Source organism: Cherax quadricarinatus, chromosome 1 (assembly GCF_038502225.1).
Source record: "Cherax quadricarinatus isolate ZL_2023a chromosome 1, ASM3850222v1, whole genome shotgun sequence".
Lineage (NCBI taxonomy): Eukaryota > Metazoa > Arthropoda > Malacostraca > Decapoda > Parastacidae > Cherax > Cherax quadricarinatus.
The window spans coordinates 11,273,611-11,338,708 of NC_091292.1; the positions used below are offsets into that span (position 1 = coordinate 11,273,611).

Genomic DNA, 65,098 nt, shown 5'->3' on the forward strand with positions numbered 1-65,098 from the left:
AGACACTTGATGAAATCTCTTGGTGCAACATCATAAGAGTGAAATGTGTCTTTTTGCCATACATTGATCTGGTGCGACTTTGAGGAATGGAAATACATAGATATACTGACATCAGCACATGTTGGTAAAATTACCGACAATATGTGTCCTTTAGCCTAGCATACTCAAGTCTCCACCAAGGTCTTCAGCACTGGCTTCAGAAGAGGCTTCACCATATGATGCAGATCTCACAAGACCAACCTCGTCTCTCCGTCCTCCCTCAGTGGTGGATGAGATCCCTCCCATAATGAAGGTACAAGGTATTCCCTCGGATCAACAATACATAACAACTGAGGCTCGCTGCGTCACACGAAGAAGTGGAGGGTCTTTCCATGTCCCTGGTTCAAGAGCCCCCCCCTTCCTGGCAACAGGGGACCTACTCTGAGCATGTCAGATGCAGGCCTGATTCAGGAGTTAAAACACTTATGGAGATGTCATCTTATCTAAGAAAACGTAAAATTGTTTAGATATTTAGAATGTGGCGTCAGTGCAAAGTCTCGAGATAATACATATCTCCATTGTTTATTGATCTTCTTTTCATCATTTTATCTTCTTCTTCTTCTTCTACTTATTATTATTATTATTATTATTATTATTATTATTATTATTATTATTATTATTATTATTATTATTATTATTATTATTATTATTATTATTATTATTATAGCAGCATACGATAACCCAAAAAGTCGAAGTGACTAATTTCCATTGGGATCCTTACTATGGTACTGTACTATGGTACTGTGCTATGGTACTGTGCTATGGTACTGTGCTATGGTACTGTGCTATGGTACTGTGCTATGGTAATGTGCTGTGGTACTGTACTATGGTACTGTGCTATGGTACTGGGCTATGGTACTGTGCTATGGTACTGGGCTATGGTACTGTGCTATGGTACTGTACTATGGTACTGTGCTATGGTACTGTACTATGGGACTGTGCTATGGTACTGTACTATGGGACTGTGCTATGGTACTGTACTATGGTACTGTGCTATGGTATTGTACTATGGGACTGTGCTATGGTACTGTACTATGGGACTGTGCTATGGTACTGTACTATGGGACTGTGCTATGGTACTGTACTATGGTACTGTGCTATGGTACTGTGCTATGGGACTGTGCTATGGCACTGTACTATGGTACTGTGCTATGGTACTGTACTATGGTACTGTACTAATGGTACTGTGCTATGGTACTGTGCTATGGTACTGTGCTATGGCACTGTACTATGGGACTGTGCTATGGTACTGTACTATGGTACTGTGCTATGGTACTGTACTATGATACTGTACTATGGTACTGTACTATGGTACTGTACTATGGGACTGTGTTATGGTACTGTACTATGGGACTGTGCTATGGTACTGTAATATGGTACTGTGCTATGGTACTTTGCTGTGGTACTGTGCTATGGTACTGTACTATGGTATTGTACTATGATACTGTGCTAAGGTACTGTGCTATGGTACTGTGCTATGGTACTGTGCTATGGTACTGTGCTATGGTACTGTGCTATGGTACTGTGCTATGGTAATGTGCTGTGGTACTGTACTATGGTACTGTGCTATGGTACTGGGCTATGGTACTGTGCTATGGTACTGGGCTATGGTACTGTGCTATGGTACTGTACTATGGTACTGTGCTATGGTACTGTACTATGGGACTGTGCTATGGTACTGTACTATGGGACTGTGCTATGGTACTGTACTATGGTACTGTGCTATGGTATTGTACTATGGGACTGTGCTATGGTACTGTACTATGGGACTGTGCTATGGTACTGTACTATGGGACTGTGCTATGGTACTGTACTATGGTACTGTGCTATGGTACTGTGCTATGGGACTGTGCTATGGCACTGTACTATGGTACTGTGCTATGGTACTGTACTATGGTACTGTACTAATGGTACTGTGCTATGGTACTGTGCTATGGTACTGTGCTATGGCACTGTACTATGGGACTGTGCTATGGTACTGTACTATGGTACTGTGCTATGGTACTGTACTATGATACTGTACTATGGTACTGTACTATGGTACTGTACTATGGGACTGTGTTATGGTACTGTACTATGGGACTGTGCTATGGTACTGTAATATGGTACTGTGCTATGGTACTTTGCTGTGGTACTGTGCTATGGTACTGTACTATGGTATTGTACTATGATACTGTGCTAAGGTACTGTGCTATGGTACTGTGCTATGGTACTGTGCTATGGTACTGTGCTATGGTACTGTGCTATGGTACTGTGCTATGGTAATGTGCTGTGGTACTGTACTATGGTACTGTGCTATGGTACTGGGCTATGGTACTGTGCTATGGTACTGGGCTATGGTACTGTGCTATGGTACTGTACTATGGTACTGTGCTATGGTACTGTACTATGGGACTGTGCTATGGTACTGTACTATGGGACTGTGCTATGGTACTGTACTATGGTACTGTGCTATGGTATTGTACTATGGGACTGTGCTATGGTACTGTACTATGGGACTGTGCTATGGTACTGTACTATGGGACTGTGCTATGGTACTGTACTATGGTACTGTGCTATGGTACTGTGCTATGGGACTGTGCTATGGCACTGTACTATGGTACTGTGCTATGGTACTGTACTATGGTACTGTACTAATGGTACTGTGCTATGGTACTGTGCTATGGTACTGTGCTATGGCACTGTACTATGGGACTGTGCTATGGTACTGTACTATGGTACTGTGCTATGGTACTGTACTATGATACTGTACTATGGTACTGTACTATGGTACTGTACTATGGGACTGTGTTATGGTACTGTACTATGGGACTGTGCTATGGTACTGTAATATGGTACTGTGCTATGGTACTTTGCTGTGGTACTGTGCTATGGTACTGTACTATGGTATTGTACTATGATACTGTGCTAAGGTACTGTGCTATGGTACTGTGCTATGGTACTGTACTATGGGACTGTGCTATGGTACTGTACTGTGGTACTGTGCTATAATACTGTGCTATGGTACTGTGCTATGGTACTGTACTATGGTACTGTACTATGGCACTGTGCTATGGTACTGTGCTATGGTACTGTGCTATGGTACTGTGCTATGGTACTGTGCTATGGTACTATGCTATGGTACTGTGCTATGGCACTGTGCTATGGCACTGTGCTATGGTACTGTGCTATGGTACTGTGCTATGGTACTATACTATGGTACTGTTCTATGGTACTATACTATGGTACTGTGCTATGCTACTGTGCTTTGGTACTGTGCGATGATACTGTGCTATGGTGCTGTGTTATGGTACTGCACTATGGTACTGTACTATGGTACTGGGCTATGGTACTGTGCTATGGTACTGTGCTATGGTACGGTGCTATCGCACGGTGCTATGGTACTGTACTATTCAATTCAATTCAATTCAATTCAAGTTTATTCTCTATAATGGTTACAATGTGGGGTTTACAGGTTTTGGGTATTGTGTGGTTTACATATTATAAAATACTAATTACAGAGGGGGCCACTAGGACACCTAGCATGGCTAGGCATTTCGAGCAGACTTAGATTAATTCTTAACATTAAATCCTTTACAGATTATAGTACTAAGGCTAAGTGACTACATCATAATTTGTGAGTTTAGCAATGTGAATGCTTTTGTTTTGGCACAATACAAGGTGTCTATATTTGAGTATCACAGGCAAACTTATGACTAGTTAGGATTTATTATTTTAAGATTAAGATTAGTATTTCTGGGTTTATAGTCAGTGGGTGAGTGAGTGTAATTTTGAACCACCAGGTGGTTATCATGTAGTTAGTTGTCGGGGTGGATCAGGGAGATAAGATGTTTTCTAACTGTAGTTTTGAAAGTGATGAATGTGTCTGCAGTTCTAGAGTTTTCAGGTAGGGTGTTCCAGATTTTAGGTCCTTTGAAATACATTGAATTTTTGTAAAGGCTTAGTCGAACACGGGGAATGTCATAGAGATGTTTGTGTCTGGTGTTATGCCTGTGGATAAGTTAAGATTTCGTTCGGATTTTTAACCCCGGGGGGGTTAGCCACCCAGGATAACCCAAGAAAGTCAGTGCGTCATCGAGGACTGTCTAACTTATTTCCATTGGGGTCCTTAATCTTGTCCCCCCAGGATGCGACCCACACCAGTCGACTAACACCCAGGCACCTATTTGCTGGTAAGTGAACAGGACAACAGGTGTAAGGAAACGTGTCGAAATGTTTCCACCCGCCGGGAATCGAACCCGGGCCCTCCGTGTGTGAAGCAGGAGCTTTAGCCACCAGGCCACCGGGCCATCCTGTCACAAATATCAAGAAAGCGTTTTAGGTCAAGGTTAATATCGGAATTTAAGGTCCTGTAGATATAGATTGCACAGTAGTAAGTGTGGATGTTCTGAACAGGGAGTAAGTTTAGATCTATGAAGAGTGGGGGGGGGGGTATTGCCAGGGATGGAATTTAGTGATCATTCTTACTGCGGATTTTTGTTGGGTTATTATTGGCTTTAGGTGTGTTGCTGCAGTTGAACCCCAAGCACAGATAGCATAGGTGAGGTATGGATATATAAGTGAATGGTATAGTGTGAGAAGGGCAGTTTGCGGTACGTAGTATCGTATCCTGGAGAGGATCCCCAACATTTTGGATACTTTTTTTGTTATGTATTGGATATGGGTGCTGAAATTTAGGTTGTTGTCAAGGTATGGGCCAAGGAATTTGCCCTCATTATGTCTGGCAATTTGAGTATTGCCAATCTTAATGTTAAGTTGCGCAACACCTGCTCTGCTACCAAACATAATATAATAGGTTTTGCCAGTGTTAAGTGTGAGTTTATTGGCTGTCATCCAAATCGATATTTTGAGCAGCTCCTCGTTAACAATGGTGTTGAGGGTGGCAAGATTAGGGTGGGAGATGACATAAGTCGTATCGTCAGCAAAGAGAATGGGTTTCAGGTGTTGGGATATGTTTGGAAGAACATTGATGTAAATGAGAAAGAGCAGGGGTCCAAGGACACGTCCCTGCGGAACTCCAGTATCAAGTGGCCGTATTGATGAGGATGTGTCTTTAATGGTGACATACTGATACCTATTAGAAAGGTAGGATTTAAAATATGCAAGCGCGTGGCCTCTTATACCAAAGTGGTCAAGTTTGTGGCGTAGGATGCCGTGGTCTACTGTGTCAAACGCTTTTCTTAGGTCAATAAAAATTCCTAGCGGATATTCCTTATTTTCCAATGCTGTGTAAAGCAGGTCTAGAAGTGGCAGATGCAGTTTAATATAGACAAATGCAAAGTTCTAAATGTTGGACAGGACAATAACCATGCCACATATAAACTAAATAATGTAGATCTTAATATTACGGATTGCGAAAAAGATTTAGGAGTTCTGGTTAGCAGTAATCTGAAACCAAGACAACAGTGCATAAGTGTTCGCAATAAAGCTAATAGAATCCTTGGCTTCATATCAAGAAGCATAAATAATAGGAGTCCTCAGGTTGTTCTTCAACTCTATACATCCTTGGTTAGGCCTCATTTAGATTATGCTGCACAGTTTTGGTCACCGTATTACAGAATGGATATAAATTCTCTGGAAAATGTACAAAGGAGGATGACAAAGATGATCCCATGTATCAGAAACCTTCCCTATGAGGATAGACTAAGGGCCCTGAAACTGCACTCTCTAGAAAGACGTAGAATCAGGGGGGATATGATTGAGGTTTATAAGTGGAAGACAGGAATAAATAAAGGGGATGTAAATAGTGTGCTGAAAATATCTAGCCTAGACAGGACTCGCAGCAATGGTTTTAAGTTGGAAAAATTCAGATTCAGGAGGGATATAGGAAAGTACTGGTTTGGTAATAGAGTTGTGGATGAGTGGAACAAACTCCCAAGTACCGTTATAGAGGCCAGAACGTTGTGTAGCTTTAAAAATAGGTTGGATAAATACATGAGTAGATGTGGGTGGGTGTGAGTTAGACCTGATAGCTTGTGCTAACAGGTCGGTTGCCGTGTTCCTCCCTTAACTCAATGTGACCTGACCTGACTAGGTTGGGTGCATTGGCTTAAGCCGGTAGGGACTTGGACCTGCCTCGCATGGGCCAGTAGGCCTTCTGCAGTGTTCCTTCGTTCTTATGTTCTTATGTTCTTCTTATTTTTATAATTGCATCATTAGTGCTTTTATTTTCCCTGAATCCAAATTGGCAGGGGTTGAGCATGTTTTGTGACGTTATAAATGAATATAGTCTCCTGTGCACGAGTTTCTCAAAGATTTTGGATAGCAATGGTAAGTTTGATATTGGCCTATAGTTGTTTACGTCTGTAGGGTCACCTCATTTATGTATTGGTGTAACCCTTGCTGTCTTGAGTAGTGTCGGGAAAGTGCTATGGTACTGTACTATGGTACTGCGCTATGGTACTGTGCTATCGTACGGTGCTATGGTACTGCGCTATGGTACTGTACTATGGTACTGTACTGTGGTACTGCGCTATGGTACTGTGCTATGGTACTGTGCTATGGTACTGTGCTATGGTACTGTGCTATCGTACGGTGCTATGGTACTGCACTATGGTACTGTACTATGGTACTGTAATATGGTACTGCGCTATGGTACTGTGCTATGGTACTCTGCTATGGTACTGTGCTATCGTACGGTGCTATGGTACTGCGCTATGGTACTGTACTATGGTACTGTAATATGGTACTGCACTATGGTACTGTGCTATGGTACTGTGCTATGGTACTGTGCTATCGTACGGTGCTATGGTACTGCGCTATGGTACTGTACTATGGTACTGTAATATGGTACTGCACTATGGTACTGTGCTATGGTACTGTGCTATGGTACGGTGCTTTCGCACGGTGCTTTGGTATTGCGCTATGGTACTGTACTATGGTACTGTACTATGGTACTGTACTATGGTACTACGCTATGGTACTGTACTATGGTACTGTACTATGGTACTGTACTATGGTACTACGCTATGGTACTGTACTATGGTACTGTACTGTGGTACTGCGCTATGGTACTGTGCTATGGTACTGTGCTATGGTACGGTGCTTTGGTACTGCGCTATGGTACTGTACTATGGTACTGTACTATGGTACTGTGCTATGGTACTGTACTATGGTACTGTGCTATGGTACTGTACTATGGTACTGTGCTATGGTACTGTACTATGGTACTGTGCTATGGTACTGTACTATGGTACTGTGCTATGGTACTGTGATCATTTTTTTCTATGCTATGAATTTATAGGTGGCGAGAACGCAAAGTATTATTATTGCACTGACAAACCTTACACACAGCAGAAGCAACAGCAGCGGAGGTGCTTCCAGCAGCTGGTTGAGCTGCTTACTGTAGCTGTTACATACAACAGTAGCAGAGTTACCTACAACAGTAGTAGAGTTACCTACAACAGTAGCAGTTACCTACAACTGCAGCAGTTACTACAAGAGTAGCAGTTACCTACAACAGTAACAGTTACTACAACAGTAGCATAGTTAGTTACAACAGTAGCAGTTACCTACAAGAGTAGCAGTTACCTACAACAGTAGCAGAGTTACCTACAACAATAGCAGAGTTACCTACAACAGTAGCAGTTACCTACAACAGTAGCAGAGTTACCTACAACAGTAGCAGTTACCTACAACAGTAGCAGTTACCTACAACAGTAGCAGAGTTACCTACAACAGTAGCAGTTACCTACAACAGTAGCAGAGTTACCTATAACAGTAGCAGTTACCTACAACAGTAGCAGAGTTACCTACAACAGTAGCAGAGTTACCTGCAACAGTAGCAGAGTTACCTACAACAGTAGCAGTTACCTACAACAGTAGCAGAGTTACCTACAACAGTAGCAGAGTTACCTACAACAGTAGCAGAGTTACCTACAACAGTAGCAGAGTTACCTACAACAGTAGCAGTTACCTACAACAGTAGCAGAGTTACCTACAACAGTAGCAGAGTTACCTACAACAGTAGCAGTTACCTACAACAGTAGAAGAGTTACCTTCAACAGTAGCAGTTACCTACAACAGCAGTTGACTTTAGCAACAGTGCCTGACAAATGGGAGGTAGCTAGGTATGATCCAAGGAAGGGGATTATAATAATAATCATAATTAAACACTAAACCCACATGGGTCATGTAGTGCTGCAAGGGGAATTATTATTTTTAGCATACTCATTGGGAAGCATTAAACCCACAGGGCGAATTATACAAAACCAGGAAAATATGAGGTGATAAGGTTTGATCCAAGGAAGAAGCAGTCACTCCAATACAGTTAATATAATTATTAGATTATTATTATTATAATCACAGGGAAGCACTAAACCTGTAGGATTATACAGCTATAATTTTTCGAATACATGAAGGCCCCGCTTATACACCAGGTTAGGTTCGGAGCTACTGGAGGGCCCCGTTTATACAGCAGGTTAGGTTCCAGGTTCCTCCTGTAAAAAAAAAAATCGCTATAAAGTGAATCATAGCCTTTTTTTCACTTTCAAATGCATATAAATATCTGATTGACATGTTTACACTATCATGCATTAAGTGAGCAATATAATTATCTACCTTATTATTAACCCAGAGAGCTAGACCTGTAGGGATATTATACAGTGCCTGGGAGAGGAGGGAGGAAGATATTCAGGCTTAATTCAGGGAACTGGACCACAGATCCAATTCCCTAGATCAAGAGCCCCTCACCAGCATCAAGGAAACTCCCTTGAGGAGTATTTACCTTAAAATATTTTTATCCTTAGCTTATAGTGAGTGGAGAATATATTTATTGTAGGAAGTCCAAATAAATGAACAGGTATACAGTGGACCCCCGACATTCGATGGCATCGACATTCGATAAATCCGACATTCGATGCATTTTAACGCAAAAATTTCGCCTCAACATTCGATGGAAAACCCGACATGCGATACGATTCGTACGAGACATGTCCACGTGTGGCCTGAACTGCCCTGTGTGTGCCAGTGTTTACAAGCCAGCCAGTGTGCGCGCATCTAAGGATACATTCGGTACATTCCATATTATCCATATTATCACTGTTTTTGGTACTTGTTTCTGCAAAATAAGTAACCTTGGGCCCCAAGAAAGCTTCTAGTGCCAACCCTTCGAGAAAAAAGTGCTAATGACTATTGAAATGAAGAAAGAGATAATTGCAAAGTATGAAAGTGGAGTGCGTGTGTCGGAGTGCATGATGATTTGGTAAAGAAATTGCCTGCAACTAGTGGTGATGTGAGTGAAGTTAAGGCCAGCAAAGGTTGGTTTGAAAGATTTAAGAATCGTAGTGGCATACACAGTGTGGTAAGGCATGGTGAGGCTGCCAGTTCAAGTCCTAATGGAAGGGAATTCCCCTTCTAAAAACTAACACCATCCACACTCTGCCATCCTCCCATCCCATCAATCATCACCAGATCTTCATTAAAGGTAAGTGTCATTTATTCTATTGTTATTGTTGTTATTATTGCATTGAACTTAATATTTCATGTGGTAAAAATTTTTTTTTCATACTTTTGGGTGTCTTGCACAGATTGATTTGATTTCCATTATTTCTTAAGGGGAAAATTAATTCGACTTTCGGTATTTTCGACATTCGATAGCTCTCAGGAACGGATTAGTATCGAATGTTGAGGGTCCACTGTAATTGAAAACCGCTGTATAGCGAAATGCTGTAAAGCAAAGCTCTGTAAATTATTATAATCAAAACTAAGCACTAAACCCACCAGGGCCATACAGTGAAGCACTGTAAACCAGGGCCCACCTTTAAAACAAAAACGAATACCTCTATATGTTCTCATAAATTCTTCCGAGGTTTTCAAATCAAGCATTATTATTATTATAGCATCTGATCCATGGAGGGAGAGGACAGGTCCACTGAGTGCGAGTGATACAGCACTCACCTTGAATTATATAATCATAACAATGTTAAACCCACAAGGGTCATACAGCACTGCAGGGGTTGGTTTAATATACTTAATCTGAGACTAGCGAGGGTGGAGAGTATAATAGAGGTAGATTATTATTATAATCAAAGAAAAGTGCTGAACCTACAAGGGTCATACAGTGCATTGGGGCAGGGGATACTGCAGAAATAGAAAGTAGCAAGGGTGGAGTGGACAACAGGGGGAAGAGTCAGAAAGGGCTGTGAAGAGTGCTAGAGAAATTATAATCAAAGGTTGTGTAATAAACCTGCTGCGTCAAAAAGTCAAGAGGGAGTAGGTATCAAAGGTGGAGCCGTCAGCTAAGAGGGAGGATGAAGTGTGTTAGTGGTGACAACGTTGGAGCACTCGTTGTGAAAAGTGCTTGGGTTTACAATCAGTAGTCAAGTCTCACTCAAGCACCTGATTGTCAGGCTGCTGCTTTGTAAGCCCCCCAACCCCCAAAAGTTGCTCTCAGATGCTGATTACAGATTCATCACAGATACATGTAATCTCAGCAACACTTATCTATGCTCCCACTCCATTGGGAACCCTATGTAATCAGTCAGAATACTCATTAGCATTCCCTTCACACTCATATTTATGCTTCAGTGGTTTATATGATAAAGTTTATTATAATAAAAATGAAGTGCTGAACAACTTTTTTTTATATAAATTATTATTGTTATAATCAAGGGGGAGGCTGTTTATATAAAGCATGGTTTAAAATTGGTTCAAAAAAGGTGATATTATTATTATTATAATCAAGGGGGAAGCGCTAAACCCGGAGGATTATACAACGCCTGGGGGGGGATGTGGAAGGCATTCAGGCTTAATTCGGGGAACTGGAGCACAGATCCAATTCCCTAAATCAAGAGCCCCTCACCAACATCAAGGAACCTTCCTTGAGGGGAAAAAAGGTGATAGGCATACATTATAGAAAATCTCTGGGTGTGCAGAGCATTTTGGGTAGCCTTAAGGTAGCTTATAACTACTTATAACTTCTATAATCTTTGATATGTTCCATTCCTTATAGGAAAGTATTATATACATCAAGAGGTTATGTCTCAAGTGTATAGATTTACTATGACTAATCCCTATTTTAGGAATTAAACCGAGGTATAGCTGACATGCAGTCTAATGACCCTCTTACTGTCAGTAGGTTTTAAACCCAATAATCCTATCAAACCAACTGCTAAACTCATAGGAGTCATAAATCACCTGGATAATGGAAGGCATATTTGATTGTAGGTGGTTATGTTAAAACATGTGAATTATACATTATTATTATAAACATAACTATGCATTAATCCCACGAGGGTCATAGTTTACCTGGAGAGTGTTCCGGGGGTCAATGCCCCAGCGGCCCAGTCTGTGACCAGGCCTCCTGGTGGATCAGAGCCTGATCAACCAGGCTGTTACTGGTACTGCCATGAGCTATACAGAACTGCTCCAAGTGGAATTTTCCTTACATTCATGGAATATCTGTATTTTTCTTATACAGGAAAGTGCTAAACCCAGAGCAGTCATGTATTACATTCGTGGGGGAAGTGCTAAATCCACAGGGGTCATGGGAGGGATTCAGGTTCAGTCCAACACAGAGCAGCACAAGTAATTCCATAAAAAAAAGAGCACCTCATGGCTTCAAGAAATCTCCCTTGAGAGGTGTGTGTTGCTATATATATATGATTAGGTAAATGAAACATAAATTAATATTCATAATATTTGGTATATTGGCAGAACATACAGATAAATATTCGAGATGGTATATGGTGTGCAGTTCTACAGAGTAATGTTGAGATTATAAAATAAAACTGAAGACCGTTGCACAAACAATTTAATATTGAAAACTCCTAGTTAAATACATGTGGTATGCAAAACAAGATATATCAAGGTATTTTGTTTTTGGCGATAATGGAATGAAACATGCAAAAATTGAGACTTACTGCTGAATATATTTCGTGCAAACAAGTTAGTGGCATAAACAGCATTTGCTTAGCAACTGGATTAATAAGTTTATTGGATACAGTATTCACTAGCCAACCCCAAAGCTCCAAATGATTAACAATATTAATCAGCTGGAGGCCTTAAATTGGTCACAAGTTTTCTTGAACTATGAGGATACTGGTAAGTTCCTTTCTCAAATACACTCACACTGGACACTATATTTCCACAACTTCCATAATATTTCTCTGGTTCATTGCAGATCACACACCTAGGTAATAAATTGCAATATAAAGAGCAACAAATATAATATTATTAACATCTGATAAGCATAGAAAGTGTTGAAAGCCTATGTAAAAATAAAGGAAAATTATTCTAGATGCAAGAAAAGCACTTACACCAAAGATATTTTATTATTATATTTATTGTTCATAAGTATCTTTTCCTGTCGCCTCCTTTCGTCCTTGAAAGCCGCTCTATTCAGTTTCTTTTCCACACGTCTTTCCTGTAATGACAAACAGGATATATTAGAAATACATATTTTTTTTTTTAATCATGTTGGCCATTTCCCACCAAGGTAGGGTGACCCCAAAAGAGAGAGAGAGAGAGAGAGAGAGAAAAAAAAAACTTTCATCATTCAACACTTTCACCATTACTCATACATAATCAGTCTTTGCAGAGGTGCATAGATACGACATTTCAGATGTCCCTCCAAACTACCAATATCCCAAACCCCCTCTTTTAAAGTGAAGGCATTGTACTTCCCATTTCCAGGACTCAAGTCTGGCTAACTGGTTTCCCTGAATCCCTTCACAAAATATTACCCTGCTCACACTCCAACAGCTCATCAGGTCCCAAAAATCATTCATCTCCATTCACTCCTATCTATTATGCTCATGCATGCTTGCTGGAAGTCCAAGCTTCTCACCCACAAAGCCTCCTTTACCCCCTCTCTCCAACCTTTTCGGGAATGACTCCTACCCCGCCTTCCTTTCCCTACAGATTTACACGCTCTCCAAGTCATTCTTTGTTCCATTCTCTCAATGACCAAACCACCTCAACAGCCTCTCCTCAGCCTTCTGACATACTTTTATTAACTCCACACCACTTCCTAATTTCCACACTATGAATTCTCTACATAATATTTACACCACACATTGCCCTTAGACAGGACATCTCCACTGCCTCCAGCCGCCTCCTCACTGCAGCATTTACTACCCATGCTCAATACACACATAAGTGTGTTGGTACCACCATACTCTCGTACATTCCCTTCTTTGCCTCCATGGATAACGTTTTTTGTCTCCACAGATACCTCAATGCACCACTCACCTTTGTTCCTTCATCAATTCTATGGTTAACCTCATCCTTCATAAACCCATCTGCCAACAGGTCAACTCCCAAATATTTGAAAATGTTCACTTCTTCCATACTCTCTCCCTCCAATGTGATATCGAATTTTTCTTTATCAAAATTGTTGATACCCTCATCACCTTACTCTTATCTATGTTCACCTTCAATTTTCCATCTTTACACACCCTCCTAAATATATCTATTTTTAAACATGCTAGCTGTCTTCCACTGAGGTCGAGTGACCAAAAAAACGTATAGGTGCAGGAAATATTTGCACGTGTTTGGAGAATGTTGGTTACATACACTGTACTGATTTGGAATTATTAGAACATTCTGAACATACAGACAGCTAATAAGAAATTTGAACAAGGTGACAGCAAATAAAACAGAAGAACAGAGCATCATTGTGTTGGAATAATAAAAATAACAAGCAAATTTCATCTTGCCTTCACAAGATAAAGGTTGGTGGCTTTTATCGTATGTAATACAAGTTAAAAATTGACAGACTTATGTGATAAGCTATAATAAAATGAATACACAAAAATATACTGTAAAAATATATGTAGCATACACACATGTACATACATATACAAAGAAGAGCAAGGTAATAAGAGAAAAGCAGGACAGAGGAAATGAAAAAAAAAGTGATTGGAAAGAATTTGGAGGTGGTGAATATGTTGATATAAGGAAGCTGATGTCATCAGATGGGTTTGTGAAAAAAAGTGGTGTACAGAACAGGCGAGCCAATGAAAGAATCGGATTTTAAGAAAGCAAAAAGAAAGTTTGTCATATAGATGTAAAAAATATGTATTTATCAAATAGCTGCAATGTCACTGCTTTTGTATGAACGTGGTAACTGCTAACAACACTGCTGAAAATTACAGGTCTAAATAAGTAACACATATCAGCAACTACTTCATCATAAGAGACCTTAAGAAGCGGTGAGAATTGAACAATAAGAGCAGAAGCTCTCTCTATAAATGAATTCAAAAGTATATATGACAAGCCTCAATCGGGTCAGCTGGTCAAAAGTTGGGAATCATGAATATTAAATCTATGCTTCCTGATCAATCTCTAATGAAACAACATGAACTCTTTTATTTTATTTATTTTATTATCACACTGGCCGATTCCCACCAAGGCAGGGTGGCCCGAAAAAGAAAAACTTTCACCATCATTCACTCCATCACTGTCTTGCCAGAAGGGTGCTTTACACTACAGTTTTTAAACTGCAACATTAACACCCCTCCTTCAGAGTGCAGGCACTGTACTTCCCATCTCCAGGACTCAAGTCCGGCCTGCCGCTTTCCCTGAACCCCTTCATAAATGTTACTTTGCTCACACTCCAACAGCACGTCAAGTATTAAAAACCATTTGTCTCCATTCACTCCTATCAAACACGCTCACACATGCCTGCTGGAAGTCCAAGCCCCTCGCACACAAAACCTCCTTTACCCCCTCCCTCCAACCTTTCCTAGGCCGACCCCTACCCCGCCTTCCTTTCACTACAGACTGATACACTCTTGAAGACACTCTGTTTCACTCCATTCTCTCTACATGTCCGAACCACCTCAACAACCCTTCCTCAACCATCTGGACAACAGTTTTTGTAATCCCGCACCTCCTCCTAACTTCCAAACTACGAATTCTCTGCATAATATTCACACCACACATTGCCCTCGGACATGACATCTCCATGGCCTCCAGCCTTCTCCTCGCTGCAACATTCATCACCCATGCTTCACACCCATATAAGAGCGTTGGTAAAACTATACTTTCATACATTCCCCTCTTTGCCTCCAAGGACAAAGTTCTTTGTCTCCACAGACTCCTAAGTGCACCACTCACCCTTTTCCCCTCATCAATTCTATGATTCACCTCATCTTTCATAGACTCTATTTTTTTTTTTTTCAACAAGTCGGTCGTCTCCCACCGAGGCAGGGTGACCCAAAAAAAAGAAAGAAAATCCCCAAAAAGAAAATACTTTCATCATCATTCAACACTTTCACCACACACACACATTATCACTGCTTTTGCAGAGGTGCTCAGAATACAACAGTTTAGAAGCATATACGTATAGAGATACACAACATATCCCTCCAAACTGCCAATATCCCAAACCCCTCCTTTAAAGTGCAGGCATTGTACTTCCCATTTCCAGGACTCAAGTCCGACTATATGAAAATAACCGGTTTCCCTGAATCCCTTCACTAAATATTACCCTGCTCACACTCCAACAGATCGTCAGGTCCCAAGTATCATTCGTCTCCATTCACTCCTATCTAACACGCTCATGCACGCTTGCTGGAAGTCCAAGCCCCTCACCCACAAAACCTCCTTTACCCCCTCTTTCCAACCCTTTCGAGGACGACCCCTACCCCTCTTTCCTTCCCCTATAGATTTATATGCTTTCCATGTCATTCTACTTTGATCCATTCTCTCTAAATGACCAAACCACCTCAACAACCCCTCTTCTGCCCTCTGACTAATGCTTTTATTAACTCCACACCTTCTCCTAATTTCCACACTCCGAATTTTCTGCATAATATTTACACCACACATTGCCCTTAGACAGGACATCTCCACTGCCTCCAACCGTCTCCTCGCTGCTGCATTTACCACCCAAGCTTCACATCCATATAAGAGTGTTGGTACTACTATACTTTCATACATTCCCTTCTTTGCCTCCATAGATAACGTTTTTTGACTCCACATATACCTCAACGCACCACTCACCTTTTTTCCCTCATCAATTCTATGATTAACCTCATCCTTCATAAATCCATCCGCCGACACGTCAACTCCCAAGTATCTGAAAACATTCACTTCTTCCATTCACTCTTTATACATATATAAAATGAACATGGTCATTTAGAGAGAATGGATCAAAGTAGAATGAAATGGGGAACATTTAAATCTGTAGGAGAAGGCGGGGCAGGGGTCGTCCTCGAAAAGGTTGGAAGGAAGGGGTAAGGAAGGTTTTGTGGGCGAGGGGCTTGGACTTTCAGCAGGCGTGCACGAGTGTGTTCGATAGGAGTGAATGGAGACGAATGGTATTTGGGACCTGACGAGCTGTTGGAGTGTGAGCAGGGTAATATTTAGTGAAGGGATTCAGGGAACCCGGTTATTTTTATATAGCCGGACTTGAGTCCTGGAAATGGGAAGTACAATGCCTGCACTCTAAAGGAGGGTTTTTTGGGATATTAGCAGTTTGGAGGGATGTGTTGTGTATCTTTATACGTATATGCTTCTAAACTGTTGTGTTCTGAGCACCTCTGCAAAAACAGTGATTATGTGTGAGTGAGGTGAAAGTGTTGAATGATGATGAAAGTATTTTCTTTTTGGGGATTTTCTTTCTTTTTGGGTCACCCTGCCTCTGTGGGAGACGGCCGACTTGTTGGAAAAAAAAAAAAAAAAATGAACGTACACAAAGTATTATTGCATTTGGTAAAAAATGAGAAAAATGATCGATTTAAATAATTTGTATGAATACTGGTACTGATGATAACTGTAGATCAATGTTCGTAGGCAATTAACCCTCTCATTGCCCCGACCCATGATCTGAGGATTGCTGTCAGTGTCCAAGAATTTTTTTTGTCTCTTATGAAATGAAAGAAAATCTTTTTCCAAAGGTAATGAAACCTAAAGTACTAAATGTGATGGAAAATTGATGAAATGATGCTTTAGAAAATTTTGCTGTCCGCGATATTTACGCATCAACGATTTTGCCCACTAAGTCCTATTTTAGGCCAATTACATTGTTCCAGTCGACCAAAGTCTTAGCAATTTCGCTTGTATGTTTTCCATTTTATCGAATGAGCACATGAAACCACCCAGTCAATTATTTCAACTACCCAATAAAGTGATCAGAAATTGGTAATTTGGTTTCATGAGCCTCGTGCTTTCTGAGTTTCGACTTTCAGCAACTTTTTTTTTGTCAAACTAAATCCACATGGTTCATGATTTTCCTCGCGATTCATCCGTTGTACGGAATGCGTCTGTGTGGCTGGGAGTGGCTGGGCATACACAAAGGCTCCCACACAACATTCAGGAGTCAGTGTATTGCTTGAAAAAAAAAAAAAAAAAAAAAAATACGAAAGTGGAGGTGGTAGAGGGTGGTAGTGATGGTGGAAGAGGGTGGTAGTGATAGTGGTAGAGGGTGGTAGTAGTAGTGATGGTGGAAGAGGGTGGTAGCAGTTGTGATGGTGGTAGAGGGTGGTTGTGATGGTGGTAGAGGGTAGTAGTGATGGTGGTAGAGGGTAGTAGTGATGGTGGTAGAGGGTAGTAGTGATGGTGGTAGAGGGTAGTAGTGATGGTGGTAGAGGGTAGTAGTGATGGTGGTAGAGGGTAGTAGTGATGGTGGTAGAGGGTAGTAGTGATGGTGGTAGAGGGTAGTAGTGATGGTGGTAGAGGGTAGTAGTGATGGTGATAGAGGGTAGAGCTGCAAGAGCTCTCTGGACAGTTTTTTTGTGTGACAGTGGTCCAGTGACTTCTCCATCCTCTCCCCTCCTCCCATCTTCCATACACCAACAAGAGTTTTCAATAAAGGTAAGTGTGATGTTGTTAGTTTTATACTTGATTTTTTTCTGTATGTAAATCTACATTTAATCTATAAAAAAAAATAATTTTTGTTAATACTTTTGGGTGTCTGGAATGGATTAATTGGATTTACATTATTTCTTATGGGGAAAATGGTTTCAACATTCGTGAATTCTGACTTTTGGCAGACTCTCTGGAACGGATTAATCACAAGACTCGTGGGTCCACTGTATATTTCAATTTCAAAATATAGTCCAGAATCAACAATGTAGGCATTCCTGGCACTAAAGTAACATTTCCTCTATTCATTTGTTATGTTCCCAGGCTTTATACATGAATTCCATTTTGAATTTTTAGTCACAAAAAAATAGAAGATTTACCGATATGCAATATTATAATAACTTTATAAATAATATCTGCTCATTTGTGAATGCATATTAGACCTACTAGTTGGACATGCATCGGATAGGTGACAAGATTTGTTTACTATTGAATATTGGCTTCAATTGAACATTTCCACTACTTTGAGCTCAACTTCAACCTATTTTCAGCCCTGAAACTAATCAAAATCACCTCTTTCTGTAATATAATTTCCATTTTATCAAATGAAACAAAAAATACAAGATAAAAATCATACAAAAATGCACTGCAAATTCACAGTTTTAAACCAAAAACACAGTCACAGTTTTTTCTCATTATGCACTGCGTTCTGCAGAACTTTTGTTTTGATATAGTACACGCTTACTACATAGACCCATTCTCTTATATCTAGGCCCAAATTTACCGCTCACAGCTTATCTGAGTCAGTCCCGTTGTTTCACAGCTTTGAAGCCAGTGCTGGTCCCATAACATGATGCCATGAGTTCAGCTCATGGTTTCATGTTACAGGATATGAGAGAATGGGTCTATGCGGTAAGTATTCACCATATAAAAAAATCATGCAGCATGCAGTGCATAATCAGGAAAAAAACTGCAACCATGTTTTTGGTTTAAAACAGCAAATGTGAGGTGTATTTTTGTATGTTTTTTATGGTTGCATTCTCGGTTTCTTGGTCACTCTTGATAGAATGGAAGATATATTACAGAAACAGAGATGATTTTGATTAGTTTCAGGACTGAAAATAGCTTGAAATTGAGCTCAAAGTGGCAGTAATGTTCAATTTTTGCTGATATCCCAGAGTACACAAATGATGTCACTTGTCTAATATGCATCCAACTGGCCAGTCTAATATGCATTTAGGAATGCACTGACATTATTTATACAGTTATTACAATAATGCAGTAGTCTGCATAAAAGTAAATTTTCTACTTTTTATGTGAATAAAAATTCAAAATAGAAAGCAAGCGTAATGTAAGAGGGGCCTGGAGACGTGATTAAGGAGTAGAGGTAATGTTTATGTCTACATTGTTTATTCTGGACCCTATTTTCAAATAGGGTAATTGTTGAATTTTGTATGAAATTGGCCAAATTAAAGATTTCTTATCACTTTATTGGGTAGTTGAAATAGGTAAATGAGCATTTTTTTGTGCTCAATTGACAGAATAGAAAGAATACTAGTGAAATAGCTACAAGTTTGGTCAACTGGAACATTGAAATTGACCAAAAAATAGAGCATCAAGCGAGTGAAATTGCCAATGCATAAATAATGCTGAGATCACTTTGCAAGAGCATAATTCCATATGTTTTCCATCAAATTTTGTACTTTTGGTTTCATTACCTTAGGAAAAAGATTCTTTATCACTTTCTTTTTTTTTTTTTTTTGGAATTCCCAGATCCTGGGACCAAGTTTGCGGGCACGGGATGTGACACTGGAAGGGTTAATGCATTTCACTTCTAGGCTGTTTTACTGGCCAAGATCTCAGTTAAACATCAGTAGTTTGACTAAGCTTCTAAAGAGAAAAAATCTAGCCTAGATATACAATATTAAGGACTCTGCAAATGTGTCCATTTACCCAAGTTGTGCTAAATACACTTACGTTTTTTGTGCGAGAGTAAATACCCTAAAAACAAATGAAATGTGCATAAATAAATTTCACTGCTATAAACAGCACAAAGACAACAAGTAGTGAAAAAGACAAGGGCAGAAAGTAATTCTAGAGAGATTTTGTCTGTGAACAGGCTTTTTTTTTTTTTTTTTTTTTTTAAAGTCAGCTGTTGCCTGCAGAACAGTCAAAATGTCTCCATTCCTTTCTGTAACAGTCTTTTCCAACAAATTAAATTCATGTTTGAGCTCTGCTACCTCACCAACAACTTCATGGATTGCCACTGTGAAATACACATCAAATGATAATCAACTGATGTATATATACATAGAGAGGATGTCCTCTTAATTAACTGTGCACTAACTAGAAGTCTATCGCCCAGCTGCTGGATAAAAACAAAGAAATACCTACACACCTGCTAACTGTTCTACGAGTGTTTGATTCTTTTTTATTTTGTTTGTTCAACAAAACATGTTTGAGTATTTGCACACATTAGTATATTTGATCCACAAAAGAACCAAGAAAAAATCCCAATGTCATGTTTTAGCAATTCTAATTTACAACTATAGATGTCTTGACCAAACTGTACCAAATAAATAGGAACCCATCACACCAAACAGGAATATACCAGAAATAAATGATAATCGAGGTAAAAGAAAAGTGTGGGAGACAATATTTAGCAGGCAGGGAGAAAGTAAGACAAGGGTCATTGGTTACGCTTTCTGTATCGATGTTTGTTGTGCGACCAACAAAATCCTCCTCTTCTAAGCAAGATATTATCGACCCCTCATGCATAGATCATGCATAAAAGCTGTACAGGCAATTTGTATGTGTAGTGGAGTGCTGGAGAGTGAAATCTGAGATGAATAATTTTTCCTGTGGCTGAGACTAGAGGCAGCAGCTGAGTTAATATAATGGAGAGAAACAGGATCAGCAGACTGCCATAAAACTGAAAGTTTCTCATACACTACCCTCCAATATCACTGGTTCTGATTTTTGCTGTCTCACACACCCATTAGCATAAGCTGTGTGTCATAAGAGGTGACTAAAATGCCAGTAGAAAGAGGCTAGTAACCCCTTCTCCTATATAAATTTCTGAATCTTTTTTTTCTTCTTTTAACACACCGGCCGTATCCCACCGAGGCGGGGTGGCCCAAAAGGAAAAACGAATGTTTCTCCTTTTGCATTTAGTAATATATACAGGAGAAGAGGTTACTAGCCCCTTGCTCCCGGCATTTTAGGCGCCTCTTACAACACGCATGGCTTACGGAGGAAGAATTCTGTTCCACTTCCCCATGGAGGTAAGAGGAAATAAACAAGAACAAGAACTAGAAAGAAAATAGAAGAAAACCCAAAGGGGTGTGTGTATATATATGCTTGTACATGTATGTGTAGTGTGACCTAAGTGTAAGTAGAAGTAGCAAGACATACCTGAAATCTTGCATGTGTATGAGACAGAAAAAAAAAAGACACCAGCAATCCTACCATCGTGTAAAACAGTTACAGGCTTCAGTTTTACATTCACTTGGCAGGACGGTAGTACCTCCCTGGGCGGTTGCTGTCTACCAACCTACTACCTATAATAAATTTCTGAATATGGAAAGAATAAAAACCAAGAGGAGATTTGAGCACAACATGCAAAATATTCCAGGGAATAGACAAAGATAGGATCTATACTACTGATGAATCAAGAACAAGTGGGCATGTTTGTTCAATATAACACAGCCAAATAAATCGTGACATCCGAAACTATTAAGCAAAAGTAGAAAAAAGGTAGAATGATCCCAGTAATCATAGTTTAAGCAGATTTTACTGGCAAATTGTTGTTGCATAATATTCCCTTTACAGTTTACTGCTAAAAATTCTTAACCCTCCCCACATGCTGTGCACATTAGTTTCATCACACACATCAATTTAATGCCTAGCAATTTGCATTTGCTATTAAAAAGAAAAAATAGAGAACAAATATCTGAACATTTCCCACTGGCCTTTGTCTTACCCTTCGAAGTTCCTTTAAAGCTTTCTTCCTAAACCTCCGCTCATCAGAGGTCTCTCCAGGGGGACGGATGGAGATTGCCGACATACTTGTAATCAATGTCTGAGTATCAACTTGTGCATCATCTGAAGAACAAATAATTACAGTACTGCATACATTAAGCTCAATCATACAACTAAAATATATATTACAAAATACAAGACAACAAACAGGTCCTAAAGTGTTTATCAAATATAAAATATAGATGAAAAAGAGTTTTCTTGTCTTTAACGCTTAAACGGTCCAAACAGATCATCGTTCAAATTCGTATTGCTACAAAAGTAGATCAACTTTTTTTTTACACATTTTCAAATATAAAAAAAAAATGTAGATAAAAGTTTTTTTACACGTTTTCAAATGTAAAACAAAAAAGAAGATCCACATTTTTTTTACATACTTTCAGACGTTGAAAAAATGTATATATACGTTTGGACGGTTTAAGGGTTAAAAGTCATTTGATTTTGCTATATTTAAAGTGTGCAGAAATTTATTAGCACTGCCACAAAAGTTACCAGTAATCCAGTAAAAATGCCTACCCTGTATATGTAATTCCAACCTTCAATGTAATAACAGTTACAAAGAATTGTATTATACTCCATGGTAGTGGTTCATAACAATGATGCTATGTCTATATTTACTGTACTTATTTATTTTTTGTAATACACCTGCTCTTTCTCACTAATGTGTGACAATCTGAAAAAAAAAAAAAAAAAACACTTTCACCATCACTCACTCCATGACTGTCTTGCCTTTCAAAGATGAGACGATACTAAAGTTCAGATGCCCCTCTAAGTTGCAATTTCCTCACCCCTCCTTTAGAGTGCAGGCACTGTACTTCCCACCTCCAGGACTCGAGTCTGGCTATAAAGTTTTCCTGAATCACTTCATAAATGTTACCATGCTCACACTCCAACTGCTTGCCAAATCATGTCACTTGCCTGTGCTCCCATCTAACATGCTTACACAAGCCTGCTGAACATCTAAGCCCCTCGCATACAAAACCTCCTATAACCCCTCCTTCCAACCTTAACTAGGGCAATGCCTACCCTGCCTTCTCTTCACTACAGATTTATACTCCCTACTACTTTTTCCACCCTTTCTGGATAATGCTTTTAGTAATCCCAAACCTTCTCCTAATCTCCAGATTACGAATTATATGCACAATACATGTATTTACACCACAAGTTGACCTCAGACATGACATCTTCCCTGCCTTCTGCCTTCTCGCTGCAACATTTACAACCCATGCTTCACACCCATATAAATGTGTTGGTACCATTATACTCTCATACAATCCCATTTTTTGCCTCCATGTACTTATTAAAATCACAATTATTCATTGCTTTACCATGGAATTTAAAAATAAATATACAAGTGCTATTATGTCTTATACCCCAGATGATGTTAACAACTTCTCCATCAAAACTGTTCAAAAAAGGATATATTGCACACAGTTTCAGCTTTGCATAGCTGGATATTACAGTACTAGTTGAGAAGGTTTAACATATGTCAAACCTTAAGTTTATTAAGACTTTCAAAATTAAATACCTGTACCCCCAACTTTGTCATGTTGGGCTAGGTTCCTTCTTGTCAATCCACCAACTCCATGATCTATTGGAATACCAGTTCGGGGATCAACTGCAATCTTCTTGCGGCGTGGTGGATCAGTAATAGTCCGGGGGTGGTTATAAAGAGTTGAATTAGTTGTCAGAATGGTTTCACAGTCCCATTTCTCCCTAGGTTCATCATCTGAAATCTCCAACTGAAGAAATAAAATATCACTAAGGGTCTGCTGTCCCAGGCAAACTCCCATTAAAGGGTACATATATAATCTTTTCTTTCCAAGAAAGGGTAACCCAAAGGAAACGTATTTACTATCACTCATTCTCCATCTTTCCAGAAGTGTACAGACATGACTCGTCAAATGACTTTCCCATGAACTAGAACATCCCCATTCATTCTTCAAAATGAAATTACAGTAATATCTCTAATTTCGTGAGTCTCTATTTTCGTGAATTTTGATTATCGGCAACTTTTTCGTCAAAATCCAGCCTCTATTTTTGTGATTTCCATCTAAATTTGGCGGTCGTACGGAACATGTCCCAGTGGGCTGCACACACACAGAGCCCCCCACACACCGTTCAGAGTCAGGCTGGCATTGTTTCTCGGTGAATGACCATCACCCCACGCGTTCATACAAAACATTTCGTAATACATTATTTTTTGTGTTTGTTCATTGTGTGTGACTGCTAAATAAGCCACCATTGGCCCAAAGAAAGCTGCTAGTGCGAGCCCTTTGATAAAGGTGAGAAACACAATAGAATTCAAGAAAACACACCAGCCAGGGTACCTCCCCACACATCAGGCAGGATACTTCCCCACACCAGCCACGGCACTTCCCCACACACCAGCCATGGTACTTCCCCACACACCAGCCAGGGTACTTCCCCACACACACCTGACAACCCTACATCTGTTGTGGAATCTATTGTAGCTTGGGAAAGTCCATGGGGCTGGATGCAAGTGGTCAGGATGTGGAAGAGTTGGTGGATGACCACAGTGAAAAGCTAACCACTGAAGAGCTAAAAGACTGGAACAGCAACAGACCACAGCTGAGGAACTGCTTCAGAGGAGGAGGAAGAGAGAGGGAAGAAGGTGCCTTCTTTAGTGATTAAGGACATTTGTGCAAAGTGGGATGAGTTGCAAAGTTCTGTGGAGAAATATCACCTTAACAAAGCTGTTGCAGGTCATGTCTGCAACATGTTCAATGACACTGCCTTGTTCCATTAGGCAAATCTTAAAGAGATGCCAGAAACAGAGCTCTCTGGAACAATTTTTTGTGTGACAGGGGTCCAGTGACAAGCTGGTCCTAGTGCCATTAAAAAACTAAGGGAAGTAACCCTGGATAAGGACTCGGTACCTAATGTCTTTATGGAAGGGGATTCCCTTTCCAAACAATGGTAACTTCTCCTCCCTCTCCCTTCCTCTCATCTTCCATACACCAAGTCTTCAATAAAGGTAAGTGTTGCTAGATGTTCATTTGTTCATTTTATTATTGCTTTATATTGATTTGTTATTCTTTCCTGTATGTAAATCTATATTTAATAATCTCTAAAAACTATTTTTTGTTAATACTTTTGGGTGTCTGGAACAGATTAATTGGATTTACATTATTTCTTATGGGGAAAATGGTTTTGATTTTTGTGAATTTTGACTTTCGGCACACTCTCTGGAACGGATTAATCACAAAATTAGAGGGCCCACTGTAATATACTTTTTACCACTAGAACTCAATCTGGCTAACCAGTTTTCCTGAATCTCTTTACATCTGTTATGTTACTCGCACACCAAATAGCAAGTCAAACTCCAAAACAGCATTTTTCTCTACTCAATCCGATGTAACCCACTCGCCCCTGCTAAATGCAGGGGTGAGTGGGTTACACTCACACTCTTCCCTGCACTACTAAACCAACCGAGTTGCCCAACACATAATGACGAATCTCCTTCCTGCCTGCGATGGTGCTCCTTAACAGAAATGCACAACACTAATGGAACCAAATTCTGGTCCCCTGTGTCTTAATGGAAATGGGAGCACTTTGTAATCAAAGTGAAAAACTTTAATTTAAATTGCACACTGACAACACAAGATACGATCACACGACTTAAGATTTTGCAGCAAACAAGTTTCCACACCTCGTCTTTCTCCTCCTTGACGTTACTTCGTCTCTCTTGCATGTCTTTAATCCACTTTATGATCCTTGTGCGGTCATCCTCAGAGTCTTCTTGCAGCTGCTTGTGCGACTGTTCCAAAACCTGCTGGAAAAGAGGAGACTCCTCTCCTATGAACCCTTCAATATCTTCACCATCTAAGGCTCCAACATGCTCGTCTTGGTACTCTCGAATAAACTGTAAAAAAAAAGTTTCTTGATACACGTCCGTAATAAATACTGTAATGCTTATTATATAAGTGTACCATATTTTGTGGCACACACTACTGTAAAACTGACCCCAGGGGTCAAGCTCCTAGAGATTTCACTAACTGTAGAAGATGTAAGTTCAATATTATATCTTCCTAATCATTTTTTTTTTTTTAAAGATTTGTGCTTATTCTGTGCTTTAGAAACCTTCTCTCTTTTTTTTTTTTTTTAAACAAGTTGGCCGTCTCCCACTGAGGCAGGGTGGCCCAAAAAGAAACAAAATCCCCAAAAAGAAAATACTTTCATCATCATTCAACACTTTCACCTCTCTCACACATAATCACTGTTTTTGCAGAGGTGCTCAGAATACAACAGTTTAGAAGCATATACGCAATAAAGATACACAACATATCCCTCCAAACTGCCAATATCTCTAATATATTACCTAAATCTAGTAATATTGATATTCGTAAGAAAGAATGACAAGACTGAAGAGATTTGGGCATGAAAAGGCCTTCAAGCACAAGAATAGTGCCACAAAACCCACGGATAATCTAATCTAATCAAGGGTTACCCATTAATAGATCTGTCCGAGAATCAAATTCCACAAAGCAAGAAACCTGTGAACTTGTTGGAGCAAATGTAATTCTTTTTCCTTATAAGAAAAACCTTACCTTCTCCTCAAAGCAGTCATCTAATGTGGAGAGTAACTCATTTCTCTGGAGGACTGATGATGAGAGTGAATAATTTGTGAAGTGAGATTTAGTCTCTTCATCTCTGAAGGTTCTGGATGGACCATCAAGGCTGCAAATATCATCCCTTGCTTCATCATCGCTGTCGTTGAAATCGCTACTGAAGTCTCGTTCTTCTTCATCAGCATCATACCCTTCATCCTGTGCTCTCTCTCTATATGCACTGAAATTTTAGCAATGTTTATTGCATACCTACACACCCAGTGATTATGAATATATGCCAAAGCAGAATAATGTACACACATTTTATGTTATGTTTAACCCTTAAACGGTCCAAACAGATCGACGTTCAAATTCGTATTGCTACAAAAGTAGATCTACTTTTTTTTACATATTTTCAAATATAACAAAAAAAAAATGTAGATAAAAGTTTTTTTTACACGTTTTCAAATGTAAAACAAAAAAGAAGATCTACATTTTTTTTACACACTTTCAGATGTTGAAAAAAACGTATATATATGTTTGGACCATTTAAGGGTTAAAAATTACATGAAAGATGGTAGTAGGCTGGTAGACAGCAATCATTCAGGAAGGTACTACTGTTCTGTCTAAAGTGTGTGAAATGGAATTTTTTTTTGTACTCTGGCAGGACTGCTGATCTTTTTCTTTGTCTCAAACATGCAGGATGAGAGGTAAATCTTACAAACTTCTACTTACTCTCAGTGTACACATACCTTTACTTTCAGATGTGCTCAATAGTTCTTATCCTGCAATATTTCTTTTCCATTCTATGAGGCCTGAATTGAGACTATGCTGTGAGGAAGATAATCCTCAGAACCACTAACATAAAATAAAGAAAAAAAAATTCTAACAGTGGACATCTCACACCAAAGTAGGGTGACCCAAAAATAAGGAAACACTAGCACCATTCATTCAATAGGTGTCCTGCCAGAATTGTACAGACATCACATTTCAAATGGCCATCCAAACTTGTAACATCCCTTCCCTTCCTTCAGAGCAGGCACTGCACTTTACACTTTGAAGACCGAAGTCCAGCTAACTGGTTTTTCCTGTATCCCTTCACATAAATGTTACCTTGCTCACACTGCAACATTATATCAAATCCCTCAAGCCACCTATCTCCACTCCTCAATTAAACAAGATTCAAACCTTCACTGTTTAACCTTCACACCCTTCCTCTAACCCTTATTGGTACAACCCTCTCATTCCTTTCATCCTCTTATCCTACCCTAGTCCATCCTCTCTAAGTACCCAAACCATCTTAATAGTTCCTCCTCTGTCCTCTGAATAATACCCTGTGTAACCCCATATTGTTTTTAATTTCAATGCACAGAATTCCTTGCATAATATTAACACTACACATTGCTCTCAAAAACTTACAACTCCAATGCCTCTAGCCTCTGCCTCACCACAATGTTTAAAGCCCATGCCTCACACCCATAGTGAAAAAGTGTTGATACTACTATACGTACTTTGGTACAGTACATTCATCTTTTTTGCTTCCATTGATAAACTTCCTTCTCTTCACAAATACCTTAACTCTCACCTATTTCTTCCCTGTATCCATTCTATGGTTCCCCTCAATTTCCATAAACTTGTGTGCCATCATGGAAACTCCCAGATATCAACATGCTTTCACTTCCTTTCTATTCTGTCCTGCCAATTTCACATCACCTTGCTCTTTTCTTTGTTTCCTTTTAATTTCCTTTTTTATACGCCTTCCCAAACTTATACACTAATCATTGAAACTTTCATCAAAGTCTACCGAAAGAATTGACATGGGCCAATAAGCCTATTGCTATATAGGATAATAAAGCTTCCAAGCAAGAGGTTCAGCTATGTTGTAGAAACCGTTGTTCTGGTTGAAACTGTTAGATATGTAGAGTGGTGATGGTTCTATGATCTTGTGTACGAGTATCTTCTTCCTTGGCTACAAGCCTTGTATTTCTGTAGTTAATTAAATAGTTGTGGGAGTTTGTGTAAAACACAGGCATTCCTCAAGTCGTCCATTCTGCTGGCGTATTGGTGTTCCGAAACGTGCTTGGAGTCTTAGGATGTTTCATCCACTTAAAATTAGTTTTAATCTTTGCAAAGGATTAGACCTGGTGGTGTCTCTTACTTATGATGTCTGATTGTGGTGGATGTAGGGAAGACCACACCCAGAGATGCAGGATCTTGGAATCATCACTTATCTGCTTATCAAACAATTTCAACCAGAATGGCTTTTACATAACTAAACAACTTCCCAGGAAACTTCATCAGTCTACATAGCAATAGACCTACTGGCCCATATTGAACATATCCTCCTCAAATTGAACCTCTTCTCATCCATCAACTTCAACATTCCTCAACTGTCCCTTCACATCACTACGCTCCCTATGAGGCCTGGTCAGACTGGGCGGCAAAGGCACTGATCCCCGAATCCTGCTCCAGGTATACTCCAGGTAAACACAATCTCTGCTCAGATAGATCTGTTTGTGACTAGACAAAGCCTGCCGTCTGGGTGAAACATTAGTCAATAAAGGATTGCATCATAGTGCATGTGTCTACTTTTCCATTGTGGTGGAATTTTATACCATTTATTTCCTTCACGAAATACATTTCATGAGTTTCAACTTATCCCCAAACATCAGAAGAACTTTAGTGAAATTCACAAGTTATTCCATCACTATTAACATTAAAATGTCAATACACTAAACAAGGCAAATTGCTAACCTGAGCTTAGACAAAGAAGGAAGATACTGTAAGCCACTATCTACTTCTTCCAGTCCTGGCATTTCTCCATCTTGTTCCCTACTATTTCCCCAAATATCATCGTCATCTTCACAATCTTCCCATTCTCCATCATCCTCTAATTCATGAATAGGATTTTCAGAGTTGAGCATAACTACAAAGTTGTCCGGAAGAGCGTCGTCGTCATCAGGATTTTGAACCTCTGATTCATCAAAAAAGTCATCATCTAACCCAGCCACAACATCTGGATCTAACTCGGGCCGAGGACCTGAAAGGTACAAATAAAACCAATTACATTACGTTCTTTATAGTGCCTTTTATGTTCAGCCTATATATATATTTTTTTTAACAAGTCGGCCATCTCCCACAGAGGCAGGGTGACCCAAAAAGAAAGAAAATCCCCAAAAAGAAAATACTATCATCATCATTCAACACTCACCTCACTCGCACATAATCACTGTTTTTGCAGAGGTGCTCAGAATACAACAGTTTAGAAGTATATATGTATAAAGATACACAACATATCCCTCCAAACTGCCAACATCCCAAACTCCTCATTTAAAGTGCAGGCATTGTACTTCCCATTTCCAGGACTCAAGTCCAGCTATATAAAACAACCGGTTTCCCTGAATCCCTTCACTAAATATTACTCTGCTCACACTCCCACAGCTCGTCAGGTCCCAAATACCATTTGTCTCCATTCACTCCTATCTAACACGCTCATGCACAGATGCTGGAAGTCCAAGCCCCTCGCCCACAAAACCTCCTTTACCCCCTCCCTCCCTCCAACCCTTTCGAGGACAACCCTTACCCCGCCTTCCTTCCCCTACAGATTTATACGCTCTCCATGTCATTCTACTTTGATCCATTCTCTCTAAATGACCAAACCACCTCAACAAACCCATTCAGCCCTCTGACTAATATTTTTATTAACTCCACACCTTCTCCTAATTTCCACACTCCGAATTTTCTGCATAATATTTACACCACACATTGCCCTTAGACAGGACATCTCCACTGCCTCCAACCACCTCCTCGCTGCTGCATTCACAACCCAAGCTTCACACCCATATAAGAGTGTTGGTACTACTATACTTTCATACATTCCCTTCTTTGCCTCCACAGATAACGTTTTTTGTCTCCACATATACCTCACCACTCGCCTTTTTTCCCTCATCAATTCAATGATTAACCTCATCCTTCATAAATTCATCTGCTGATTCGTCAACTCCCAAATATCTGAAAACATTCACTTCTTCCATACTTCTCCCCAATTTGATATCCAATTTTTCTTTATGTAAATCATTTGATACCTTCATCACCTTACTCTTTTCTAAGTTCACTTTCAACTTTCTACCTTTACACACACTCTCAAATTTGTCCACTAACCTCTGCAATTTTTCTTTAGAATCACCCATAAGTACAGTATCATCAGCAAAAAAGTAGCTGTGTCACTTCCCATTTTGTATTTGATTCCCCATAATTTAATCCCACCCCTCTCCCGAACACCCAAGCATTTACTTCTTTTACAACCCCCCCCCCTTTTTTTTTTTTCCAACAAGTCGGCCGTCTCCCACCGAGGCAGGGTGACCCAAAAAAGAAAGAAAATCCCCAAAAAGAAAATACTTTCATCATCATTCAACACTTTCACCACACTCGCACATTATCACTGTTTTTGCAGAGGTGCTCAGAATACAACAGTTTAGAAGTATATATGTATAAAGATACACAACATATCCCTCCAAACTGCCAATATCCCCAACCCCTCCTTTAAAGTGCAGGCATTGTACTTCCCATTTCCAGGACTCAAGTCCGACTATATGAAAATAACCGGTTTCCCTGAATCCCTTCACTAAATATTACCCTGCTCACACTCCAACAGATCGTCAGGTCCCAAGTACCATTCGTCTCCATTCACTCCTATCTAACACGCCCACGCACGCTTGCTGGAAGTCCAAGCCCCTTGCCCACAAAACCTCCTTTACCCCCTCTCTCCAACCCTTTCGAGGCCGACCCCTACCCCGCCTTCCTTCCCCTATAGATTTATATGCTTTCCCTGTCATTCTACTTTGATCCATTCTCTCTAAATGACCAAACCACCTCAACAACCCCTCTTTTGCCCTCTGACTAATACTTTTATTAACTCCACACCTTCTCCTAATTTCCACACTCCGAATTTTCTGCATAATATTTACACCACACATTGCCCTTAAACAGGACATCTCCACTGCTTCCAACCGTCTCCTCGCTGCTGCATTTACCACCCAAGCTTCACACCCATATAAGAGTGTTGGTACTACTATACTTTCATACATTCCCTTCTTTGCCTCCATAGATAACGTTTTTTGACTCCACATATACCTCAACGCACCACTCACCTTTTTTCCCTCATCAATTCTATGATTAACCTCATCCTTCATAAATCCATCCGCCGACACGTCAACTCCCAAGTATCTGAAAACATTCACTTCTTCCATACTCCTCCTCCCCAATTTGATATCCAATTTTTCTTTATCTAAATCATTTGACACCCTCATCACCTTACTCTTTTCTATGTTCACTTTCAACTTTCTACCTTTACACACATTCCCAAACTCATCCACTAACCTTTGCAATTTTTCTTTAGAATCTCCCATAAGCACAGTATCATCAGCAAAAAGTAACTGTGTCAATTCCCATTTTGAATTTGATTCCCCATAATTTAATCCCACCCCTCTCCCAAACACCCTAGCATTTACTTCCTTTACGACCCCATCTATAAATATATTAAACAACCATGGTGACATTACACATCCCTGTCTAAGACCTACTTTTACCGGGAAGTAGTCTCCCTCTCTTCTACACACCCTAACCTGAGCCTCACTATCCTCATAAAAACTCTTTACAGCATTTAATAACTTACCACCTATTCCATATACTTGCAACATCTGCCACATTGCTCCTCTATCCACTCCATCATATGCCTTTTCTAAATCCATAAATGCAATAAAAACTTCCCTATCTTTATCTAAATACTGTTCACATATATGCTTCAATGTAAATACCTGATCTACACATCCCCTACCCACTCTGAAACCTCCTTGCTCATCCGCAATCCTACATTCTGTCTTACCTCTAATTCTTTCAATTATAACCCTACCGTACACTTTTCCTGGTATACTCAGTAAGCTTATTCCTCTATAATTTTTACAGTCTCTTTTGTCCCCTTTCCCTTTATATAAAGGGACTATACATGCTCTCCGCCAATCCCTAGGTACCTTCCCCTCTTTCATACATTTATTAAACAAAAGTACCAACCACTCCAACACTATATCCCCCCCTGCTTTTAACATTTCTGTCATGATCCCATCAGTTCCAGCTGCTTTACCCCCTTTCATTTTACGTAATGCCTCACGTACCTCCCCCACACTTACATTCTGCTCTTCTTCACTCCTAAAAGATGGTATACCTCCCTGACCAGTGCATGAAATTACTGCCTCTCTTTCTTCCTTAACATTTAAAAGTTCCTCAAAATATTCTCGCCATCTACCCAATACCTCCATCTCCCCATCTACTAACTCCCCTACTCTGTTTTTAACTGACAAATCCATATTTTCCCTAGGCTTTCTTAACTTGTTTAACTCACTCCAAAATTTTTTCTTATTTTCATTAAAATTTCTTGACAGTGCCTCTCCCACTCTATCATCCGCTCTACTTTTGCACTCTCTCACCACTCTCTTTACCTTTCTTTTACTCTCCATATACTCTGCTCTTCTTATAACACTTCTGCTTTGTAAAAACCTCTCATAAGCTACCTTTTTCTCTTTTATCACACCCTTTACTTCATCATTCTACCAATCACTCCTCTTTCCTCCTGCCCCCACCCTCCTATAACCACAAACTTCTGCCCCACATTCTAATACTGCATTTTTAAAACTATTCCAACCCTCTTCAACCCCCCCACTACTCATCTTTGCACTAGCCCACCTTTCTGCCAATAGTCGCTTATATCTCACCCGAACTTCCTCCTCCCTTAGTTTATACACTTTCACCTCCCTCTTACTTGTTGTTGCCACCTTCCTCTTTTCCCATCTACCTCTTACTCTAACTGTAGCTACAACTAAATAATGATCCTATATATCAGTTGTCCCTCTATAAACATGTACATCCTGGAGCCTACCCATCAACCTTTTATCCACCAATACATAATCTAATAAACTACTTTCATTACGTGCTACATCATACCTTATATATTTATTTATCCTCTTTTTCATAAAATATGTATTACTTATTACCAAATTTCTTTCTACACATAGCTCAATTAAAGGCTCCCCATTTACATTTACCCCTGGCACCCTAAATTTACCTACTACTCCCTCCATAACATTTTTACCCACTTTAGCATTGAAATCCCCAACCACCATTACTCTCACACTTGATTTAAAACTCCCCACGCATTCACTCAACATTTCCCAAAATCTCTCTCTCTCCTCTACACTTCTCTCTTCTCCAGGTGCATACATGCTTATTATAACCCACTTTTCACATCCAATCTTTATTTTACTCCACATAATCCTTGAATTAATACATTTATAGTCCCTCTTTTCCTGCCATAGCTTATCCTTCAACATTATTGCTACTCCTTCTTTAGCTCTAACTCTATTTGAAACCCCTGACCTAATCCCATTTATTCCTCTCCACTGAAACTCTCCCACCCCCTTCAACTTTGTTTCACTTAAAGCCAGGACATCCAGCTTCTTCTCATTCATAACATCCACAATCATCTCTTTCTTATCATCTGCACAACATCCACGCACATTCAGACTTCCCACTTTGACAATTTTCTTCTTCTTATTCTTTTTAGTAATCTTTACAACCCTTTCCATAAATATATTAAACAACCATGGTGACATTACACATCTCTGTCTAAGACCTACTTTTACCGGGAAGTAGTAGGTTGGTAAACAGCAACTGCCCAGGGAGGTACTACCGTCCTGCCACGTGAGTGTACAATGAAAACCGGTAACTGTTTTACATGATGGTAGGATTGCTGGTGTCTTTTGTCTGTCTCATAAACATGCAAGATTTCAGGTATGTCTTGCTAGTTCTACTTGCACAAAGGTCACACTACACATACATGTACAAGCATATATATACACACCCCTCTGGGTATTCTTCTATTTTCTTTCTAGTTCTTGTTCTCGTTTATCTCCTCTTATCTCCATGGGGAAGTGGAACAGAATTCTTCCTCCGTAAGCCATGCGTGTTGTAAGAGGCGACTAAAATGCTGGGAGCAAGGGGCTAGTAACCCCTTCTCCCGTATAAATTACTAAATTTAAAAGAGAAACTTTCGTTTTTCTTTTTGGGTCACCCTGCCTTGGTGGGATACGGCCGATGTGTTGAAAGAAAGAAAGAAAAAGAAAGAAAGAAAAAGAAAGAAAGAAAAAGAAAGAAAGAAAAAGAAAGAAAGAAAAAGAAAGAAAAAGAAAGAAAGAAAAAGAAAGAAAGAAAAAGAAAGAAAGAAAAAGAAAGAAAGAAAAAGAAAGAAATAAAGAAAGAAATAAAGAAAAAGAAAGAAAGAAAAAGAAAGAAAGAAAAAGAAAGAAAAAGAAAGAAAGAAAAAGAAAGAAAGAAAAAGAAAGAAAGAAAAAGAAAGAAAGAAAAAGAAAGAAAGAAAAAGAAAGAAAAAGAAAGAAAGAAAAAGAAAGAAAGAAAAAGAAAGAAAGAAAAAGAAAGAAAGAAAAAGAAAGAAAGAAAAAGAAAGAAAGAAAAAGAAAGAAAGAAAAAGAAAGAAAAAGAAAGAAAGAAAAAGAAAGAAAGAAAAAGAAAGAAAGAAAAAGAAAGAAAGAAAAAGAAAGAAAGAAAAAGAAAGAAAGAAAAAGAAAGAAAGAAAAAGAAAGAAAGAAAAAGAAAGAAAGAAAAAGAAAGAAAGAAAGAGATAAAGAAAGATAAAGAAAGAGATAAAGAAAGAGATAAAGAAAGAGATAAAGAAAGAGATAAAGAAATATATATATATATATATATATATATATATATATATATATATATATATATATATATATATATATATATATATATATATATATATATATATATATATATATATATATATATGCAATAAGATCACAGTAAACAGGTGATTTCAAAATATGCAAAACAACCACTCTGAAAGAATAGAGAAATTCCAAGCGCTTTCGTGACTACTCACGAGTAGTCACGAAAGCGCTTGGAATTTCTCTATTCTTTCAGAGTGGTTGTTTTGCATATATATATATATATATATTATATATCTTATATATATATATATATATATATTATATATCTTATATATATATATATATTATATATATGTATATATATATATATATATATATATATACAGTGGACCCCCGGTTAACGATTTTAATCCGTGCAAGAGGGCTCATCGTTATGCGAAATAATCGTTATGCGAATGAATTTTCCCCATAAGAAATAATGGAAATAAAATTAATCCGTGCAAGACGCCCAAAAGTATGAAAAAAAATTTTTTTTACCACATGAAATGTTAATTTTAATACACACAAACTGAAAAAGGCATGCACAATTAAATGACACTTACTTTTATTGAAGATCTGGTGATGATTGATGGGATGGGAGGAGGGGAGAGAGTGTGTTAGTGTTTAGAAGGGGAATCCCCTTCCATTAGGACTTGAGGTAGTAAGTCCTTTTCTGGGGTTACTTCCCTTCTTCTTTTAATGCCACTAGGGCCAGCTTCAGAGTCACTGGACTTCTTTCGCACAAGATATCTGTCCATAGTGGCCTGTACCTCTCGTTCCTTTATGACTTGCCTAAAGTGTTTCACAACATTGTCAGTGTAATAATCACCAGCACGGCTTGCAATAGCTGTGTGAGGGTGATTTTCATCCATGAAGGTTTGCACTTCAAGCCACTTTGCACAGATTTCCTTAATCTTTGAAGTAGGCAACTTCTTCAATTTCTCTCTCCCCTCCTCCGAAGCAATTTCCTCAGGTGTGGCCTCTTGCTCTTGAAGTTGATCTAGCAGCTCATCAGTGGTTAGTTCTTCATTGTCCTCCTCCACCAACTCTTCCACATCCTCCCCACTAACCTCCAACCCCAAGGACTTTCCCAATGCCACAATGGATTCCTCAACTGGCACAGGATTCTCAGGGTTAGCCTCAAACCCTTCAAAATCCCTTTTGTCTACACATTCTGGCCACAGTTTCTTCCAAGCAGAGTTCAAGGTCCTCTTTGTCACTTCCTCCCAAGCCTTACCTATAAGGTTTACACAATTGAGGATATTAAAGTGATCTCTCCAAAACTCTCTTAGAGTCAGTTGAGTTTCTGAGGTCATTACAAAGCACCTTTCAAACAGAGCTTTTGTGTACAGTTTCTTGAAGTTGGAAATAACCTGCTGGTCCATGGGCTGCAGGAGAGGAGTGGTATTAGGAGGCAAAAACTTCACCTTAATGAAGCTCATGTCCCCATAAAGTCGCTCTGCCACGTCTGTAGGATGACCAGGGGCATTGTCTAACACCAGGAGGCACTTAAGTTCTAATTTCTTTTCAGTTAGGTAATTTTTCACATTGGGGGCAAATGCATGGTGTAACCAGTTATAGAAAAATTCCCTAGTGACCCATGCCTTACTGTTTGCCCTCCACAGCACACACAAATTATCCTTGAGGACATTCTTTTGCCTGAACGCTCTGGGAGTTTCAGAGTGATACACTAATAAAGGCTTCACTTTGCAATCACCAGTAGCATTGGCACACATCAACAAAGTAAGCCTGTCTTTCATAGGCTTATGTCCTGGGAGTGCCTTTTCCTCCTGAGTAATGTAGGTCCTGCTTGGCATTTTCTTCCAGAACAGGCCTGTTTCATCACAATTAAACACTTGTTCAGGTTTCAGTCCTTCAGTTTCTATGTACTCCTTGAATTCCTGCACATATTTTTCAGCCGCTTTGTGGTCCGAACTGGCAGCCTCACCATGCCTTATCACACTATGGATGCCACTACGCTTCTTAAATCTCTCAAACCAACCTTTGCTGGCCTTAAATTCACTCACATCATCACTAGTTGCAGGCATTTTTTTAATTAAATCCTCATGCAACTTCCTAGCCTTTTCACATATGATCGCTTGAGAGACGCTATCTCCTGCTATCTGTTTTTCATTTATCCACACCAATAAGAGTCTCTCAACATCTTCCATCAATTGCGATCTTTGTTTCGAAAACACAGTTGAACCTTTGGCAAGAACAGCTTCCTTGATTGTCTTTCTGGTGCCCACAATAGTAGCGATGGTTGATTGGGGTTTCTTGTACAGCTTGACTAGGTCGGCTATACGCACTCCACTTTCATACTTATCAATTATCTCTTTCTTCATCTCTATAGTAATTCTTACCCTTTGAGGTGTAGGGTTGGCACTAGAAGCTTTCTTGGGGCCCATGGTCACTTATTTTCCAGAAACAGCACCGAAAATACTGTAATAATACGAAATATTCCGAGTGTATGCTTGGATGTTACCGCGGAGGCTGGCTGGTAAACAATGGGACGGAGCGGCACATGTGAGGCTGGCTGAGGGCACATTGGACGCGTCTCGGACGAAAATCGGTATGCGGGTTTTTAATCGGTATGCGGGGCAAAAATTTTGCGATAAAAGTAATCGTTATGCGGAAAAATCGCTATGCGATGCCATCGTTATGCGGGGGTCCACTGTATATATATATATATATATATTTTTTTTTTTTTTTTTTTTTTTTTAAACAATTCGGCCGTCTCCCACCGAGGCAGGGTGACCCAAAAAAGAAAGAAAATCCCCAAAAAGAAAATACTTTCATCATCATTCAACACTTTCACCACACTCGCACATTATCACTGTTTTTGCAGAGGTGCTCAGAATACAACAGTCTAGAAGCATACACATATAAAGATACACAACATATCCCTCCAAACTGCCAATATCCCAAACCCCTCCTTTAAAGTGCAGGCATTGTACTTCCCATTTCCAGGACTCAAGTCCGACTATATGAAAATAACCGGTTTCCCTGAATCCCTTCACTAAATATTACCCTGCTCACACTCCAACAGATCGTCAGGTCCCAAGTACCATTCGTCTCCATTCACTCCTATCTAACACGCTCACGCACGCTTGCTGGAAATCCAAGCCCCTTACCCACAAAACCTCCTTTACCCCCTCTCTCCAACCCTTTCGAGGACGACCCCTACCCCGCCTTCCTTCCCCTATAGATTTATATGCTTTCCATGTCATTCTACTGTGATCCATTCTCTCTAAATGACCAAACCACCTCAACAACCCCTCTTCTGCCCTCTGACTAATACTTTTATTAACTCCACACCTTCTCCTAATTTCCACACTCCGAATTTTTTGCATAATATTTACACCACACATTGCCCTTAGACAGGACATCTCCGCTGCCTCCAACCGTCTCCTTGCTGCTGCATTTACCACCCAAGCTTCACACCCATATAAGAGTGTTGGTACTACTATACTTTCATACATTCCCTTCTTTGCCTCCATAGATAACGTTTTTTGACTCCACATATACCTCAACGCACCACTCACCTTTTTTCCCTCATCAATTCTATGATTAACCTCATCCTTCATAAATCCATCCGCCGACACGTCAACTCCCAAGTATCTGAAAACATTCACTTCTTCCATACTCCTCCTCCCCAATTTGATATCCAATTTTTCTTTATCTAAATCATTTGACACCCTCATCACCTTACTCTTTTCTATGTTCACTTTCAACTTTCTACCTTTACACACATTCCCAAACTCATCCACTAACCTTTGCAATTTTTCTTTAGAATCTCCCATAAGCACAGTATCATCAGCAAAAAGTAACTGTGTCAATTCCCATTTTGAATTTGATTCCCCATAATTTAATCCCACCCCTCTCCCAAACACCCTAGCATTTACTTCCTTTACAACCCCATCTATAAATATATTAAACAACCATGGTGACATTACACATCCCTGTCTAAGACCTACTTTTACCGGGAAGTAGTCTCCCTCTCTTCTACACACCCTAACCTGAGCCTCACTATCCTCATAAAAACTCTTTACAGCATTTAATAACTTACCACCTATTCCATATACTTGCAACATCTGCCACATTGCTCCTCTATCCACTCTATCATATGCCTTTTCTAAATCCATAAATGCAATAAAAACCTCCCTATCTTTATCTAAATACTGTTCACATATATGCTTCAATGTAAACACCTGATCTACACATCCCCTACCCACTCTAAAACCTCCTTGCTCATCCGCAATCCTACATTCTGTCTTACCTCTAATTCTTTCAATTATAACCCTACCGTACACTTTTCCTGGTATACTCAGTAAGCTTATTCCTCTGTAATTTTTACAGTCTCTTTTGTCCCCTTTCCCTTTATATAAAGGGACTATACATGCTCTCTGCCAATCCCTAGGTACCTTCCCCTCTTTCATACATTTATTAAACAAAAGTACCAACCACTCCAACACTATATCCCCCCCTGCTTTTAACATTTCTGTCATGATCCCATCAGTTCCAGCTGCTTTACCCCCTTTCATTTTACGTAATGCCTCACGTACCTCCCCCACACTTACATTCTGCTCTTCTTCACTCCTAAAAGATGGTATACCTCCCTGACCAGTGCATGAAATTACTGCCTCTGTTTCTTCCTTAACATTTAAAAGTTCCTCAAAATATTCTCGCCATCTACCCAATACCTCCATCTCCCCATCTACTAACTCCCCTACTCTGTTTTTAACTGACAAATCCATATTTTCCCTAGGCTTTCTTAACTTGTTTAACTCGCTCCAAAATTTTTTCTTATTTTCATTAAAATTTCTTGACAGTGCCTCTCCCACTCTATCATCTGCTCTCCTTTTGCACTCTCTCACCACTCTCTTTACCTTTCTTTTACTCTCCATATACTCTGCTCTTCTTATAACACTTCTGCTTTGTAAAAACCTCTCATAAGCTACCTTTTTCTCTTTTATCACACCCTTTACTTCATCATTCCACCAATCACTCCTCTTTCCTCCTGCCCCCACCCTCCTATAACCACAAACTTCTGCCCCACATTCTAATACTGCATTTTTAAAACTATTCCAACCCTCTTCAACCCCCCCACTACTCATCTTTGCACTAGCCCACCTTTCTGCCAATAGTCGCTTATATCTCACCCGAACTTCCTCCTCCCTTAGTTTATACACTTTCACCTCCCTCTTACTTGTTGTTGCCACCTTCCTCTTTTCCCATCTACCTCTTACTCTAACTGTAGCTACAACTAAATAATGATCCGATATATCAGTTGCCCCTCTATAAACATGTACATCCTGGAGCCTACCCATCAACCTTTTATCCACCAATACATAATCTAATAAACTACTTTCATTACGTGCTACATCATACCTTGTATATTTATTTATCCTCTTTTTCATAAAATATGTATTACTTATTACGAAATTTCTTTCTACACATAGCTCAATTAAAGGCTCCCCATTTACATTTACCCCTGGCACCCCAAATTTACCTACTACTCCCTCCATAACATTTTTACCCACTTTAGCATTAAAATCCCCAACCACCATTACTCTCACACTTGATTCAAAACTCCCCACGCATTCACTCAACATTTCCCAAAATCTCTCTCTCTCCTCTACACTTCTCTCTTCTCCAGGTGCATACACGCTTATTATAACCCACTTTTCACATCCAATCTTTATTTTGCTCCACATAATCCTTGAATTAATATATATAATTAATATATATATATATATATATATATATATATATATATATATATATATAAATAATTGGTAGGGTGTGCAAAAGAAGAAAATTAAAAGTGAATACAGGAAAGAGTAAGGATATGAGGATAACAAAAAGATTAGGTGATGAAAGATTGGATATCAGATTGGAGGGAGAGAGTATGGAGGAGGTGAATGTATTCAGATATTTGGGAGTGGACGTGTCAGCGGATGGGTCTATGAAGGATGAGGTGAATCATAGAATTGATGAAGGGAAAAGGGTGAGTGGTGCACTTAGGAGTCTGTGGAGATAAAGAACTTTGTCCTTGGAGGCAAAGAGGGGAATGTATGAGAGTATAGTTTTACCAATGCTCTTATATGGGTGTGAAGCATGGGTGATGAATGTTGCAGCGAGGAGAAGGCTGGAGGCAGTGGAGATGTCATGTCTGAGGGCAACGTGTGGTGTGAATATAATGCAGAGAATTCGTAGTTTGGAAGTTAGGAGGAGGTGCGAGATTACCACAACTGTTGTCCAGAGGGCTGAGGAAGGGTTGTTGAGGTGGTTCGGACATGTAGAGAGAATGGAGTGAAACAGAATGACTTCAAGAGTGTATCAGTCTGTAGTGGAAGGACGCGGGGAAGGGGTCGGCCTAGGAAGGGTTGGAGGGAGGGGGTAAAGGAGGTTTTGTGTGCGAGGGGCTTGGACTTCCAGCAGGCGAACGTGAGCGTGTTTGATAGGAGTGAATGGAGACGAATGGTTTTTAATACTTGACGTGCTGTTGGAGTGTGAGCAAAGTAACATTTATGAAGGGGTTCAGGGAAACCGGCAGGCCGGACTTGAGTCCTGGAGATGGGAAGTACAGTGCCTGCACTCTGAAGGAGGGGTGTTAATGTTGCAGTTTAAAAACTGTAGTGTAAAGCACCCTTCTGGCAAGACAGTGATGGAGTGAATGATGGTGAAAGTTTTTCTTTTTCGGGCCACCCTGCCTTGGTGGGAATCGGCCAGTGTGATAATAATAATAATAAAGTTTACTGAGTATACCAGGAAAAGTATACGGTAGGGTTATAATTGAAAGAATTAGAGGTAAGACAGAATGTAGGACTGCGGATGAGCAGGGAGGCTTCAGAGTGGGTAGGGGATGTGTAGATCAAGTGTTTACATTGAAGCATATATGTGAACAGTATTTAGATAAAGGTAGGGAAGATTTTATTGCCTTTATGGATTTAAAAAAGGCATATGATAGAGTGGATAGAGGAGCAATGTGGCAGATGTTGCAAGTATATGGAATAGGTGGTAAGTTACTAAATGCTGTAGAGCTTTTATGAGGACAGTGAGGCTCAGGTTAGGGTATGTAGAAGAGAGGGAGAATACTTCCCGGTAAAAGTAGGTCTTAGACAGGGATGTGTAATGTCACCATGGTTGTTTAATATATTTATAGATGGGGTTGTAAAAGAAGTAAATGCTAGGGTGTTCGGGAGAGGGGTGGGATTAAATTATGGGGAATCAAATTCAAAATGGGAACTGACACAGTTACTTTTTGCTGATGATACTGTGCTTATGGGAGATTCGAAAGGAAAATTGCAAAGGTTAGTGGATGAGTTTGGGAATGCGTGTAAAGGTAGAAAGTTGAAATTGAACACAGAAAAAAGTAAGGTGATGAGGGTGTCAAATGATTTAGATAAAGAAAAATTGGATATCAAATTGGGGAGGAGGAGTATGGAAGAAGTGAATGTTTTCAGATACTTGGGAGTTGACGTGTCGGCGGATGGATTTATGAAGGATGAGGTTAATCATAGAATTGATGAGGGAAAAAAGGTGAGTGGTGCGTTGAGGTATATGTGGAGTCAAAAAACGTTATCTATGGAGGCAAAGAAGGGAATGTATGAAAGTATAGTAGTACCAACACTTTTATATGGGTGCGAAGCTTGGGTGGTAACTGCAGCAGCGAGGAGACGGTTGGAGGCAGTGGAGATGTCCTGTTTAAGGGCAATGTGTGGTGTAAATATTATGCAGAAAATTCGGAGTGTGGAAATTAGGAGAAGGTGTGGAGTTAATAAAAGTATTAGTCAGAGGGCAGAAGAGGGGTTGTTGAGGTGGTTTGGTCATTTAGAGAGAATGGATCAAAGTAGAATGACATGGAAAGCATATAAATCTATAGGGGAAGGAAGGCGGGGTAGGGGTCGTCCTCGAAAGGGTTGGAGAGAGGGGGTAAAGGAGGTTTTGTGGGCGAGGGGCTTGGACTTCCAGCAAGCGTGCGTGAGCGTGTTAGATAGGAGTGAATGGAGACGAATGGTACTTGGGACCTGACGATCTGTTGGAGTGTGAGCAGGGTAATATTTAGTGAAGGGATTCAGGGAAACCGGTTATTTTCATATAGTCGGACTTGAGTCCTGGAAATGGGAAGTACAATGCCTGCACTTTAAAGGAGGGGTTTGGGATATTGGCAGTTTGGAGGGATATGTTGTGTATCTTTATATGTGTATGCTTCTAGACTGTTGTATTCTGAGCACCTCTGCAAAAACAGTGATAATGTGTGAGTGTGGTGAAAGTGTTGAATGATGATGAAAGTATTTTCTTTTTGGGGATTTTCTTTCTTTTTTGGGTCACCCTGCCTCGGTGGGAGACGGCCGACTTGTTGAGAAAAAAAAAAAAAAAATATTATATATATATATATATATATATATATATATATATTATATATATATATATATTATATATATATATATATATATATATATATATATATATATATATATATATATATATTATTTATTTTTTTTTTATTATCACACCGGCCGATTCCCACCAAGGCAGGGTGGCCCGAAAAAGAAAAACTTTCACCATCATTCACTCCATCACTGTCTTGCCAGAAGGGTGCTTTACACTACAGTTTTTAAACTGCAACATTAACACCCCTCCTTCAGAGTGCAGGCACTGTACTTCCCATCTCCAGGACTCAAGTCCGGCCTGCCGGTTTCCCTGAATCCCTTCATAAATGTTACTTTGCTCACACTCCAACAGCACGTCAAGTATTAAAAACCATTTGTCTCCATTCACTCCTATCAAACACGCTCACGCATGCCTGCTGGAAGTCCAAGCCCCTCGCACACAAAACCTCCTTTACCCCCTCCCTCCAACCCTTCCTAGGCCAACCCGTACCCCGCCTTCCTTCCACTACAGACTGATACACTCTTGAAGTCATTCTGTTTCGCTCCATGCTCTCTACATGTCCGAACCACCTCAACAACCCTTCCTCAGCCCTCTGGACAACAGTTTTGGTAATCCCGCACCTCCTCCTAACTTCCAAACTACGAATTCTCTGCATTATATTCACACCACACATTGCCCTCAGACATGACATCTCCACTGCCTCCAGCCTTCTCCTCGCTGCAACATTCATCACCCACGCTTCACACCCATATATATATTATATATATATATATATATATATATTATATATATATATATATATATATATATATATATATATATATATATATATATATATATATATATATATATATATATATATATATATATATATATATATATATAGTGGACCCCCGGTTAACGATATTTTTTCATTCCAGAAGTATGTTCAGGTGCCAGTACTGACCGAATTTTTTCCCATAAGGAATATTGTGAAGTATGTTAGTCCATTTCAGACTCCCAAACATACACGTACAAACACACTTACATAAACACACTTACATAATTGGTCGCATTTGGAGGTGATCGTTAAGTAGGGGTCCACTGTATATATATATATATATATATATACACGTATATACGTATATACGTATATACGTACATACGTATATACGTATATACACATACATACAGTGGACCCTTGTCTAACGATATTAATCTGTTCCTGAGAGCTCATCGTTAGCCGAAATTATCGTTAGCCGAATTAATTTTCCCCATAAGAAATAATGGAAATCAAATTAATCCGTTCCTGACACCCCAAAGTATAAAAAAAAAAAATTTTACCACATGAAATATACATTTTTACACACAAAAAAGAAGACGATATGCACAATTACTACTCTACTAAATAAAGAATACATGACACTTACCTTTATTGAAGATCTGGCGATGACTGATGGGATGGGAGGAGGGGAGATGGTGGAAGTTGTTATTGTTTGGAAGAGGAATCCCCTTCCACGATAACTTGAGGTAGCAAGTTCTTTTCCGGGGTTATTTCCCTTCTTTTAATGCCACTAGGACCAGCTTGAGAGTCACTGGGCCTCTGTTGCACAACAAATCTGTCCATAGAGCTCTGTACCTCGCATTCCTTTAAGATTTTCCTAAAATGGGTCACAACATTGTCATTGTAATAGTCACCAGCACGGCTTGCAATAGCCATGTTAGGGTGATTTTCATCCATAAGTTTCCACTTCAACCCACTTCGCACACATTTCCTTAATCTTTGAAGTAGGCACAGTGGATTCCACAACTGGCATAGGCTTCTCGGGGTTAGCCCAAAACTCTTCAAAATCTTTCTTAATTTCCATACTAATTCTCACCCTTTTTACCACAGGGTTGGCACTAGAAGCTTTCTTGGGGCCCATGGTGACTTATTTTGCAGTTACGAGCACTAAAAACACTGGGATAAGGTGAAATGTACTGAATGTATGCGTAGATGCGACCGCACTGGCTGGCTTGTAAACACTGGCCACATGTGAACAGGTCCCAGACGAATCATGTTGGGCGAGTTTTTTATCGTTAGGCGAGGCAAAATTTTGATGCTCAAACGCTTCGTTAAGCTGATTTAATGTTATGCGATGCGTTTGTTAGGTGAGGGTCCACTGTATATATATTTAAGAAACTTCCAGCAAGCGTACGTGAAGGTGTTCGATAGGAGTGAATGGTTTTTGGGGCCTGACAAGTGAAGGGATTCAGGAAAACTGGTTAGCCGGACTCGAGTCCTGGAAATGGGAAGTACAATGCCTTCACTTTCAAGGAGGGGTTTGGGATATTAGCAGTTTGGAGGGACATCTAAACTGTTGCATCCGATTCTCTGCAATGACAGTGATTATGTATGAGTACACAAATAACCCACACATAGGAGAGAGGAGCTTACAGCGATGTTTTGGTACAACTTAGACCATTTACAAAGTCACACTAACTAAAAGGAGAGGAGGGAGTATATATAGGCCAGCAGACAGGGATGGGACAAGACAGGCAGTAGGAAAGGAAGAAGAGAGGTAGTGGTAGAGGTGGTGGTGGCGTCGGCTGCGGCAGCAGTAGTAGTAAGTCAAAGACTAAGAAAGAGGAGCACTGCGCCTCTCTCCTATGTGCGGTTTATTTGTGTATTGTTCCAGTCATGGTATTGTGCCTTTTTGGTAATTATGTATGAGTGATGGTGAAAGTGATGAATGATGAAAGTTTTTTTTTCTTTTTTGGGTCACTGTCTCGGTGGGAGACAGCCAACGTGTTAAAAAAAAATTTAAACTATATGCAAAAGAAGAAACAGGTATACCATACTCAAAATGAGTTTTTTTTTTATCAGCTAATTCTACCCAAAATGCTGAATAGTCTATACTGAAGTATAAACATTTACAGGATTTATAATGCACCCATCAAAATAAAGATTTCAAAAAAACCATCCCCAAAATTTGCTCAACTTACTACCAATAACAACCAGGTGGTTACTTTCATGAGAAAACATGTAAAAAAAAAAGTGAAAAATTTACTTATGCAATTGCAGACAATATAGCAATTAAAAGCTTCAGATGCATGATGTGTTTTTATTTAACACATTGGCCATTTTCAACCAAAAAGAAGAAACTATCCTTATAACTCACTCCATCACTGTCTTGCTAGAGGTGTGCCAATACTACAGTTCAAAAATTTAAACATATCCCCATCCCCTCCTTCAGAGTGCAAGCACTGTACTTTCCACCTCCAGGACTCAAGTCTGGATAGCTGTTTTCCTTGAATACTTCACAAATGTTATGAGACATGTTAAAACAACATCAGTCATACTTCAGATACATAGACAAACCTGTGACAGGGGCAGCTTTGTTTAAAAGTCCTATGGGTTCCTCTATGAAAGACTCGAATGCTGAGGATGGCAACAAGAGTTTCTTGCCACGCAACTCTTTCTTACCCAACTGAAAGTTATGGCAAATTTATTATAAAATTAGTAGAATTATTGCAAGAAAGTGCATAAGGGTACTTGCTTGAAACTAGGAAAAACTGTTAAAGGATTTAAGCAGTTAAATACTGATATTAACTATATAAAGTAACTGAAGGTGTGCATCTTCTTGTAATATCAAGGACAACAATTTCCTTTCTTCATTATTAGAGGATGAGAATTAAGTTTAAAATTAGAAGTTTTCTATTACAGATAACATTTTACAAGATACAGTACCATACTTGGAAAATAAAGATGAAGAATAACAATGCCCACTAGTACTTTCTTAAAATAATGAATTCACAAGTCAAGAGCAGCATTCATTTATGGTTACTATTCAATGCATCTAATTTATTTGTAGTACTGGACATAGAGTCTTGACCCCTTAAAAGAATGCATCAACAATCAATTCATTATCTTAAATTATTCAGCATTAAAGCAGCTTCATTTTTTCATTAATCTTGCAATGTTTCTAATGAATTTTTTTCATATCTAAAGCTCCAAGATATTTTCAAAATTTTCATAAAGTACAAAGATTTGAAAGTGCACAAGTGAAAATGAATAGGAACCTGGGGATCTTCTCTTCGAATGGTGTACACCTCCAGTTCCTCTTCATCCCAATTAACAGCTTCACGAACACCTTTCAAGTGCTGCAGGTAGTTGTAGTCATCATCGAAGAAGATTCCATACTTCTGCTGCTCTGCTTTCTGAGGGGTCTGTCAATAAGAAAATTTATTGTTATTCTGCGCATTCTGACTCCCAATTACACTCACTGTACATTAATCACCTGTCTGCTCCAATGTGACCAAGTAAATTTCTCAAACTTGTACAGCTCTTTGTTTTCACTCCATCTCTGTTTCCACCCAATGGAAAAAACAGGTTAGAATTCTTCTCTCATAAGCCACGTGTGTAACAGCGGCTGATCAACAGGAAAAGGTTACCATTCTTCCCTCCATCTTAACTAAGAGTAAGAATAAATTTTTTTTTTATCTGACCAATAATCTGTTTAGCCCTATTTATTACAAATTAAAATTTTAACCCTTAAACTGTCCAAGTGTAGATCTACGTTTATGTGCGTAGCGCTCCGACCTTTATTTTCTTCAACTGAAAGCATGTATAAAAAACCCATAGATCTATGTTTGGAGCACTATGCACGTGAACATAGATCTACGTTTGGACAGTTTAAGGGTTAGTAGGAGGAACTGATTTGATTATATTATATTATACATTGTCATGCTACAAATTTGTACAACTTTAATGCTTCTTATTTGAAAGATGAGGTGAATCATAGAATTGATGAGGGGAAAAGGGTGAGCAGTGCACTTAGGACTCTGTGGAGACAAAGAACTTTGCCCTTGGAGGCAAAGAGGGAAATGTATGAGAGTACAGTGGACCCCCGCTTAACGATCACCTCCTAATGTGACCAATTATGTAAGTGCGTTTGTACGTGTATGTTTTGGGGGTCTGAAATGGACTAACCTACTTCACAATATTCCTTATGGAAACAAATTCGGTCAGTACTGGCACCTGAACATACTTCTGGAATGAAAAAATATCGTTAACCGGGGGTCCACTGTATAGTTTTACCAACGCTCTTATATGGGTGTGAAGCATGGGTGATGAATGTTGCAGCGAGGAGAAGGCTGGAGGCAGTGAAGATGTCATGTCTGAGGGCAATGTGTGGTGTGAATATAATGCAGAGAATTCGTAGTTTGGAAGTTAGGAGGATGTGCGGGATTACCAAAACTGTTGTCCAGAGGGCTGAGGAAGGGTTGTTGAGGTGGTTCGGACATGTAGAGAGAATGGAGCGAAACAGAATGACTTCAAGAGTGTATCAGTCTGTAGTGGAAGGAAAGCGCGGTAGGGGTCGGCCTAGGTAAGGTTGGAGGGAGGGGGTAAAGGTGGTTTTGTGTGCGAGGGGCTTGGACTTCCAGCAGGCATGCGTGAGCATGTTTGATAGGAGTGAATGGAGACAAATGGTTTTTAACCCTTTCAGGGTCCAAGGCCCAAATCTGGAGTCACGCACCAGTGTCCAAGAATTTTCAAAAAAAAAATTTGTTATTTTTTCTTATGAAATCGTAGAGAATCTTTTTGTGAAGGTAATAAAACAAAAAGTACGAAATTTGGTGGAAAATTGACGAAATTATGCTCTCGCGAATTTTGATGTGTCAGCGATATTTACGAATCGGCGATTTTGCTGACTTTGACTCCCATTTTAGGCCAATTACATTATTCCAGTCAACCAAATTCTTAGCTATTTCACTAGTATTACTTCTATTCTATCGATTGAGCACAAGAAATCGCCAAGTCAACTGTTTCAACTACAAAATAAAGTGATCGGAAATTGTTAATTTGGCCAATTTAACACAAAGTTCAAAATATTCCAATTTCAAAATAGGGTCCAGAATGAACAATGTAGGCATTCCTGGCACTAAACTAACATTTCCTCTGTTCATTAGTTATGTTTTGAGGCTTTACAAATAAATTCCATTTTGATTTTTTATTCACATAATGAATTTTTATTCACACCAAAAAATAGAAGATTTACTGTTATGCAATACTGTAATAATTGTATAAATATCGTCACCATATTTGTGAATGTATATTAGACCCACCAGCTGATGTGTATTAGACGTGTGAGGTCGTTTGTTTACTCTTGAATATCGGCAAAAATTTAACATTTCTGCTACTTTGAGCTCAGTTTCAAGCCATTTCCAGTGCTAAAACCAATCAAAATCATCTCTATTTCTGTAATATGTCTTCCATTCTATCAAATGAGACCAAGAAATCGCAAATACAACTATAAAAAACATACGAAAAAACACTGCAAAGTTGCTGTTTTAATCGAAAAATCATGATTTCATTTTTTTTCTCTCATTATACACAGTGTGCTGCAGGATCTGTTTTATGTGGTGCACACATACCACATAGATGTATTCTCTCATATCTAGGCCCAAATGTACCACTCACAGTTTATCAGAGTGAGCTGAGCTCATGGCGAAGATCTACGGTTTGGACCCTGAACGTAAAGCCGTAGATCTACGGGACGGACCCTGAAAGGGTTAATACTTGACGTGCTGTTGAAGTGTGAGCAAAGTAACATTTATGAAGGGATTCAGGGAAACCGGCAGGCCGGACTTGAGTCCTGGAGATGGGAAGTACAGTGCCTGCACTCTGAAGGAGGGGTGTTAATGTTGCAGTTTAAAAACTGTAGTGTAAAGCACCCTTCTGGCAAGACAGTGATGAAGTGATGAAGTGAATGATGGTGAAAGTTTTTCTTTTTCGGGCCACCCTGCCTTGGTGGAAATCGGCCAGTGTGTTAATAAAAAAAAAAAAAAAATTGCACTTCATGTTGTAATTTGTTTACTGTAATTTTTACCACTGAATCTATCATTGCTTAGTTAATCTTAAGTTTAAGCCTGCCCATAATGCTCTGCATACAAGGGGCTTTTGGCATGTACACCCAATCACTATATTTCATTGTACAACTATGTATCATGTCTAAATAAAAAATAAATAAATAAACGAACTGTAACAGTCTGGCACTAAGTGAAGTAATTAATCAACAGTACTATCACACTAATGTTGCTTTGCTGGATCATCTAATGACAGCAAATATAAGTATATAATGCAATGATTATAATTTGAATTTCTCTTAAACTATTAAAAAAAGAATTTTCCTGTGGGAACAACATAAATTTTCACAGGATGAAGAATTCTTGCCTTTGGTTAACCTAGTCAAAAATTAATGCATTAGAACCAATTACCTCTTCAGTTGGCTGTAGGACTGCTTGTGGAGCAGTCTCATCGGCAATCAGCGGATCTCGCTGACTGCGAGGCACAACCTTAAACATGTGCAAGGCATCGCGTCGTTTATCGATGAATCTTTTGCCCTTCTTACCCTGAAAGAAGGAATAAGTATTTATTGAAAACTGTGATGTCTGATATTTATAAAATAACTTAGCATGTCATCTATTCAGTTGCTATAATCAGGCAGCTTAATTTATATCAATATTTATGGACAACTGCAAAATCTGTCTGCTTCTGTAGTAACCTGTAAAACCTTAAAACTCACGAAATCATTATTTTCTATACAAAAACAATTATGCGGATAGTAAATTGGAATGAGCAATCCTCAAGGGAGGTACTACTCTCTTGTCATACAAGCATGAAACAGAAGCCTATTAAATGTTTTGCAATCTGGTAGGACTGCTAATACAGTGGACCCCCGCATAGCGATATTAATCCATGCAAGAGAGCTCATTGTTATGCGAAATTATCGTTATGCGAATGAATTTTCCCCATAAGAAATAATGGAAATCAAATTAATCCGTGCAAGACACCCAAAAGTATGAAAAAAAAAATTTACCACATGAAATATACATTTTCCTACACACAAAGAGAAGGATACATGCACAATAGTAGAGTAGTACATGCACAATATATATTGTGCATGTACTACTCTACTAAATGAAGAATAAATGACACCTTTACTGAAGATGCAGCAATGACTGATGAGACACTGTCCTGGGAGTGCCTTTTCCTCCTGAGTACTGTAGGTCCTGTTTGGCATTTTCTTCCAGAACAGGCCTTATCACACTGTGTATGCCACTACGATTCTTAAATCTCTCAAACCAACCTTTGCTGGCTTTAAATTCACCAATATGAGCACTAGTTCCAGGCATTTTTCCCTGTTCACCTGGGTGTTAGTCGACTGGTGTGGGTTGCATCCTGGGAGACAAGATTAAGGACCCCAATGGAAATAAGTTAGACAGTCTTCAATGACACTGACTTTTTTGGGTTATCCTGGGTGGCAAATCCTCTGGGGTTAATTATTTCTTGGTATTCTCAATAAGCCACACCAACAACTGTGCTACAGCAGCAGCAGCAGCAGCAGCAGCAGCAGCAGCAGCAGCTGACGGTGGTACAGCAGCAGCAGCTGACAGTGCTACAGCAGCAGCAGACGATGCTACAGTAGCAGCAGACGGTACTACAGCAGCAGCTGACGGTGGTACAGCAGCAGCAGCAGCAGCAGCTGACAGTGCTACAGCAGCAGCTGACTGTGCTACAGCAGCAGCTGACAGTGCTACAGCAGCAGCTGACTGTGCTACAGCAGCAGCTGACTGTGCTACAGCAGCAGCTGACAGTGCTACAGCAGCAGCAGACGATGCTACAGCAGCAGCAGACGATGCTACAGCAGCAGCAGATGGTACTACAGCAGCAGCAGCAGCAGCAGCAGCAGCTGACGGTGGTACAACAGCAGCAGCAGCTGACGGTGCTACAGCAGCAGCAGCAGCAGCTGTACCACCAATAGTAGCGATGGTTGATTGGGGTTTATTATACAACCTGGCCAGCTCGGAGACACGCACTCCACTTTCATACTTATCAATGATCTTTTTCTTCATCTCTATAGTAATTCTCACCCTTATTGCTGTAGGGTTGGCACTAGAAGCTTTCTTGGGGCCCATGGTCACTTATTTTGCAGATAAAATCACCAAAAACACTGTAATAATACGAAATGTTCCGATTGTATGCTTGGATGTTACCGAGGAGGCTGGCTGGTAAACAATGCCACCGGCGAAACATGTGAGCATGGCTCAGGCTGCACATAGACGCGTCTTGGACGAACAGCGTTGAGCGGGTTTTTTAGCGGTATGCGAGGCAAAATCTTAGCGATAAAATGTAGCGGTATGCGGATTTAACGTTATGTAAGGCCAACGGTATGCGGGGGTCCACTGTATTCAGTAGATACAGAACTCAGTTTTACTTTCCAAAGTATTTCTTAATGGTTCTTAGGCCAGTAGCAAGTCCTGAAATGAGACTAGTGTGAGGGGAAAAATTCAACAGATAGGAGTAGCGAGCGAGTACATGGGTGATGATAGTTTGATTGCCCGGCTGCTTGTTAAGGTAGGGTCAATCTAGCTCCCGCTATCCCCCCCTCCCTTTTTCCCCACCCGGAGAGGTGACGTGTGGGGCTCGGACCAAACAGTAATCACTTGACTCACAGCTCCCAGCACAACTAAGTAAAAGCCTCTGCTCCTATTCTAGTAGATATATTGGTTGAAAGCTTCACTTTTGACGAATAATAAACTTAGACCTTTCAGCCTTGATTTCCATGATATGCTTTTAGATAATCACCATTTCTTTTAAATATTGTACTTAAATATTTCTCTCTTTCTAGCTTGGAATGTCAGCTCGGGTCATCTGGCAACTAAAGAAACAGTCTTGAAGGAGACGAACTTTACCTAAGTTCTGAGATGTCACCATTTTATCTGCATACCCAAGTGTAGTCAACCCCAGGCAACTACCTCTCATCTTTGCAGTGGTGAAAGACCTGCGTTCCTATCATCTTGACGGACTATTCAAGAATAGAGACTCTGTGAAGAACTAGTCGTTGGGTTGTCATTCAACATCTGTGACCCCCCCCCCATCATCAGCAACGGCTACAATTTCTACAACATGCGGTGTCAACAACATCGGACACCCCAGTCTAACTGTATATATTAGTGTTGAATTCAGATACTTTTATATTTCATTTCCCTTTCAAGTAGGACAAAAAAATTCATATTTTTTTTATATTTTCATTTCTAAATAATTAAGTGTTTATATTTGACTTATTATTCTTTTTCTATTCATTAATTTTCCTGAGGAGGAGCCAGCCTTGATAATACTTACTGAAGTTGTTACAGGGCTGAGTAAGCCTTCACACTAGGGATCATCGCCTTGATGACAATGATCCCTAGAGCCATTATGAAATACCTGTAATGTACAAATTTTATCATGTACAGTACTTGTAGATTATTATTACTAATATGTACTGTATATGTATAAACCAGATGTTTGAAAGTGACAAGTGTGTGTGTGTGTGTGGTTTACATGCTCATTCAGTGCAGATGAAGTGCCAATACCCTGGTTTGCCTCTGAATATTGTCTCGATGAGCCACACTGAATGAATACGTAGTCACATGTGGTTTGGCCATATATGATAAACAGCCACTCCTCAATGACTGGGTTCTGTTCCCAACAGTAGGTCAGTAAGCAAATTGGTCGATAAGCGAGGAGTATACTGTACTGGTAATGGGTTTGTGTCAACCATCTTTAAATATTTTTCTAATGTTACCTTTGCATCATTTATAACACTTTTAATATATTTTTAAATGTTTATACAATAGTGTACAGTAGTATACTGTAATAAAAAGAATAGAGGAAATTAGTACTAATATACATTACTTAGGTTTGCATACTCATTGGAAAGCTGGTCACAAGTCCGAGCGGTCAGTAAACGAGTATGTCGCTAAGTGAGGAGAGGATGTATGTAGTATGCAGAATATAAGTTCCATCACCTAGTGATGGCCTGAAAATTAAATTCTGCTTCTATACTTCATTTATGTGTGGCAAAACTCAATGTTTATCAAAATTATTAATAAGGAATGATTTAGCAAGGAAAAAAAAAAAATCTAACAAGGTAACCACCCTTTTAAGTAATTGACCTTACAAGGTATTGACATCAATGAGTTACCCAGGCAGCAAGTTCAGCATCTTGTCAACATGTAACAGCAAATTATCTAGCATTATCGCTTAAGAAATGCCAGTCATCTCGTGGATCAGAAGTTTCCGATATTTTTCTATGGGTGAGGAGTTCTCCCAGGTATAAATTTATTAAGATGATCAGCAAGTAAGTACTAACTTAATAATATAACCTAAACTGTTGGGAAGGGTCCTTAAGTGGAGTACAGGTGGTAAATGTTAATCACTGAGGCAGTAAACTTGTATATTGAGAACAGGTAGGCAGCCTTGTCCTGTCTGCCAAAAGGTATGTGTATGACTGGCTACCTCTCACTGTGGGATATCTAGCAGGGTTTAAACTCTGCTGACCTGACAGCATTTGAAGTCCATGGCATCACGGCTAACGCATGTTGAATTATGCTGAAAAAAACTAGTCTGTTTAGGCAGAGGTACACGTAAGTACAATTAACATACAGTGTAAATTACCTAGGACAACCCAAAAAAGTCGGAATGATTTCCGGTCCTATTATGCTACGAGTCTAACCTAAAATATGCCTAAATTACTTTGTTAGATAACTAGCAGTTATATTTTACAAAGTCACTTAATCTACCACCTAGATAACTCACTAACATCATGTAATGTGCAAATTTGGCGACTTCACCAGATATCGACTTGAGATTTATTTTAGACTAGATTAGCATTTGCTGATATTTTTGTGAAATGGGCCAACTCTTCACCGGTATGAAAATAAAGAAGATATGCCCTAACTAATGGATGACTTGCTAACATCAACAAGATCACTAGCATTAAGAAAAAAAAAATGTGAATAAGTTTATTGAGGCATGGGCACAGGTCCTGTAGCTTGATTGCTAGCACACTCAGCTGACACACTGAGGTTTGGGGATCAATCCCCGATACAGATGGAAACTTTAGATGTGTTTCCTTTATACACCTACTGTCCATGTTCACCCAACAGTAAAATAGGTGCCTGGGTGTTAGTCAACTGGTGTGGGTTGCATCCTGAGGACAAAAATTAACCTAACTGGCCCAATATGCTCTGCATAACAAGGGGCTTTCTATATAATAGTATGTCATTGATGTCAGCTAGGCCTGTACACTATGTATATGTACTTGCAGAAATTATTATTATAAGCACAATTATCATAAATAGGATCCCAATGGAAACAAGTCAGATTTTTTTGGAGTTAGCCTAAGTAATTTACACATACATAATAACTGTACATATGTGTACCCTTGCCTAAATAAACTTATGGTGTAAATTACCTCAGATAACCCAAAAAACTCAGTGACTTATATCCTCCTGGGTGTACTTTATTCCTGGGCCACAACCCCCAATTTAACATTATATACTATCTATAACACGGGGAAATATGCTTCTATATTTTTTAATCTTGATATTAGCCATAATAAAATACTACTAATAATAACGCAATAAAGCACAAATTCCCCCACCAAAATGAATGGAAATTTTCATTGTTGCAGTAGTAGTCAATACTACAAAATTAATGGATACTTCGGCAGCTTTGACAATTCTGGTTTAACATTGAACATAAATGCTAAAACAATTACAAAAGACATACAAAATATCACTCCAAAGTGATTATAAATCCGCAAATCCCCTCAATCATGGTGAAATATGATGCTCACGCCTTAAAAATAAAATAAAAAAAAAAGCAAACAACACATTACATTTACACCTTAAGAATAATTTCCCTGACGAATTACACAAACAGTTACAGCCTATGTGTACAATTACACAAATTATTCCAAAATACGTCATAATGTTAATTATACAATTCCCGAGGTTCATTAACTGCTGGCCAGGAGTCATTAACAACCATGATGGAGGTTAACATGTTAATTACATGTTCCTGCCACACTATGCATTCTATGGTGGTAATTTACACTGAAAATGAAGTGTGAAATATGCCCCAAAAAGGGTGAAATAAGTGGAAGAAGGTGGAGAGTGCGACCTCACCATTATTTGCCTGCACACGTTGTGTTTACTGGCAAGTGCAGCCACCTGGCGGCCGCCCAGGGCACTGCTGCTGCAGTCAGCCACCTGGCGGCCGCCCAGGGCACTGCTGCTGCAGTCAGCCACCTGGCGGCCGCCCAGGGCACTGCTGCTGCAGTCAGCCACCTGGCGGCCGCCCAGGGCACTGCTGCTGCAGTCAGCCACCTGGCGGCCGCCCAGGGCACTGCTGCTGCAGTCAGCCACCTGGCGGCCGCCCAGGGCACTGCTGCTGCAGTCAGCCACCTGGCGGCCGCCCAGGGCACTGCTGCTGCAGTCAGCCACCTGGCGGCCGCCCAGGGCACTGCTGCTGCAGTCAGCCACCTGGCGGCCGCCCAGGGCACTGCTGCTGCAGTCAGCCACCTGGCGGCCGCCCAGGGCACTGCTGTTGCAGTCAGCCACCTGGCGGCCGCCCAGGGCACTGCTGCTGCAGTCAGCCACCTGGCGGCCGCCCAGGGCACTGCTGCTGCAGTCAGCCACCTGGCGGCCGCCCAGGGCACTGCTGCTGCAGTCAGCCACCTGGCGGCCGCCCAGGGCACTGCTGTTGCAGTCAGCCACCTGGCGGCCGCCCAGGGCACTGCTGCTGCAGTCAGCCACCTGGCGGCCGCCCAGGGCACTGCTGCTGCAGTCAGCCACCTGGCGGCCGCCCAGGGCACTGCTGCTGCAGTCAGCCACCTGGCGGCCGCCCAGGGCACTGCTGTTGCAGTCAGCCACCTGGCGGCCGCCCAGGGCACTGCTGCTGCAGTCAGCCACCTGGCGGCCGCCCAGGGCACTGCTGTTGCAGTCAGCCACCTGGCGGCCGCCCAGGGCACTGCTGCTGCAGTCAGCCACCTGGCGGCCGCCCAGGGCACTGCTGCTGCAGTCAGCCACCTGGCGGCCGCCCAGGGCACTGCTGCTGCAGTCAGCCACATGGGACCGTCCAGGGCACTGCTGCTGCAGTCAGCCACATAGCGGCCGCTCAGGGCACTGCTGTTGCAGTCAGCCACATGGGACCGTCCAGGGCACTGCTGCTGCAGTCAGCCACCTGGCAGCCGCTCAGGGCACTGCTGCTGCAGTCAGCCACCTGGCGGCCGCCCAGGGCACTGCTGCTGCAGTCAGCCACATGGCGGCCGCTCAGGGCACTGCTGCTGCAGTCAGCCACATGGTGGCCGCCCAGGGCACTGCTGCTGCAGTCAGCCACATGGCGGCCGCCCAGGGCACTGCTGTTGCAGTCAGCCACCTGGCGGCCGCCCAGGGCACTGCTGCTGCAGTCAGCCACCTGGCGGCCGCTCAGGGCACTGCTGTTGCAGTCAGCCACATGGGACCGTCCAGGGCACTGCTGCTGCAGTCAGCCACCTGGCTGCCGCCCAGGGCACTGCTGCAGTCAGCCACATGGCGGCCGCCCAGGGCACTTCTGCAGTCAGCCACATGGCTGCCGCCCAGGGCAGTTCTGCAGTCAGCCACATGGCGGCCGCCCAAGGCATTGCTGCTACAGTCAGCAACCACGGATATCCCGTGGCCTGGTAGGTAACACTCTCGCCTCACACAATGAGTGTCAGTGGTTCGATCCTCGGGGAGGGTAGAAACAATGGGCATGTTTCCTTACACCTGTTGTTCCTTTCACCTAGCAAGTAAGTAGGTACCTAGGTGTTAGTTGACTGGTGTGGATCGCTTCCTGGGGGGACAAAATTTAAGGACCCCAATGAAAGTAAGACACATTCCCTCAATGACACACTGTCTTGCTCGAGATACTCTGGGTGGCTAACCCTCTGGGGTTAAAAATCCGAGCAAAATCTTATCTTAACCTGGCGGCCGCCCAAGGCACTGCTGCTGCTGCAGTCAGCCACCTGGCGGATGATACTGGTTTTCGTTCCTAACCGTGATAAAATTTGCTGAGAGATATTCTTGGACCCAGGCCCAGGATGAACCTTATCATTTTATTCACAGTAATTTGTAGGCTAACTAAAATTTTGGTTAGAGAGTACCATGAAGAAGATTAATCTGTATGAACAGACCTGGCCTTTTTTTTTTAATTACTTTGCTCACTGTCACTTCTCTTGACATGCAAGGATCACAGGGTATTCCTAGGTATTTCACTAAAGGTACTGGTGTGATGTGTTCCGCTTTAAGCAGTACAGTAAAATTAATGATCCTTTTAAAGTTACTTTTTTTGTGTCAAAGTGTATGACTTCTGTTTTCCCTAAGTGTAGTAGTAGTTTGTTGTCTAACCATTTGATGAAAGACTTTAGCTCCTATGGTAGTACATTAGCTATATCGTGTGAGTCTTTACATACAATTGCAGTAATGTACAACCCACCACAGAACTGCAGGAGGCCAAGAGAAGAATACGATGAGAGCAGCAGAGCAATGGTCGACACACTAGCCGAGGTGGCCAGAAGAGCACACTAGTTATGGGTGATTTCAATCACAAGGAGATTGACTGGGAAAACCTGGAGCCCCATGGGGGTCCCGAAACATGGAGAGCCAAGATGATGGATGTGGTACTGGAAAACCTCATGCACCAACATGTTAGAGACACTACCAGAGAGAGAGGTGAGGATGATCCAGCAAGACTGGACCTTGGATTCACCTTGAGTAGTTTGGACATCGAGGATATCATGTATGAAAGGCCCCTAGGAGCTAGTGATCATGTGGTTCTGTGCTTTGACTACATGGTTGAGCTTCAAGTGGAGAGAGTAGCAGGAATAGGATGGGAAAAACCAAACTACAAAAGGGGGAACTACTCAGGCATGAGGAACTTCCTGCAAGACATTCACTGGGAGAGGGAACTGACAGGAAAACCAGTACAAGAAATGATGGACTGTGTGGCAACAAAATGCAAGGAGGCAGAGGAGAGGTTTGTTCCCAAGGGAAACAGATATAATGGGAAGAATAGAACGAGTCTTTGGTTCACCCAAAGGTGTAGGGAGGCAAAAACTAGGTGTACTAGAGAATGGAAAAGGTACAGAAGACAGAGAACTCAGGAAAATAAAGAGATTAGCCGAAGAGCCAGAAACGAATATGCATAGATAAGAAGGGAGGCTCAGTGACAATATGAAAATGACATAGCATCGAAAGTCAAGTCTGACCCGAAGCTGCTGTATAGCCACATCAGGAGGAAACCAACAGTCAAGGACCAGGTAATCAGACTGAGGAAGGGTGATGGGGAGCTCACAAGAAACGACCGAGAGGTACAATAGGCATATCATTTATATAACACAGAAACAGTATGGAACCCAGAACATTTTCCTGGGAAACCCCACAGGTTATTAACAAGGGGTCTGATTCTATATAATTGACCTTGACAATTTATTTCCGTCGATCATTTAAGACTTAAACCAGTCTACAGAACCTAAGTGGATAGCTTGTAGTTTCTTACAAAATATATTATCATTAACTGTATCGAATACCTTTTGCAAGTCTGGGGTCAAAATTCCTGTGAGATTCCCGAACTACATTTGAGTCCTCAAGTAAGATTCGAAACTTGATTGGTAACTAAGTAGGATGTCAAGGTCAATAGAAATTGTGGGGGTCAATAATACAGAATGAGAACCCCTGCCAATAGCATGTGGTGTTTCCCGAGGGAGTATTCTGTATGTGAATGACATGCCAATCAGTGTCAAGTGTGAATTTCTGTTTTATACAGATGACAATGCTCAGGTAAAGACTCACACGATGCAGCTAATGTACTATCAATGGAACTAAAGTCCTGCAGCAGATGGTTAGCATACAAACTATCGCTACACTTCGGGAAAGTAGAAGCTATACTCTCGAGCACGAAAAGTAAATTGAAAGGGGTAAATACTTTTAATATACAGTATAATGGGGAACCCATCACTTCAGTATCTTTAGTGAAATATCTGGGAAATTCCTTTATTATTTTTTTAGTACAGGTACACATAAGTACAATTATTATACCTAGTAACATATGTATTAATTGTATAGGATAACCCCAAAAAGTCAGACAGAGCCTTATGTCTAGCACTTGTACAATGTCATGTAGATTATTCTCGTTCTTCATGGTACCCTGCTCTAGGGAAAAAATGGAAATCAGTCTCTTAATGTGGGTACCCTGATCTATAAGATACTGTACAAAGATATCGTCAGGTACCAGGGGTACCTTGATGCTGGCAAAGAGCTCTTGATAAAAGGAATTGAAGCTACCCTCCCTTTTCATGGATCAAACCTGATTAACTCCTATTTCTCCAGCTGTGATCACTGTCTGTTCATATAAATAAATAAATAAATAATAATAATAATACCTTTATTTTCTACAAGTACATGTACAAGGTATACAGGCCTAGCTGACATCAATGACATACTACTGTATAGAAAGCCCTTTGTTATGCAGAGCAATTCGGGCAAATTAGGTCAGTTTTGTCCCAGGATGCGACCCACACCAGTTCACTAACACCCAGGAACCATACATAGCTTTAAGACGAGGTATGATAAAGCTCATGGAGCAGGGAGAGAGAGGACCTAGTAGCACTCAGCGAAGAGGCGAGGCCAGGAGCTGAGTATCGACCCCTGCAACCACAATTAGGTGAGTACAATCAGGTGAGGTGAGTACCCAGGTACCCACTTTACTGATGGGTGAACATGGGCAACCGGTGTAAGGAACATGCCCAATGTTTCAAACCTTGCCGGGAATCGATCCCGGACCCTCAGGGGTACTAGTTGCTAATGGACTCATAATAATAAAAATAATAATAATCTTAATTTCTATAAGTACATTATACAACGGATCAAGCCTGATTACTTCCCATTCCGCAGGTGTATGAACTTTCTCGCGGATATAACAAAACACACCTAGAAAGGATATAAGTCACTTTGTCTGACTGTCTTGGGTTATGCTAGATAATCTACACATATGCTGCTATGTATGATAATTATTGTTACCGTATTTATGTGCGCCTTTACCTGAATTTACTGACTTACTTATAGTTACCCCCTGCAACGACAACTTCTCGTTTTCTACCATCTTACTCACTGAAGTCACTTCTCCATCAGTCTTACCTTCAGACGACCTTCTTCACATCATTTCGTTCAACCCTAAATTCAAAGACATTAAGTTAAAACATAAAGCAGATTAAAGTGAGATTATTTTATAGCAAAAAGCTACTCTCACTTCTGGAGGCTCTGGGTAAACAAAATGTACAAGACATTTAACTCATATTAGCAAATAAGGTATTAATGGTACAAACGAAATCCGTAATAATACGAAATATTTTGAGAAAAGTTCAGAGGCGCAGCCATATGGTGGAGATCTCAACCAGAGCACAAATGGACACCAGCACAAGCATGTGAAAACCTCGGTGCTCCAAGTGTAACCATATTTCTCGTGTTCCCCGGTTAATATAATCGTGATAATGGCTCAAAGAACGATGAAGCTATGTTTGTTTGGTGCTCTTGTGATTGTAGTGTTTGTAAATGTTACTGAAGGTGAGAGAAAATGCCAGTTTGTTGTTATACTCGGTGGCCATGATAAAATGTCAACTGAATGATCATACATGTTAAATTAACGCAGTTATTTCGGATTTCCACGAGTTTTGCTCATAAACAAAATTTGAAGTGACCATGAAAAAATGATACAGCAGTTCCCAAGCGTGTAAATAAGGCAGTGCTTCAGGAACAATGGTGATATTTCTTCAGGATTGGAGAGTGAAAGTCTTGGAAATGGCTGCATTATTTTATTAATTTTCTTTTAAGGAAGCGTTCCTTGGGAAACATGCACATATCAGGGATTTTTTTTAGGGTAATTTATGATTTTTATATGTTAGATGTATGATGTTAGAGGTTTTGAATTGTTAGAAATACCGTTTTAAAAACGCAGTGATATTTCAAAAAAAATTTTTTGTAAGGAGTTTGAGATGCCAAGCACACGGATCCTTCAAGGTTGGTTGGTGCCTTGATGTTGGTGAAAGGCTCTTGTTCTGAGGGACTAGAGTTACCCTAGGTTTCCTTGGATGAAATGATTGCCCATATCCCTCCCAATCACTAGGTGTTGTGGTTTACGACCAACGCATCCCGATGAATATAATAATGATGATAATTACAGCATTTAAGAAGTCAAAGTTTTAAAATTAAGCATAATACATGTACTCGGAATTTTTTATTACAAATCTTTCAAGGGTAAGTAACTTTATTTAGGTAAAGGTACACATAAGTAGTTATACGGATTTAGGTGATTACAATTATCATACAAAGCAACATGTATAAATTACTAGGATAACCCCCCAAAAAGTCAAAAGGGACTTTATTTCCATTGGGCTCTTGTTCCAAGAATAATTGGAGCTACCCTTTCCTTCCCGGGATCTGACCTGATTACCTCCCATTCCCCAGGCGGTGTCTGAGCCTCATGTGTTCACCAATTCTCCATAAATACTTTCATTACAAAGGGAGTCAGCAGGAAGGTGTTTGGGAGTGAGATTCCACATGCTACACAGGTTAACCTTGGCTGCAGCCACTCACACATTTACAGCTACTTGCCTCGGGGATAAAGGTCACTCTCTCTGTCTTGATGCTGGCAACACAGCGGTATCCTGTCGAAACAAATTATTTTCTGTGCACGTGTAGTGCCATGAGAAAATTGTTAGTTATATAGCTGTGTTATAATTTAAATACGTTTGCTTTCCCTTGATGCTGGAAACCCCGAGGTCTATTGTAGAAATAAATGCTGTTCAACACATAAGAGCTCATACAGAGGAAGTTGTCTTAACCTTTAAGATTAACACTATAGTAACTGCGGGTACTTTTTTTTTCTTTTCTTTTTGGTAAATCAGAATATATGGTATTTTAATGAGAAGACGTTTCGCTCACCAGGGACATGATCATTTCTCATGAAATGATGTGGACGAAACGTCTTTACTTCCCAATACTACACCATAAATCGTGTATGGTATCTTATTAATAAACTTGTTGAAACTGTATTCCACCATTGATGTGCACCGATGTTTTTATAGCTGTGTTAGAGTATATATCTTGATTTAAAGAGTCGGGGCTACCTTCCCCTTCCTTGACTCAAATCTGATTACTTCCCGAGCCCCTTGCGGTTCAAAGGGTCATGTTAATTTTGATGTCACTTCCAGTAAGACAGCTAGTAAATGTATAATGAATATGTTTTCTCTGGTTCACTCTACCTATTGTAGGGATTAAAGTATTCTTGTTTGGTGGTGAAAAGGTTAGGTACAGCCTTAATGATCCTAGTGTAGTGGATAGGCTTTAAGAGGCATGTATGTTCCCCGTCTTCCAATAACATGTTCATTTTTGCACTATAATCTACCTTGTCCATAATTACTATTGCATTTGCTTTGTCTGTTTCGTAAGGTGAAGTTCAGGATCTTTCCTTAATTCGTAGTATAACTTAACGAATATTTGAGAACAATTGTGTTGTAGAGGTCTGAGCTTTGCGATAGTAATTATGGACAAGGTAGATTAGAGTGGAAAAATGAACATGTTATTAGAAGACGGGGGAACTTAACGTGCCTCTTAAACCCCATTACCCAGCTATGTGGAGGACATGAGTTGCAAGCTTCGAAAAAAAACGCCCTGGGGGTAAGCATAGGGTCGTGCATATCTTCGGTGACTCAAGTTTTGTCCCGGAAACCGAGACTGAAAGAACTGAACCTGATTACTGATGGCTAGAATGTTTGGGCAAGACGTGAAAACAATGTACTAGATGCTTCAAGTGCTTAATAGAAAAGAAAGGGACAGATGCAGGGATCAGGAACAAGCGAGCGTAGATCGAAGTTAAAGACTTATAAGTGATAATGAAAGGACGCGGAAGTAGATTTTACATACAGTATTAAGAAGAATGTAATATGTGCAAGACTCCCGAGGCTGAGACAGGGAATTAGTGAATTCAGTCGTATTTGTTAAAAGGCTGTGAGCTAGAAGTTTGACTAAACCCTGCAACCACAAGTAGGTAAGTTACCACATCTTGACAGGCACTGGAGAAAGCAACTGAGGAGTACCTGGTTACCTGGAGGTTATTCCGGGGATCAACGCCCCCGCGGCCCGGTCCATGACCAGGCTAATGTATATGAATTTGAGAACAGGTCAAATGACCTGAACTCTTGTTGTAACAATCTTAAGAATTATGGCTATCACTGTGCTCATGACTGCGTCCGGTCCCCCGTATCTTCATTATTATTCCCCTCAAAGGAGGTTCCTTGACGCTGGTGAGGGGCTCTTGAATTGAGCCTTAATACCTTCCATCCTCCCCCCCCCCCGAACAGGCAATGTATAATCCCTAAGGGTTTAGCGCCCCCATTATAATTTCATTATTATTATAATCATTAAGTGCTAAACCCATCCTTATCTTTCGGACTTTTTAAAATCTGGGATGGTTTCCGTCATAGACTATTTTTTTTGTAGCCTGAATTTGCGTAATGGATTATGTTAGCTATGTCTCAATCAATATTTTGATTCATATTTTGTATAAAAATATGACTGAGTTAGCTTTAGCATCTTTCACAAGCTTTTTGCTCTCAATCAACATAGTTTTCACTTGTGTCAACTTAG

At 40.2% G+C, this 65,098-nt stretch overlaps 2 protein-coding genes across 3 annotated transcripts in view; one reads left to right on the forward strand and one right to left on the reverse strand.

Moving 5' to 3' along the window:
* Positions 1-11,663: 11,663 nt before the first annotated feature.
* On the reverse strand, positions 11,664-56,803 carry LTV1 (LTV1 ribosome biogenesis factor). 2 transcript variants are annotated; one of them, XM_053774749.2, is made up of 10 exons: positions 56,564-56,803; positions 50,825-50,959; positions 47,627-47,773; positions 46,926-47,034; positions 29,154-29,439; positions 26,400-26,640; positions 25,502-25,714; positions 23,357-23,570; positions 21,773-21,894; positions 11,664-12,403 (listed from the first exon to the last, which is right to left on the reverse strand). In XM_053774749.2, the coding sequence occupies exons 1-10, from the start codon at positions 56,564-56,566 to the stop codon at positions 12,293-12,295; spliced, it is 1,581 nt and encodes a 526-aa protein (XP_053630724.1). In that variant the 5' UTR covers positions 56,567-56,803; the 3' UTR covers positions 11,664-12,292. The 2 variants fall into 2 exon arrangements, with proteins under 2 accessions (XP_053630724.1, XP_053630731.1); XM_053774756.2 differs by having other exon boundaries at positions 12,293-12,403; positions 21,762-21,894; positions 56,564-56,697.
* Positions 56,804-61,859: 5,056 nt separating this feature from the next.
* The window catches only part of rtv (QVR superfamily protein rtv), a 5,571-nt gene continuing 2,332 nt past the window's right edge, over positions 61,860-65,098 (forward strand). The window contains exon 1 of the mRNA XM_053779063.2: positions 61,860-62,017. Coding sequence (XP_053635038.2) covers positions 61,945-62,017 — 73 coding nt within the window. The 5' untranslated portion in view covers positions 61,860-61,944. The remainder of the gene's footprint in view (positions 62,018-65,098) is intronic.

What these genes read in the sequence shown, in the direction of transcription:
- LTV1 (XM_053774749.2), bottom strand. An exon ending in CCTTCTTTGTCTAAGCTCAG is followed by an intron (nt 26,641 to 29,153) that starts GTTAGCAATTTG and finishes CTAAAATTTCAG; the next exon opens with TGCATATAGAGAGAGAGCAC. An exon ending in TGACAAAGTTGGGGGTACAG is followed by an intron (nt 21,895 to 23,356) that starts GTATTTAATTTT and finishes TTTGTTCTTCAG; the next exon opens with ATGATGCACAAGTTGATACT.